Source organism: Nelumbo nucifera, chromosome 8 (genome assembly GCF_055504915.1).
Source record: "Nelumbo nucifera cultivar China Antique chromosome 8, China Antique-T2T, whole genome shotgun sequence".
In the NCBI taxonomy this organism is placed as follows: Eukaryota; Viridiplantae; Streptophyta; class Magnoliopsida; order Proteales; family Nelumbonaceae; genus Nelumbo; species Nelumbo nucifera.
Window position 1 is genome coordinate 29,609,045 of NC_142656.1, and position 60,948 is coordinate 29,669,992.

Consider the following 60,948-nt stretch of genomic DNA (forward strand, 5'->3'; position numbering starts at 1 on the left):
AAGTTACCCAAAATAAAAAAATCACCGTAATTGAACATCAGAGTGCAAAATTATGGCATCCGAAAGTTGGTATGTATTCAGTGTGTAACCCGCAATCTGGTCACCAAGTCGAATAGATCAACAGTCGAATTGGCCAAGTTAAATGATTCTTGACCAAATCAACAGTTTTTGACCGTCCAATAAGTTTTAATTGAACCAAACCCAAAATCCTGACCGAATGACAATTCGAACAATTCAACCGATTAAATCAACGGCAATTTGAAAATTACCTAAAAATCTAGAATAACTTCTCCGAAACACAGTTCCTCAACCACCGCAACTCAGTCATCGCAACTCACATGAGCTCTAAAAGATGCTTCAGCAGAAAGCTCTATTTCTATTTCTAAGTGAGACCCATTCCAAAATTTGGGAAATTGACTGATGCAGCAACTAGCAATATCATAATTAAATCAGATCAGAATTAAAAAATCAATTAAAATAGCCTACGGTTTGTGGACCCACCATCATAATAAATCCAATTATCCTTTTCAATTATCTATAGTGACTAGCTTTAGCCATTAATGAATGGAAGGTACACAAAAAAAAAAAAAAGAGTAAGATGTTGGATGGTTGTAATCACATGGGGCCTATTTGCAGCTGCCCCAATAGATTGAAAGCAATGGGTCATACAGAATGAGGAATTTGATCATATTCCATAAATATATTTTGTCCGTATTTGTATAAATTCTACCTATCTGTGTGAATATATTAAAAAACCATTCATAACTATCTATTCAATTTCATGAAGCTGTCTTGATAAGACTTGAGAAAAGGTGTATGTACAGTATAAATATATACAAAATAATATAAAATGCAAGATTTTGTATTATATATTTTGTATTTATATTTTTTTTGAAAATACTACAAATGTAAATACATACAAAATAATACAAAATATAAGGTTTTGCATTCTATTTATTTTTATTTGTACTCCTTCCAAACTAACAGCCTAAGCTCAGTTTGGAAGGAGTACAAATACAAATATATACAATACAAAATACAAGGCTTTGCACTGAACATATTTTTGTTTGTACTCATTCCAGACTGACAGCTTAGCAGTTTGGAGAGAATATAAATATAAATATGGGGAGTGCAAAACTTTATATTTTGTATTATTTTGTATGTATTTGCACTGTACATATTTGTATTTATACTCCTTTCAAACTGAGCCTAGGTTTCAAAATATCACAACATATTGGTCTATTATCATAAAATATGTATTAATTTATTATCCCTAAAAACTCTATTTAAAAGGGTGTAGAGGAGGTCATTGTGTTTAATAGGCAGTACACCTATTTTATCTAACCCTAAAAAGGTAAAAGAAAAAATATATAAAATATGTACATTTAAAATGCATAATTGCATTTCATGCGTATCAATACTTTAAACCTTGGTTGCAACTGAGAATAGAGATCATCCCACCCACCCATATGTAGCCCATGGAAGAAGAAAAAGAAAAACTTTTAAGAGGTGCTATCGACAACTTTTCCAAGTTGTTAAACTTGAGCAATGATGAGCCATTTTGAATGAATATATCAAGGTTTCGTTCGTTTATAGGTAAATAAGGATGGGAAATTTGGTCAATGGATAACTTTTTTCCATTGACCAACTTCTCCATGTTCTTTTTGCATTAAATAATGGGTCTCATGGTAAAGCTATCCATACTTTCTTGGATAAAACTTATTCATCTCCTAGGTGGGAACCTGGGAAAAATTTTTACAAAACATGATAGAATCATTTTACCTATTTTAATAATTACATTTTGTGAATTAAAATATCATTTTATTATTTATCTTAAAATCTAAAAATCAAAAGAACATGGATAAATACACTTACCTAGATAAATGTTACATGATAAATGCACTTACCCAAATAAATTTCATTGTTACAAACGAACAATATCCAAAAGAAACAAAGCTTCCAATTCCAATATAACTAAAATTGGAATAAGGGGATCATACATAAGCCATCTAATTTGTAGATTATATTTGAATGTTCAATAGAATCCTTATTGCCATTAAAATGCAAAATTACTTTTGAGTGGACATGGCTTTGGCTGTTTAGTCATCAAATCATGTTGAATAATGCTACAACCAATGCTGGATCCAATAATCATTTAGGAGACAGTTGGCCGAGTAGGACATTCATAGCTCCATGAATACGGCACCCGGTAGGTGTAATCAGCCAACCTCCAATTTTTATGATAAAAAAAAGTATCCAAATGGTGAAGATAAATGTTTTTATTTCAAAAATCTGTATGCTGGCCATCTTATCAAACTCAGTGGTGGAACCCAAATCAGAAAATCTTTATACCAATACTGTTAAGTTTCCATTTGTATCTCATAATATAACATTCTTGACCCAAAAGGCTAAAATTAAATCGTCAATGATAAATATGATTGACCCGTTTGACATCATTTCTTCTGATTTATGATAATACCTCTCTCTATTCAAGTTAGCACATTATAACACAATAAGATAGTATTGAACCACAACACCCATTGGTATGATAAATGGTGGAAGATGTTCTCACGGTTGAGATGTTTTCAATACACGATTGAGATATGCTGTGGGACATTTAAATTTGTGGGGCGCCCTTTGTGAAGTGCTGATGTAAATTCCAAGATCTGACACTGATCAGTCTTGATGTTCATACTTTTTGTTGGCTTTGGTGAGTTCTTCATGGATAGACTAGTATTTTATATTCAATGTCAACTATATATTGGGAGCCAATTTAAGCCTTTGGCCTTGAGTCACTTCCTACATGTTTGGCTAACCGAAATAGCTTTCAATTTCTTTTTTTCCTGCACTTGCCGCATTAACCAATATGTCTGCAACAGGTGTCTGGTCTCATAGGAAAACTTAATTACTCTTACATGTATGGAACATTACACACGTACTATAGAACTGATTAGCTGAACATAATGGCTGTTTAGCGGGCTGTGAAATTAATTATAATTTTCCACACTAGTAATAAAATACATGAAACCCACACCTCTCACAGTAACATTTATGAATTTATTACTGACGTGGAATATTATCATTGGTTCCACAGCTCACTAAACAGCCATCAGGTTTAGCTAATCTGACTATTACACACTGATTAGCTGTATATGCTGGAAGGTTGGATGCAAAGAAAGATATCTCACACTCCAGCACTGAAGTCAAGTACTGAAGTATTGCTTTATTACTGACGTAGAATATTATCATTGGTTCCACAGCTCACTAAACAGTCATCCGGTTTAGCTAATCTGACTATTACACACTGATTAGCTGTATATGCTGGAAGGTTGGATGCAAAGAAAGATATCTCACACTCCAGCACTGAAGTCAAGTACTGAAGTATTGCTGTTGCGACCGCCGAACTACTGTGGATTTAATCCCTTCTCAAAGAACTTGCCATTTCCTCAACCGGCACCCCGGTCCTCTAGTATGACAACCTTGGTGCTATGTACCTCTCCGCCAACCCGGTCCTCTATGCCCGTACCAAGCATGTTGAGATCGATGCTCATTTTGTGATCAAGTCTCCAAAAAGCTATTTCATGTCTAGTTTCTCTCCTCACATGATTAACTTGCCGACATCATGACAAAACCCCTTGGCATCCCTCGCTTTACTTGGCTTTGACACAAGCTGAACGTGTCTTCTCCCACGTCCACCTTGAGGGAGGGTGATAACGATAAGCCTTCCAACAATCCACATGCACCTTAGTTGTTAAGATATAATTTATGTATTTCATGTTTATCTCTCTCCCTTATTAGCATATAATCTTATCCTCTCTCCTTATCATTTCTACAATTTGTTTTGTAATTGAACTCTGATTCTACTATTATAAATACATCCCTCACTCCCTAAATTCAGGGCGTCAAATTTTTCCAAAACCTATGTGCTTTGGTAAGGACCAACAAGATCAACATCAGCAACTAAAATTTTAAATAATCTTTCTAGCAAGATGTGGATTAACCCTTATCTCCAGCAAAAAAACAAATACCTAGCATGTTTGTTCTAATGAGGTTACTAATATGACATTGCAGCCAACAAGGACCTATCTTGTCCTCTTCAATAGGAATCTTTTCCTCCCCGCGAATCATTTCATTTGAGCCTTGTCTTGTCCTTATGTAGCATTGCTCTCAGGACCCATGTTGTCCTCAGGATCCCAAGTTGATTAATCATGAGCCTTGCCTTGAACTTAGGACCCATGCTGTCCTTCTTGTGATATTGTGTCCTATGTTTGGTTAATATGAATGATGCAATTTTGTTCCCTTTATCAATTGTTAAGTAATGTTGGGCTGCAACTTTAGAATCCTAGCTATGCAACTTATACAGCCTCAAAATGATTTCATGGCACTCATATCATAAAATGTGTTTTGAATTTCTCCATGTCATGGATTGCTTATAAATAATTAGGGTTTGTTTGGTTTACAGTTGGAATCGAAATTCGTCAGAATTGAAATCGGAATGGTCCATTCCCATAGTTTATTTGGTTTAAATAGGAATGGGAATGAAAATTGAAATCAGTAGAAATGAGATTTTTTTTCCTAGGGAGGGGCAGGGAATAGCCATTCCCTCAAATGGGGGAATGCCATTCCAGCAACAATAGGAATGAAATTCCAATTCCATCCAATCAAACAATTAGAATCGGAATAGCCTATTCTAATTCCGATTCCAGACCCCTATTCCCATGAACCAAACAGGGCTTTAATCTTGTAAACGTTGTCAGGCTTAAGTCTACATATGTACCAATGAAAACTGATTCAATAGTTAGTTCCTATTTAATGGTTGCTTACTACTCTATCTGAAGGAACTTACTAAACAAGTTCTATACATAAGTGCTTTTTCCCTGCCCGCATACCCTATGAGTTGATTGGTGACCCTGTATTAATGTTTGTTTGTCCTTTTCCCCATTATCCTAGAGGATAGAATAGAAAATAAGGCTGCATTTGGCATTCTTTATTTTAAGGATTTATCTTTTTTTTTTTAAAATTGAAAATTCAATATTATTAGAGACTTTTTTACAGTAAAAAAGAAATCAGTCCTTAAAATAAGGAGTGCCAAATGTAACCAACAAGATTTAAAAGCACAAGTTAATAAATATGCAAAAGAGCTTTAATTAATGAAGAGAAGCTTGAGGATTGCTGCTCTTGATTAATGAATTTGGGGAACAACGTTGGATCATATGTCAATATATGATGATGTATGAATGCATGAATGTGTAAATGCTAAGTTTCCATTTTTTTGCAAGTATTAATAATGGCGCATGTATAAATATTATTCTTTGAGTTGTATCTCTATTAATGTGAGGACCATTTTGCTACTGAATTGTGGCTATCACCATTGTAGTATGACTATACTTTTGATTTATTTTCTTAACAATCCCTTCTACTTCAAGTTACATGCATGAATGATCCTTCAATCAAACTCATCCATCACATGGGGCTAGCCCCACGTATTCACTTTCCACAGTAATATCTAGACCTCTATTACCACCATGCATTAAAATTCTCCCAAATATTTGAGAAGTTTTTGAAAAAAAATCCATAATTAAATAATAAAATACATGAAAATTACCTTCTTTTGCCATTCAAAAGGATTGGGTTCAAATTTGTTCTATGGGTTGGGCTGATGTTAGGAGCGAAAAAACTAGGAACCAGTCACGTGATTTGTTCTAAGGCAAAATAATGGTTCAAATTTGTTCTATGGGTTGGGTTGATGTTAGGACCGAAAAAACCAGGAACCGGTTATGTGATTGGTTCTGTTTTACCCTAGAATCGTTGTTTCGCCAAAAATCATTGATTTGATCAGCAAATTGTAGACCTGGGTGGTCGAACCATTCGAACCATTTGAACTGTTCAACGGTTCGGCTGTTTTTTATTTTTTTTTTAAATTTTTATTATTTTTTTATTTTTTTGTCAAAATGGACTATCTATTCGATTCGAACGATCAAACCATTTGACCTGGGAACCAAACCCTGACCAGTTCGTTATCTGATTCGGTTTTAAAAACTTGGAGCAAATGGACGATTTATGGGTTTTCTATTTAATTTAATCCATTTCTTAAATATTTGATATTTTATTTTATTTTTTGTAATTGAATATATAGTATCATATTTTTGCAATATATATATATATATATATAGACACCCGCTAGCAAATAGCAGCTCTATTTGAAATCAACCACTTTATGATCATCTACATATTAGTAATATTATCTTCAGTTTCTTTTCAACCATTTGCTTACCTCTATATGGTTCATTAGAAAGAGAAAAAAAATTAAAATTAGCCAAGGGCCTACATGTTTGATTGATTCTTACTCAGTGTTACCCGATCTAAAATACGAATGAACATCATAGACACATTTACATCAAATCAAACCTTCACTTTACATCCTACTGAGTTTCCCAACAGTGTTACAACTGCATATGTTGAATTGAAAATTTATTGTTTTGTCATCTTGTGAAGGATAATTTCGTCATTCAATGACATCATGGCACGTGGTATTATAGAACAGTTGGGTGATACTTCAGCACCACGTAAGGCTCAAGGCAGTTTGCCTATATAAGGATCTCACCTCCAATCTCATGAGGTACATGTGATTTAGCATGCTCAAGCGCTCTCTTTCTCTCTCTCTCTCTCTCTTTTTTACTTTTTAGCTTTCAAAAACTCCAACTCGCTAACTTAAGCATTAAAGTGCCTACACCAGGTAAAAATAACTCGGGTATTTTGTTCTTCTCTCTTTCTTTGCAGTTCAACCAAGCGACCTACATAGTCCAGTGTCTGAGTTGTCCTCCAACAGAGATCTACCAAATCACACACCATTAATAACATAAACATGTTGACCCATGATGCAGACCACGGTTGAACTGCTGATTCATTGATCCAGATGGAAAATGGTTCAATTTCTGAGTTAGGTTTTAAAACACCGCCGGTTGAACCAACCCAAATTGCACTCTTGAATTGGTAATGGACCCTCTCACCTTGTGGTCTTGGTTGAAGTCACCTATTCCATGGTCAGAAACTGTTTAAATAGCAAATATCCATTCAATTTTATTGCCAAACCGTATAAGGAACCTGGTAGTTGGTCCAGCACATATATACAATTCCATCCACCTCTTCAACCTCGAGTTCAGCTTCAATCAGGGCAAAGCCCATTTGGGCAACTTTTACTGTCTTGCATTGAGAGTATTTCGTATTTGGATGCTTTCTTTCATAAGGAGATATTTCCAATGCAATGTTGCAAAAGACTGTTAAAATGGTGTAAGCACATATTTGTCCAAATAGAAGCCGATCTCTTCAACCTCATGGAGTTGGTCCCACCACCACCTCCATCTTTGATGTAACAAATTGTAAGCTGGCATCAACACTAATTAAATAAAATACGTGCATTCTTGGTTACGCTATAAAATCTAAAATAAATGCACCCACTCCGTATCGGTGGCCTCTCATTGAATAAAATACTCTTCATATAAAGAAAGGTTGCCAACCGAACAGACAGAGATATTTGAATAATTGTTTGGTAGTTTTGGTTAGGGTAGATCGAGTCCCGACTTGTAAAAGAGTTGGTCATTTGTAAACTCAGTTGCATTCGAAGTCTGAAGATGCTGGAAAAAGTAGTTTGGTTTGTTTGTGCTTTTGCTGTATTAACTCATTCATGGGGTCGCTCTTCAATTTGGAGCACCCAATTTGAGTGGGCATTTTGATAAACAGATAATATATATGATTACTCAAACAATGGAGTTCGGTATTTCAATTTGGTGGTGGTGGTTAGGGTTGTCAAGGGGTCGGATTTGGTTTCGGACAGCCTGTATCAGTTCCATCGATCCCCCAAGTATAAAATCATACACCTAGAATCGACCCTATTCATAATCGGGATAATCAGGTCAGACCCGATTGTATTCACAACTACAATTACTTAAATAAGTAACAATTAAAATATGGTTTTTATAATATCATTTTAATAAAAATGATAGTAAAATAATAAATTATTTATATATTAATAAATCAAGTGTTTTTTAATCTTATCTCTAAAAAAGTAATTACTTAAAATTATCTTATATGTTATTTATCAAAATTATGCCTTTATACACAAAATATAATAAAAATTATAAATTAAATAGGAAACCTTTATAACTTTTTAACAATTTAATCGATTTGACCCTGAATCAGTCAGACCAAATAAGAACCAGAACTGACTCAATTATTAATTTTTTTGACAAGTGGAACTGACCCATTGACAGTCTTGGTGGGGTGGGGGAGTGGCTGAATTAAAATGAGTGAATGGGGCACCTCTGATTTTTTTTTTTTTTTTTTTTTTTGTGACAAACCACACATCTCATATACTAAAAAAAAAGGAATTCACGTATGCACCCCACAGAAGCCCACAACACATCCCAACCGTGTATTAGGAATATCTCCTAATAACAAGTACGAAAAATATTCCCAATGTACACTGAGATGTGCATGTGGGGCCTGCTCTGTGTGGTACAGATGTGAACTCAAAAAAGTGTAAATATCAAAATATGATAGTATTTTTTGTCTATATTTATATTATATATATTCACTAATGATTGGGGACTCATTTATCAAAAATGTATATGTGTCCACATCATTCCTCAATTTGATAATTCCAATTTCTCTGTCAAATCCAAAACCCTAAGACTGTGTTTGGTTGCAATGCAAATAAATTTGCACTGATGCAAAACCATGGTAGTGCAAGTGATTTGAGTTTAAATTCTGACCAATTTTTGTTATAAATTTTAGTGTATTTTATTTGATTGTAATACAAATAAAGTAAATTAAGACATAAAACAGAATAAAATAAAATTAAACAAGACTTTACATTTTTTACATTTGCACTCCTATGCATTTATACTAGTGCAAATAAATTTGCACTGCAACCAAACACAGCCTAAGATATTTATCCCAAAAAATATCCAAAATCTTTAAGGCCAGAGTGAGATGCACTTATTATTTGATTTGATCTTCCTTTGGTAAATTTATAATCATGCCAGATTTAAACAATGGCATATTCGTCATTGCAACTGTGAAAACGGACAACATCGAGGGCAGTTTGGTCAATAAAAAAGCTTTGTATTTATTTCCAATGTTGTCATACTGAGCTGGCAACAGCGAGTCAAAACGGTTTTCTAGACGATTTTTTGGTAATAATAATATGTTTTCTTGGACTTGTGAAGTTTTGGTAGAAATTCATTATTCTGATATTTGGGATATGCCTCTTTTCTGATGCCGCTGAATAAGCTGAACTGAATTACTTACAGATACTCTTTCATGGATATTTAAAATAGTCATTTAATGAAATATTTTTGATAGGAATTGAATTGCTTATTGATTAGTCTTTTCATGAATATATAAAGTAGTCATTATATAAACTGAATTGCTTATTGATTAATCATTCAACATTTTTTTTTTTGATAAGTCATTCAACAATAAAAAATCTTCTACCTTAATTGGTAAGTAATTTAGTTCAGCCAATTCAGTCTTCTCATCCAGCATTAATGCCCATAGACATCAATTCCTCATCCTTGAACATTTAAATGATAACCGATTTCGTAACACGTGGCAAAGACTTTTATTTGCCTAATATTGCCAGTTTGCCACATGGCATAGAAACATGGAAAAGTCCTGCTTGCCAGCTCATATCGCATGTGGCAAAGCAAAAGAAATGGAGTGCCAATGATAAGGAAGACGGTTAAACTTGGCTTGGTTCGATCCAATCTAATTTAGGTGTTTCGGATCTATAATGATTCCTCTACTGTGATTTCTCGTAAATTATTGATTTTCCGAGATAATTCATTTCTTAGAAATAAAAAAAAATTGCTTGTTTGGTATGTTTTTTTGATGATAATTACTTTTTTGGTTTCATTGTTGCCTTATCAGCCTGAGTTAATTTGGTAGTGATTAGTGTGGGTGATTTTTCTTTTAGGGGAACTGTCTCCCTTATCCATGTCAGATGCCACGCCATTCAAAAAGTAAGGATGATGTTTGGCATTGATTGATTGGTCGATTTTGGTGATTTTCAGGAAATCATCCATTCAGCCCTTTTTAGGGATCACCTTTTTTAGGTGATTTCTTGATTTCTAACTGATCCCATCTTTTTGAGGATGACATGGCATTTCTCAAAAAATGACTTATATGACAGAAATGATACCAAACAACAAAAATTTACCATTGTAGAAAAAATCAACATCTATGCCAAACATCACTTAAAATCGGCCTGAAAAGAGGAAATACTAATTTTCAGCTCGATTTTAATAATTGATTTCTGACCCATTTTATCGATTCCTCAAAAATTAATCAACCAAACAGCAAAATAATCAGCGATTTAAAGATGCTCTACGTGGCATCGATTTATGAAAAATCGGCATGGGTCCCAAACACCATCTTAATCTCTCACTCAAAGATTCTCCACAGCGAAATTCCCTGGGTAGTGGTGGGTACTGAAGAGTTTGGCTGGCGGAGACATCAGTCGTTTCTTTTATTCTTATTTTTCTCTCGTTAAATAAGCAGTCAAAGCAATTTCAAGACAAACACGAGTATCTATTTTTTTAGTTTTTGTTTTTTAATTATTTCTCTCTCTGTGAACTTGCTTGCGTATCGGTCCTGAACTATTTTTCTTCTTTGATTCTGATAGAAGAGAATTTTGGAATCCTTAATCTATTGCCCCTGTAATGGTGGGTTGGTCCTCTTCGATGGAATGGGTCTGAAACCCTAGTTTGTATCCTCAGATCTGCTTCTTGGATCATGTCCTTTGGTTAAGTTGAAGCCCAAGTCTTAGCTGGTTCGTCTCGGGTCGAGTTGTCTTTGAGCTGAGAATTAAAGGGAGATATGGCCTCGGTGAAGTCGTCTCGGTCGAGGGGTCAGGTTGGTAAGGGTTCGGCGGCTAACGGCAATGCTTTGGAGAATGGAGTCCATCTTGAGGATAAGCTGAATGTGTTCATGATTGATAGTTTTGATCCTGACGGCTATGTTCAGTCGAAATGTCAGTCTCTGAACGAGAAGGTCTGTTTTTTTCTCCTCCGCTTGTTACTTTGTGATGTTAATTTCACTGTTTTTTTTTTTTTAAATCTTTCTGGAATTGGTTGAATCAACCCTTTAATTTTTAGTTTTGGTATGAATTTGATGAGAACTGGGGTCTAAGCATGACAAAATTGTAGGCTTGATTAGTTAGTTTGATTAGATTTTTGTTCTTGTCCTTTTCCTGGGTTTGGAACGGTAATCCAGCTCTTAAGTTTACAAGCTTAAACTGAAAATCTGTAGGGGTGTATCATCTTCTCCTATAGATTTGGAATTGTTTCAAAAGTTTTGTTCCATGGCTTGACTGAGTTTCCTCAACGATTTATCAAGAAAAGTTGCTACTAAATTGTTATCATAATCATCCTTTAAGCTACACATTCTTTGTTTATACGTAAATAAATATTCGAATTGAAACTATGTTCAATCTAGACTTCTAGATGAGGATTTTGACTGAGATGTATTATTTTCTTTTGAGTTATTTTTATTTCTCATTAGTTATATGGACGCAGAGTTTTTATCTCGCCTCTAGCCCCATTTAGTAACAACAAATTATAGAAGTTTATTTGCGTGAACTTGCCTCAAGCAAGCAACGCAGAGAATGTAATAGCACTTAAACTTTACAATCAAATATATAAGGTCTTGCCTTTCATTTTACCCCTTGGGTGAAAGATTCATAGGCTGCAATTGCTCCTGGCTGTTTATGTATGGCCCATACAACTAATTAACCAGAAGAGCTCATCCGAACTCTCATCTTCTTATTTCTGTTATTCACTTCTAACGCCTCCAACTTAAAAATTTTCACTATGGTCTTCATCCTCCCAATACTTACTCCTAATACCTCCAACTTTACTGAAGGATATGTGGTTGGTACTTCTAGTATTTTTAGAACTTGAGAAGATGTCTCAAATTTCTATGATTTGTGTTCTTTTGAAGTTTTGTTATGACATTTCTTAGTGAGTGATTAATTCATAATATTGTGTGTTCAAGGTAAAACAATGCACGATCACTCTTAAAATCTTAAGCATGGCCGTTCTCTACATTTACCACAGATATTTTCTTATGGGTTGGGTTCTGGCTTCTGGGAGCTTGGGGGTGATGTAAGTAGTTCTGTTATTGGTGTTCCTGAGTTGGTCAGTCGGTCGATTTGCTGGATTTTAGCTTCATTGCTATAAGGCATTTGGTTTTGGTTCCTGGAGATTAAGGAACAATGAAGTGGTCGTGTTGTTGGTGTTCCTGGGTGAGCCATTATTTTTGCTGGATTTTAGCGTCATCACTGTATCACTTTGATTCTTGTTCTTTCTTTCTTTAGAGTTGCTTTTATGGGTGGTATTTTTTTTTTGTTGAAACAGGTACAGTATAATTTCATTGATAATAAGAGGCTCTACATGAGAATATGTACTTACAAAAGCTTATGCCCCCCTCCCCCCCACCACAAAAAAAAAGTCTATATTCAAAAAATAAAAAAAATGAAGACAAAGTATCATTTCTAAGTACATGATGTATAGACAACCAGCTACTTAACATCTCAATAGCCCTATTGATCACCACAGAATCTGGTGAAGCTTTTTCTCAAAAAACCTCAAGTTCCTCTCTGACCAGATGGCCCACAAGACAGCTAAAGTGACTGCTGACCAGCATATTCTCCCTTTCCTTGACAAACTCTGGATACCCCTTTCTAGCAGAAAGTCCTTGACAGAGGAGGGGCAGTGCAAGTTCAGAACCCTTGAAAAGTGGCACCACACATATGAGCTGAAGCTGCAGTGAATAATCAAATGACTTTCTGATTCATCCTCCTTGCTACAGGGCACACATAATCTATCCTGGGTAGGGTACCCCTTCCTCAAAAGCATGTCCTTGGTTAAACATTTCTCTAGCACTGCCACCCAAGCAAAAAATTTCACCTTGGAAAGAGCCGCTAAAACCCAAATGGCATTGCTGGGAAAAAGGTTCCTTGAGGCACCAATCAGGCCTTTGTAAAAAGACTTGACTGAGTAGGCCCCTGTGGGGGTCCATTTCCAAAGTCTTGAATCTTGATTCTGCACCTCCAGAGGCTGAACCTGCAGCAGAGCTAATAATTGGAGATTTGATTGATCTTCGAATCATTGAAATGAGAAATCCCTTCTAAATGATGGCCTCCAGCAAATCGAACCACCATTCACTTCATAGCAGTCTGCCACCCAGGCCAACTTGTTTTCTGCCATGCTGTACAAAGAGGGAAATCTGTCTTTTAAAGTGAAATAACCACACCAAGAGTCCAACCAGAACTTCACTTTCCTTCCATCCCCTACTTTGAAAAGCAGCCCCCCATTAAAACTACTTGAAACTTTAGATATGCCTTTCCACAAACTGAAGCCATAGGTAGACAGTGACAGATCAGTGTCCCATCCATTTCTACTCACACCAAATTTCTCATCTATGATTTTCCTCCACAAAGTATTTGGCTCCAAGGCAAACCTCCAAGCCACCTTCCCAACAGAGCTTTGTTGAACAACTTGACCTTCCTTAGCCCCAAACCTCCAAGCGACACCAGTTTGCAGACCTGATCCCAGTTCACCAAGTGATACTTGGATGAGTCCTTCTATCCAATCCACAGGAAGTCTCTCATTCTCCTTTCTATCTGGTCAGCTACCTCAGCAGGAATGGGTAGAATGGACATGTAATAAGTTGAAAGACTGGCTAGTACACTTTTGATTAGTGCTACCTTTCCACCCTTAGACAGATACCTAGCCTCCCAGGAGGCTAGCTTCAAATCAACTTTCTCTAAGACTGGAATCCACAAGGCTTTTGAAAAGCACTTGGCTTTGGGAGGCTGTCCTAAGTACTTAGAGGGAAGGTGGCCCTGGCCCACTTTCCAGCCCAAAAGGCTTGCCAAATCATCTACATTCTCAACTTCCCCTACTGCCTTTAACTCACTCTTAGCTAGAGTTACTTTTAAACCAGAAACCACCTCAAACCAACACGACAAGAGCTTTAGATTGGTTACCTGATCTGAAGAAGTATTACAAAAGAAAAGAGTATCGTCGACAGACTGCAGAATAGGGATTTCTGTACCATTGTTGCTGCCCTTGAAGTTTTCAACACACCCAGCCTCAGCAGCCCTTGCAGTCAGCCTGCTTAAGCCTTCCATTACAACAAGAAAGAGCAATGGAGACAAAGGGCCACCTTGCCTTAACCCTCTGTAGCTCTTGAAGTTCCCATGAGCAGCACCATTTATTAGTATAGAAAACCTGGGGGTTGTCACAGACACCTTCAACACATTAACCCTCAGCAGCCCTTGCAGTCAGCCTGCTTAAGCCTTCCATTACAACAAGAAAGAGCAATGGAGACAAAGGGCCACCTTGCCTTAACCCTCTGTAGCTCTTGAAGTTCCCATTAGCAGCACCATTTATTAGTACAGAAAACCTGGGGGTTGTCACAGACACCTTCATCCAATTTCTCCATTTGCTACCAAAATGTATTTTAGCCATCATGTAATCCAGAAAAGCCCAATTAACATTGTTGTAGGCCTTTTCTAAGTCTATTTTGCACACCAAGCCTTTCCCGCTGCTTCTCCTTCTAGAGTCAATTAATTCATTATCAATTAACACCTCATCCTGAATGTGTTTGTTATGCACAAAAACCCTTTGATAAATGGAAATGTGATAGTCCATGACACTCCTTAACCGGGAGACTAAAATTTCAGCCAGAATTTTGTATACACTTCTAATTAGGCGGATTGGACGAAAGTCCTTCATCTCCACTGCACCACTCTTCTTCAGAATTAGGGATAAGAAGGTAGCATTCAAACTTCTCTCGAAGGCTGCAGAATGATGAAACACCTCCAGAAACCGCATCAGATCAGGTCTTAGAATATCCCAGAATTTTTTAAAAAAGAGGGTAGTGAAGCCATTAGGGCCTGGTGCTTTGTGCCCCTCCATTTCATCTAAAGCTCTCTTCACCTCCTCCTCAGTTAAGGGTTTTTCCAGCTCAGCCACCTGAAGATCAGACAACATCTCAAAGTAGAGATCATCCAAAGTTAGTCTAACTCTGCACGGTTCACTGTAAAGCTGCTCGTAGAAACTGACAATAGCTTCTTCAATCTCCTTTTCCTGGTCCACTACAACATCCCCTACTTGTAGCCTCTTGATGATCTTCCTTCTTCTTGCATTTGCATACTTTTGAAAAAAAGCAGTGTTATTGTCCCCCGATTTCAACCAAAGAGCCTTGAATCTCTGTCTCCACTTCACTTCCTCCTGAAAAGTTAAGGAATCATAATCCTTCTTAGCCTTGAGTCTCTCCACTCTCTTTGCCTCCCCTACAGCTCCGTCTTCCTCTCTGAATCGATCTCTGATATGATTTTCAAACATTCAGCTTTCCTTTTTCATCTTTTGACATCCTATCCCTCTGCCATTTCTTAATGTTGCCTTTCACCCACTGAAGCTTCTTGCTTAAGATATGACTCGCTGAACCTTCAAACGAAGCCTCTGCTCACCAGGTTTTTACATTTGCTTCAAAGTCCTCCAAGTCCAACCAGCAGTGTTCCAGCTGGAAGGGTTGAGCCTTCTTCCTAGTGCTACCAGTTATCAGCTGCAGAGGGATGTAGTCAGAAAGGCTTCCTGAGAAGTATTGGGAAAGAGGTTTTCCCAATTTGTAGAGATAATGAACCTATCTAGCTAACCAGAGAGGGAGTCTCTTGGTTGTTGGTCCAGGTGTACAGGGCTCCACTCAGTGGTAGGTCAAGCGGTTCCCACCTCTGAATGAAGTCTGCAAACAACCACATTCCCCTGTTTGTACCCCTGCACCTCTTCTTTTTCTCCTGCCTTAGAATTGCATTAAAATCACCATCCCATTTCCTCCTTTATTCATCTCCTCCCAAAAAGCTTCTTTCAACGAAGAGACAGTCGGCCCAATACACCCCTGACACCACAAAAGGAACATTGGACTGCAACAACATAAGTTTTGCTGAGATAGAGAACAGGCTCACCTCCTTGTTCACCAACTTGAAGACTCGGCTATTCCAGATTAAAACAATTCCCCCTGCTGTATTTTCAGCTGGCACAGCCAGCCAGTCGCAAGGTTCAGACCTCCACACGCTGCAGATCACTCCATGCTTCATCTTCTGAAGCTTAGTCTCCTGTAATATTAGTATGTTGGCCTTCTTATCTCTCAAAAAACCGCCTGCTACTACTCTTCTTCTACCCGAGCCCAAGCCCCGGATATTCCACGAAATTATTTTTACACTTTCCATTCAAATTATTTTTAGGAAAGGTTTTGTCTCCTTTTTGCCACTGTTATTTTTGCATATTGTATTTCGCCTTTTGCTTGGGACGAAATGCCTGTATATGTTTTGTATACTAATTTTTTGCTTTTGATATAAATTTATTTTTGCAATAAAAGTGCAGCAAATCCATAATCCATGAGAATCACATTTTAACTTTTTTTGGCTCAATATAATAATATTGTTATTTGCATTTATTTTCAGGAAATAAGGCAGTTATGTGCGTATCTTGTAGATTTGAAAAAGGCATCTGCAGAAGAGATGCGTAGAAGTGTTTACGCTAACTATACTGCTTTCATACGGTGTGTGCTTACTTTTTAGTCTTTTAAGATTGATTGATTGACAGTATAATTAGTGTTTATCTTTTAATTTTCTTCCCAGCAGCATTTGTATTCAAGTGATCCTGTCTTCTTGCATTTATACGGTTTTATCATAATGAATTAAATGATTGTGACAATTTTCTTTTACCATATTCATTTATACAATCAATAAATATCTCAATAAAGCTCCAGCAAAGATCTACAAATGGCACAGTGTGAAATCATTGCTTATAACTAATCCAATTGAACATTTCCATTAAAGTTCAATTGAATAATCACTTGATCTTGCATTGGATTTTTATTTTTTTATTTTTTTATTTTTTTATTTGGGTAGGAAACTTCTGGCACTGAGCAGAACAGAACAGAACAGCAAAGCAGGATTCATGTAGTTGACCCTATATAGATGGGACAAGTCTTAGAAGATTATGATGATGATGATAGGAAATTTTAGTGGTCAGTTGTTAACAGTTAGTGATGATGAAGCTGGTATTTGATACCAGTCCTAGGTTTTGGTTCCTTAGTTTTGTTTTTCTTTTGTTTTGTGATGGGTAATAAAAGAAACATGGGCAATGTAGAAAAAGTCTGACTGAAATATATGGCCATGATAATATAGGCATACAATCAGAGAAGTAGAAAGTTGGTTTGATGGTTCGAAACAACTTTCTGTTGGGTTCAAAGATCAGTGAACAGACTAGTTGATGAACTAGCCAAATACAGAACACAAAGGGAACAATTATATTTTTGGAACATCCAGGGAGTTTGGACTGTTAGGTCGAAAGGAAAGAATGTAAAAGGACAAGGTCGATGGGATAGGCAACAGAGGCTGATCTAATTCTCTAAGAGGTGTAGGGTACATGCTCTTTTGTGTATCATTCACTATTACATCCAATAAAATACTTAGCAGTACCGATCAGGAAAAAAAAGATCATCTCCTTTCCAGAAACCTCATCTCTTTAACTAGGAAAAAAGCACATCTTTTTTTTTTGTATTTGTAACTGATTCAGAATTTTAACCCAAATGAATCCCCATTAACCCATTGGATTTAATATCAAATGCATATCCTACCTACACAGTTTCCCTTTGGAAAGGGATCCACTAGAATTTTGCAAATGTCAATACCCATGTGACTGAAGCATGCAGACTATATAATTTGCATATACTATTGGTCTCCATGTACACCAAGGAACTGTAAAATGGGAATGTACAAAAATATAATTTGTATATACTATTATTTATGGAAACAAGGTGTCCTGATCAAAATCTTTGGAGAGTTTTTCATCCTTCATCTTTAATGATATCATTAGAAAGTGGAGGGAAGTAGCATGGACTTCCCCAAAGAACTTGATCAGCGGAGTGTGGTTAACACCTGAAAGATTATTTAAAAACTCAATTTTGATTGTAGTAATATGGAAAACCTGGGTCCCTCAGGAATGAAGGCCATATTTTTTCTTCTACATTTGGGTCCAATTGGTATAGGAAACTCACTAAGGACTGATGTTATGGTAATAATGGAAGTTATGCAAAGGGCAAAGAGTATGAGCCTCAACAAGTTGATCATTCAAAGGGGATTCAAAACTAGTGATAGGATGGTTGCAGAAACAGGAAGATGAGTTATGGTCCTATAAGAATGAATTCAAAAGATTTAGGTGGCTAACAAGAAGTATGGAGGTGAGGTTTCAGTGAATTACAAAGGGCTCCAAACAGTTACACTGACAATTTAGCAAAACAAGGAGTGGGAAGGGATCAAATGTTTTGGGCAAAGTTGTAAGGATACAAAAATGGGGGAGATAAGAGTTTTTATCTCCTTTCAAATGGTTGTGTAGATGCACATTTCTTTCTGCCCAGATGCACCAGAATATGAACAGAGATGTAATTCTCCACACTACTTTGCCTTAATCACCAAGGGGCTGTTTGGTTTGTGGTTGTAATTGTGTTTTATTTGGTTCATGAACACAACCAGTGTTCTGTATGTTATTTGTATACTACTGCTGGTTCTATGGTTCCAGAACCAGCAAAATGACTTTTTTTGAACATAACTTTTATAGCTTTCTCAACCAGGAAACATGGTTTGCTGATGTAAATATGATATGGCAGTTATATGGTGTTTCTTGCAAACCAGTATGGGTCCAATTATAACCAGTGATTTAAAAGGCACACCTAGGCGCACAGGCGAGGCGCATTTTGGGGTATGCACCTCGCCCAGGTCCTAGGTGCACCCCTTTCAAAAGGTGCGTGCCTAGTGCGCCTAGGCATGCGTCTGGTGCGCCTTGCGCCTCAGCCCAGGCGTGCACCTTTTTAAAATTTTGTGCTTTTTGCTTTTTTTTTCAGTCTAACGGCTGGGCAGGGGGCTCCGCCCCTGGACCCCCGACCACTCTCCTCGAGGCAAACCCAAACAAGTCTATGTTAGGGTCTGAAATTCTTATGTCTCACATAAAAAATAATGATTTTATAACTTTCATTGCCTTTTATGTGAGAACCCCTTATTTACTAATGTTGTTCATTCATTCATTGCAATAAAATATCTTCTTAAAAGGCAATGAAAGTTATAAAATCATTATTTTTTATTTTTTTGATAAAAAATTATTATTTTTTATGTGAGAAATAAGAATTTCAGACCCTAACATAGACTTTGATCGGGCTTGCCTCGAGGGGAATGGTACAAATGCGACTCAGAGAATCAAGAATGCAATATGTTTTACATCACATTAACTACTTGAAGCAGTGCAATTAAGGAAAAAAAAGAGATTGTGGGTTTTACATGCTTGAAAATGCTTTATATGTTTGCTTTTATTTTTAAATTTTCATTTGAATACACTTTACATGTTATGTTTATGTATTTTAATTTTAGATAATAGGTTTTTTAAATCATTTATTTTAAAATTTAAGTTTATAATTTTTGTTAACATTATGTTTAATATTTTTTGAATTTTTTGCATTTTTTTGAATTTTCTGACTTTTTTTTTGTACATTTGTACCTTTCTTAAAAAGGCGTGCACCTCGCCTTGTGCCTCAGGCGCAAATTGGCCCTTGCGCTTTTTTTTGCGCCTTGCGCTTTTAAAACACTGGTTATAATGTCTCTATTTGATGATGACAGTATGATCAAAAGGAGATAGTGAGAGCACATATACACATGGATCATGAAATCAATGCTCACATGTCATGAACCATGAACAGAACAGCCTCTTTTGCATTGTGTGGTTCAAAATAAATTGTCATTTTAACCATTCTTGCAACTCACCGCTATATTACTTTTGTTCACTAAACTGGATTCAACAATACTTTGACATGGAGAAGCTTCATATAAAACTTATTGAGCCGTTTATTTTGAAATTCATAAATGCTTCAACATGAAATCATAAATTGTTCTTCATAGTCCTGCACAAATTCACCATGAGTCCAGAGGAGATGGAGTTTGCACCAGCAAGGAGATGGAGACGAGTTTTGAAGATTGAGGCAAAAAGCATTTCTTTTGGGAGAAGTTTGGACAAGAAGAAGAATTGCTCTGCAGGTAGTGGAGCTGAGAAAAGCTTTGCTGATTCTTGAAGAGAGAGCAATCTCCTGGTTTCAAGGATTTCTGGAGGGAGCTAATAGAACCTTGAGAACAATAGAATGGAAGTGTAGTCTTGTGGAAGAGGGAAGAAGGTATTCTGCTGAAACAAAAGAGAACAAAAAAGGAAGATTTGTGGGCATCTACCAATATTATGGAGAAGGACTGAAGCAGTTCACATGCTTCCCTGAAGGGAGAGAAGCTTCGGGCTGGATAAAATAATACAAGCAATACAGGAGCTTCTAGTGTTAAGGAACGAAAGGAGTTATCCATTCAGAAAGGAAGAGAGTCAGAAGAACCCTGAAGAGAAGGCGGAAGAAACAGATTGGAAAGGAAAAAAAGGAAACCAATACAGTTAAGAATGTTCAGATTGATGCATGGTTAGGGCCGATGAGACTGTGGCTCAATAAATCCAAAAAAGAGTGGGAGAACAAGCTAGTAGTCTCGCTGAACAAAGAAGTTACAGATTGGAAAACCCTGGGTGAAGAGATTCAACAAGTGTTGAAGGTCTCAGAAACACTGCAGATTAGCCCTATTAATGGGCAGAAGGCTGTGGTATCTTGTAGAAGTCCCTGGCTGGACTTTGAAGCAGTGTCAGCAGTAACAAAGAAAGGATTGGCAATGGTAGGAAGGTCCCCAAGTTGCAATGAGAAAACTGTTGACCTAACAGACTGCATTGAGATGAGAATTCTGGGGCTGCCTTATTATCTATGGTCAGACAAGATATTTAACAGAATTGCAAAGTTGTCTGGTGGTGAAGTCTCGGCTGTAGATGCATCAGACCTCCGAGCAGTACTTATTAAGGTGTATGGAGCGAAGCCAGAACCAATCCCACGTACTGTAGAAGTTTTCTCAGATGTCAGATGTTCAGAACTTGGATAGCTACCTCTGTGGAAGCTTGATGGTAGAAGGAAGGAAGGGCTGGAGAAGATGAAGCTGATGTGGCCAAAAACTGGTCTCGAGGCAGCCTTAGAGATAGAGGAGAACAGAGAAAATCATAAATTTTCATGAATAAGGAAACTGAAAAGACTGAGATTTGGAAAGGTGTAAATCAAGTTACCTCCTAGTTGGGTAATTCGAAGCAACAAGGCAGAGTTTCAATGGGTGTCTGTAAAACATTTGCTCAGGCTTTGATGGCTTCAAAAGGTAGAGGTGTGGTAGATTCAAATTTGAAAAAATGTTCAGGGGTGGAGACAAATGGGAGAGAAGGAGAAATTAATCTTAGTGGGCCTTTGAATGACTTGGTCCAGTCACGAGGAGCCTTAAATAGGCACATACATTAGAAGAGATTGGGGGTGTTGTTAGGCCTAATAGGCCATGCCCATTATTTTTGGAGATCTTAGAAGTAAAAAGAAAGTCATGTCATCAATTAAGTGATCACATGATTACTAAAACAGGTTGAGTGTTAGGGGACCTAAGTTTGGGTGTGTCATCATCCCAAACCAAAGCTGCAGTGGCGAATTTTCCCTCCCAATGCAAAGTTTCAGCAGCAAGCTCGAAGGCAGAGTCTAGTTTGGGGCTTGCTTGGGTGACTGGTTTTCTACTCTACCAGCCCAGAGAAGCTAAACCCAAGGTACAATCGAAAGAAGAACATGGATGAAATAATTGATTCGGGGTGGATAAGCTTGGAGGGAAGTATGGAAGGAGAGAACTCTGGTGGTTCCAGCTTTTGCAGTGTTCAAAGTGCCAATCTCGACTTGGGGAAGAAGCAGAAGATGGTTTGAGGCTACTGTTTGATGAGGAGCTCTCTACCACACTTCCTAGGCTCTTGGTCCAGTCTGTGAAAGAGGAAGGAAGATTAGGCTCCACTTTGGAGGAAGTTAAATCTTAGACAGAGAATAGAGGAGAACTATGTTCAAAACGAGATCAAATACAGCGTATTAGTAGGACCTATGAAGTCAACCCAGAAAATTTTAGTAGATCTACAAACTGCTCCGTTCCCATGGCTACCTCCGGCTTAAGCCCAATGATTGGGTTTAAGGACTCGCCAATTCCTCTGGTAAATCCTTTGTACAAAATTCTCTTTTGGTCCCGGATTTTTGTTGCTATTAATATTTGTTCTAGTCCTGTTTGTCTTGTGCCTATAGGGGAGACTAGCCCAACCTTGCAGTCTGTCAATCAGGATGATCAAGTGCAAAAGCAGAGGTGATTGGGGATCTGTTTTTGGAAATTGTAGACATGGAAATAGGGGATAGAATATGGGAACTGATTATGGAACTGTTTAGAATTCAGGTAATGGAAGAGATGGTGAGTAGAATGAAAGGGATGAGGAGGGTGATACACTGAGTCCTAGGTGAAAAGGAAGTTAAGGGTGATGGAAGAATAAAAGCAGAAGCTGGTTCAAAAAAAGGAAAAGGGGAAAAAAAGAAAAATGGTTCCAATAGAAAGAAAAAGGGGAAGGCGAAGCTAGAGTCTAGGGTTAGAGGTAATGGAGTAAAAAAACAGAGAAAGAAAAGGATAAGTGAGGCGGAAGGTCTAAAGTGTGAGGTGGATTATGATAAAGGGAGTGTTGGAAGGAAGTTGAGGAAGAAATGGTAAGTGGAATTGTCTGCTCAGGGTGCATTTGTTTTTGGTGTCCAAGAACTTGATAAGCTGGAATGTAAGAGGGTTAGGAAGCCAAAAAAAGAGGAGTGATTAGGGATCTGTTGAGAAGAGAAAAACCAGACATTGTGTTGATTCAAGAATCTAAGCTGTCCGAGTTAGATAGGAAAAGGGTGAGAAGTATATGGTCAGCTAGAGACGTAAGTTGGGCATACACACAATCTTGGGGAGCATCAGGGGGAAATGTAACTTTGTGGAAAAATGCAGAGTTGGAGTGTACTGAGGAGTTAATTGGGAAGTATTTTGTGTCCATAAAGCTGAAGAGGAGAGTGGATGTTTGAGAATGGGTTTTAACTAATGTGCATGAACCCACCTCTTATAAGGAAAAGGAGGGACTTTGGGAGGAGTTAGCAGCAGTGAGAGGTTTATGGGATGGTCCTTGGTGTTTGGGGGGGGGGGAGATTTTAGTGTCATAAGATTCTTGAGTGAATCAAACAACCCAAACCATCGGATTACATTGAGTACGAGGAAGTTTAACCTCTTTGTAGAAGCCTTTGAGTTGCGGGACCTACCTATTCAAAGGGCAAATTTTACTTGGTGAAAATTTCAAGAAGCCCCCACTTCCTGGAAGTTAGATTCATTTTCACAACTGATTGGGAAATGGAGTGGTGGGGGTTAGTGGTCACAGCACTGTCGAGACTAGTTTCAAACCATTGCCTAATAAGTTTGACCCAAGAGAGGGTGGGGGGTGGTCCTTGCCCTTTCAGATTTGAGAATACGTGGCTATTGCACCTTGATTTCTTACTAAAGGTGAAGGAGTGGTGGGAGGAGGATCAAGTGGAGTTCAGGTGGAGGGGTTATAGATTCTATAAGAAACTACAGATACTGAAAGCAAGAGTTAAGGTTTGGAATAAAGAGATTTTTGGAAGGATTGAAGAAAGAAAATAGGAAATCCTTAGTAGAATAGAGGAGCTAGATGGTGTGGAAGCTGAGTGAAGTTTGAATTCAGAAGTTAGGGAAGAGAGATGAGGATTGAAAAAGGATCTGGAAGACATTCTAAGAAAAGAGGAGGTTACTTGGAGACAAAAATCTAGATGTCAATGGGTAAGGGAAGGGGATGGTAATACCAGTTTTTTACACATGTTGGCAAATGGGAGAAAGAGGAAGAACTCGGTGCTGAAATTGGAATGGAATGGGCAAGTATTGACAAGAGATGAGGACATAGCTAATGCCTTTGTGAACCATTTCAAAACACTCTACGAGGGTTTGAGAAGTTTAAGAGAAGGTTTAGAGGGACTGGAATGGAGGGTTAGAAATAGAGAGATGTTGGAATCCTTGGAAAAGAAATTTGAGATTCAGGAAGTGAAAAATGTAGTCTTCTCGACGGGGAGATCTAAAGCCCCAGGACTGGATGGTTTTATGATGGCATTCTATCAAGATTGTTGGGAGATAATTGGGAATGACTTGATGGAGGTTTTTGATGAATTCTAAGAGAGGGGCAAATTTAACTCGGGTGCAAATGCAACTTTCATTGTGTTGATACCAAAGAAAGTCGATGCAATCTAGCCGAAGCACTTCAGGTCCATAAGTCTAATAGGAAGCATGTACAAATTCATTTCCAAGGTTTTGGCCCTAAGAATAAAAAATTTACTTCTCTCAATGATTTCTCCAAATCAAGGGGCTTTTGTTTTTTGGAGACAAATAATGGATCAAATTCTCATTGCCAATGAATGTGTAGAGTTTAGAAAAAGGGAGAAGCAAAAGGATTGGTTTGTAAGTTGGATTTAGAAAAGGCTTATGACATGGTGGATTTGGAGTTTCTGATGGACATTTTTAAGCGTAGGGGATTTGGAGCAAGATGGTATAGATGGGTGAAGGGTTGCATTTCATGTCATTTCTCAATTTTGGTAAATGAAGTAGCAAGAACATTCTTTCTTGCCAAAAGGGGCCTTAAACAAGGAGATCCTCTCTCCCCTTTCCTATTTACTCTAGTAGTCGATGTGTTGTGTGAATTGGTCATAAGGGCAGATGCAAACAATATGATTAGAGGTTGGAGAGTTGGAAGTAAGTGGTGGTTACACATCTACAATTTGCAGATGATATTATCTTGTTTTTTGAAGGAAGAGCAGAAGAACTTATGAACCTAATAAAGATAGTACATAATTTTGAGAGGATTTCCAACCTTAAAATTAATTGGGGCAAGAGTTGTGTGGTTGGAGTAAATTTAAGGAGTGAGGAGGTGAATCTGCTTGCTGAATATTGGGGTGTGAAGTAGGGGATTGGCCATTACAATATTTGGGACTACCTTTGGGAGGAAATCCAAATACAAATAGCTTCTAGTGTCTAGTGGTTGAGAGGTTTACAAAGACTTGCGAATTGGAAGAGAAACTACATTTCTTTGGGAGGTAGGATAACCCTAATAAAGTCAACATTGGCTAACTTACTCGTTTATTTCATATCTACCCTTAGGATACCGATAAAAGTGGCAAACCATCTAGAGAAGATTATGAGGGACTTCCTTTGGAAACTAAGAGACGCCCAAAAGGACCATTTAGTGAAGTGGGAGGTGGTCTAGGAATAGGAAATATTAGAGTAAGAAACACAACTTTATTGGGGAAATGGTTATAGAGATTGCCATTGGAACGAGATAAGCTTTGGCATAGAGTGATTGTCAGCATTCATGGATTGGTAGACAATGGTTGGGATGTAGGAGTTGACCCTAGGGCTTCTCGATGCTTTCCTTGGAAAGCTATTCATGGTATATTGCCTTCCTTCATTACGTTAAATTTGATGCCTGTGCAGGGAACAAAGTGTTGTTTTGGGAAGATGTTTAGGTTGGAGAGAGTCCCCTTAGTGATATGTTTCCCTACACTTTATTCATTGTTCGAAAACAAAAGAAGAGTGATCTCTTCAGTTTTTATTGATAATTCTTGGGATCTGGGTTTGAGGAGTGTCCAAGGGAGTTGGAAATGACAATGGAGGATGAATTAGTTAACCTTTTAGGGTCAACCTATTTGGACCAATCTTGTTTGGACAGTAGAATTTGGAAACCTTACCCATTCGGTGTGTGTTCACTTGTTTCCTTTGTCCTCATTCATTTGTTCCTCCTCCAAAAGAGGTTTAGTGTCGGCCTGTACCTCCAAAAATTCGGGCTTTTTGTTGGGAGGTGGTTCTCCAAAAAATCAACTCTAGATATGCTGCAATGAAAAAGGCCACATTTTTGCTAGTCACCTCATGTTTGTAGCCTCTACTTGGGTTTTGGTGAGACGATCACACACCTATTAATTTCTTGTCCATTTGTGTGCTTTCTTTGGACATGGTTTCCTTCTATCTTTGGTTGCAGGTGGAGGCCTCCCCCGGATGTAGTAAGCCTTTTTGACCCAAGCTTTTTTAGGCAACCAAAGAAGCGTGGAAGAATAGTGTGGAGGGCCACAAGAGCAGTTATCCTATGGTCGGTTTGAGAAGAAAGAAACAATAGGATCTTCAAAGGAGTGGAGAAATCCAAGGAGGAAACTGTAAACAGAATAGCCATTATGACTATTAAATGGTTGAAAACTTTGGATTTATTTAAAGACTTCTCAGCTGAAGACATTTACAGGAATTGGGGAGTGGTGACAACTACAACCTCCACAAAACCTACTATGCAGGAGTTATGGTCCCACCAATCAGAGATAAAATGGCAGAATTGTGGCTATGTTTTTGAGGCCAATAGGAGTGGGGGACTCATTGAGAGCGGAGGTGATGGCCTTGCTTCATGGTGTTAGATATGCCAAACAATTGGGGTTACACCAAGTTGAGATAGAGAGAGGACTCTAAATGGTTAATTGATTGGCTGCAATCAGGTAAGTTGGGAGCCTGGATTTATAGACCGCCTATGAGGGAAATCCTCAATATAACAAGGGAGATTGGTGCATGCTTCAAATGGACAAGGAGATCAGCTAATGGCTTAGCTGATATGTTGACTAAACATTTAAACAAGGGACTGCGAGGGAGAGTATTATTCTGGGCAGTTTTGTAATAAAGATTACTGGGGACTCAATACCTGTTTAGGGGTTGACAGATGTACTTAATATTGTATTAATGAAGTTACCATTTCCAATCCAAAAAAATGTCATTTTCAAGAACCATACCACACTTTTTAGAACCCTGAACCAATTGCCAGGCCAATAAAAACTTCACTGCCATGTTTGGAAGGACGCTTCCATCCAAAACGCACTTGGAACCAATGCCCAGATGTTGCTGGTATAATTACAATGCAGGAATGTGGTTTGATGATTCAGCCTCAAAAGAGCAAATGTCACAAAACATGTTTCATATGTTATGTTTATATATTTTAGTTTGAGCTAATAGGCTTTTTTAAACATTTAGTTCTTTTTCTGGTACAAGCATGAAAAAAGAACATTTAGTTTTTTGAACATTTATTTTGATTTTTTGCATTTATTTTGATTTTTCTTTTTAAATTTTGCACCCTTCTTGAAAAAGAAGCACACCTTGCCTTGTGCCTTGCATCTTGGGCACAAAAGGCCCCTTGCACTTTTTTTGTGCCTTGTGCTTTTAAAAGTTAAAACACTGGTTGTATAGTTCCACTCTAGTTTAGGTTGCCAATTAGTTGGAAAACCTTCTTGTTAGCCATCTCCTAATGGTTAAATAGATTATATTCTTTATTTTCCCATCTTTTTTGGTTTTCTCATATGATGAATCTTATTTTTTCTTTGATGCTTAAGTTACTCTTTGCAAGGATTTTTTTTTGAAGATAAATAAAAATGAAAATTCATTAACCTAGAAAAGAAGACAAAGTACAATAAGAGAGGTAATGAGAAATCATCAAAAGAAAAACAAGACAGACTAAAACAAAATACAAGTCATCAGTTCCCCCCTCCATTTCCAAAGATGACCAAAAACCAACCTGAAAAGATTCTCATGCCAATCCCAAAAACTCTGGCAGAAACATAATCCATTCAAAATTCTTTTCCTGATGATTGAACACAGCTCCTCCTTGGATCTTGCATTGTCCTTGAAAATTCTTTTGTTCCTCTCTTTCCGTATCTCCCAACAGATTGCAAATGGAACACTTGACCAAACATTTTTAGCTTTCTTGCTCCAATTTAAAACTGGCCAAGAAGCAAAAATCTCCAATGGGCTTCTAGAATTCCACAAGACTGAGCCAAATAAGAGTGAAGCACATCTCCTTTGAACATCCACATAAGTAGCACCTGTTGACTAACTGAATTCCTCTTCTCTTTGGATGGTCTAGTATTAGTATACTATCCAGTGCAACCAACCAAGCAACTGCTTCCACCTTAGCCAGTTCCCCCAAATACTTTTTAAATTAGTTCTTTGCAAGGATTATTCTTTTGTGTCAAACAGCTGGATGCATAGATAAAAATTTTCACAAGCATAAGCCAAGTCATATCAAATAGAAAATGGTAAACCATAACCAGAAAATCAAGAAACATGAACCAAGAGAGCAAGCATACATTAAATAGAAGCATCATAATCCATTATGGAAAATAGAAGCATACAATAAATTTGGGATGGAACCACATAGCCTCTGTACACCTCACAATTAGTCTATATTCATCCTCTTTCACAGAAAAACCAGAAACAACAATTGTTTAAATAAGGCCCATTATCAGGTGGCTTCTCAGACATACCATATACTAGATACTGGTTGCCTTGTTGGACAGTTCACATACACCACCTGTCTTGTTTTACAAGCCCCATATAAATAACTGGATTTACAGAATGTCCTCGTATAGACCACGATTACAAATATACCCAAACATCCTCCAACATCCTCTCTGAAATTAGACCTGAAAGATAAAATCTCTCTAAATATCCTCCTTATCAATGGGATTATCCATCTATCTTTTTTTGATGAATGATAATAGATTTATTAATTCAGAAGCTGATTTAGAGTGAATTCATACAACATCCCAGGGAGAGGCACGAGCTGCAGCCCCTCCTTGAATCTTACAAGTAAACTAGGAAAGAAAAACAGGAATCACAGCTGAGCCCAAAACAATTCTTCCCTATTTACCCCTTGCTTGGCTAACACATATGACAAAGTATTTGCTGATCTCCCCACCCACTGTACAGTGACCAACATATTCCTTGTCAACCAACTGAATTTCTTCATTTCATTCTTGTAGCGCCACATAGCCTCTTCAGGATTTTTCAACCAACACACCACCACTTTGGAATCCCCTTCGATTATTAGGTGTTGTACCCCCAGCTGGTTTGCAAATTACACCCCTTGTACAGCAGCTAATAGCTCTGCCCTGTATCCATCTATCTGTCTATGTATGTATGTATGTATGTATGTATGTATGTGTGTATTTAATTTGATTCGTTAATGGGATTGTTACTGATATAAAAAGTAAGGGCATTATGTATTGCACTCAGAAGTTGTCCATCTCTTGGATTAAATTTTACATTGTGTAGATAGGGCAGCTTCCCATGGATTTCAGCCTTTGCATTGGTTCATGGACTGAATAGAACTAGAGTAGTAGAGTGGTACATGTATTAGGTTATTGTATGGAGGGGTGATACTTTGCTTTGGACTGAAGAGAGTGATAAAAGCATCTAAATTTGGAAGTGTGAAAATAAACTACCATTTAAGTTCTGCTTACCATAAAAGTGTACTGTGGACTACTGTTTTAGAAGCAAGAGGCACAAGAAAAGCACAATGGTCTTCTAGTGCCCAAGGTGCAAAGGCATAGGAAGAGGCATATACTAAGATGAATCAAGACAATTTTTCAAAAAAATTCGTAAGCATAACATCTAAAACTAATTCAAAATGAAGTGCTTCAAGCACTAAACAGTTCAAGTATGTGAAACTTTGAATGTGTTTTTTCTCCTCCCAGTTGCAACCTTGGCTAGTGTAATGTTAGATGTCTTGTATTCCCAATCTTAGGAGGTTGGGGCCTTTATGAAGGCAGAGGACTGATAGATCCTGGAGTCAGAGGAAAAGGACCAAACCCATCTGGGGGTGCCCTTGAGCTGAATATTTGGCTTGTACTTGAGGCGGGGTGGTTTTGTGGTTTTGATCACTATTCATTTATTTTATAGTTATGGATCAAAGATCAATTATATTGTTTTTGCTTCTTTAGTGGAAATTTTGCTGATTGAGATCCTATCTGTGACAGCTGTGGCTTCATGTTTTCATAGGGTCTTTGTTTTTGTGTCTTTTAAACGTTAATAGATTACTAGTGCATGCACACCGATAAAAAGGTAATTTATAAGTTAATATACAATAACAAAGGTTAAAAACATAAGAACGCATAAAAAGGTAAACAGAACAGTCAATTTATAAAAGGTGCATGCTTGGAACAAAGCACAAGGCGACCTTACTCGTTCTTAGGTGCACTAGACATGTGAGTTTTGAAAGGGGCATTGCCTGGGTTCAAGTGAGGCATGTGCTTTAAAATGTACCTTGCCTGTGTGCCTTTTAAAATGGAATAGTATTGTGAAATTCCATCTGGTTGTCATTTTCGGCTTGCATTATTTATCATGTCTATAGTCATCTTCATAATCATTCTTTAGAATTTATAATCATCTACAGAAAGCAGTTGTACTTGTTTGTGAGGTGATTATAACCTTAAAAGAACTATCTTGTAATTCTTGTTCTATATGGCCAAATATCTCTCTCTTCTTCTCTGCAGATTTGGAACTTGCAGGCATAAGCATAACTTGAATTTTTTACTTAAATTAATTTTGTGCATTTCTGAATCTGGTACTCTTTTCTCCTTAAGCCTTCTATATTTATAAATGGTTGTAATTGCTGTATCACCATGTTCCATGTTATGACATTTGACACTGAGTATTGTTATTTCTGTTTATTTGCAGAACATCAAAGGAGATATCAGATCTAGAAGGGGAGCTTTTGTCAATCAGAAACCTTCTATCTACTCAGGCAGCTCTTATTCATGGTTTAGCTGAAGGAGTCAAAATTGATTCTTTGCCATCCAATGCTTCTGAAGGTTCACCAGAACATGGCATATCTAAATTTGAAGATAAGGGGCTTTCAGATACAGAGAAATGGGCACTGGAGTTCCCTGATGTACTTGACGTCTTGCTAGCTGAGAGGAGAGTGGATGAAGCTTTGGCTGCCCTTGATGAGGGTGAAAATGTAGTTGCAGAAGCAAAAGAAAAGAAAACACTGAGTCCAGCTGCACTTCTTTCACTACAGATTGCCATTACTGAACGGAGACAAAAGTTATCTGATCAGCTTGCTGAAGCTGTTTGCCAACCTTCTACTCGTGGCAGTGAGCTTCGTGCAGCTGTTTTGGCTCTTAAAAGACTTGGAGATGGTCCCCGTGCTCATACTTTGCTACTTAATGCTCATTACCAAAGATTTCAATATAATATGCAAAGTCTTCGACCTTCAAGCACCTCATATGGAGGAGCATATACTGCTGCTCTCTCGCAGATAGTTTTCTCTGCCATCGCTCAGGCTGTGAGTGATTCTTTAGCTATTTTTGGCAAGGAGCCAGCATATACATCTGAGCTTGTGATGTGGGCTACAAAGCAGACAGAGGCTTTTGCACTTCTTGTCAAGAGACATGCATTGGCCTCATCAGCAGCTGCTGGAGGTCTAAGGGCTGCTGCAGAGTGTGTTCAGATAGCATTAGGCCATTGTTCATTGTTGGAATCTCGTGGTTTGGCACTTTGCCCCATTCTCTTGAAACAATTTAGGCCTAGTGTTGAGCAAGCATTAGAGGCTAATTTAAAACGAATTGAAGAGAGCACTGCTGCATTAGCTGCTGCTGATGATTGGGTGCTCACTTATCCTCCAACTGTTACACATCAATCTGGTAGAACCTCAAATGCATCTATTGGCTCTGCAACGGCATTTCACCATAAACTTTCAAGCAGCGCTCACCGCTTCAATTCCATGGTCCAGGTAGATGCTTTATGTTCAGCCTAAACTATATTCTATTGTGTCATGTAAAATGTTTATAAGAGTAATTTTCTACTGAAGTAAAATCTCACCTTTAGGCTTTAGTTACAACAGTAAGGTATAACCAATCAGTCACTTGACATTGTATATTGCATGTGTTGGATGGTTTTCTTAACGAATAACATAGTTTTGCTTTATTAATTCAGAATACTATAATATGAAGAATATTTTATTCATTAGGAGTTAAAGATTTTACTTGTCTGTTATTGTGAAGAACCTAATATGCTAACACTATTGTCTCTGTATCTTTTCTAGTTGAAATCCATTACATGAACTTGATGGCAAGATGACTGTATGGGCTGATGCATACTGGTCATAGTTAAGAAAATTATACCTTTAGTTTATTCATAGTTAAGAAAATTACTATCTTAAGCTCAAAGTGACTTGTTCCATTCTGTAAAGTTCAAAAGTAAGAGTTAGACCCTTCTTTTCTGTCAGTGGTTTTATCTAAAGCAAGATTTTGATGCCCTAAATAATTATGATATTTACATTCCAATGTTCCTATTTTCTTCACATTGAATGCAAATGAGCTATTTTTTCAGAGTAAGTCATGTGGTTTTTGGGCCTGAACTAAAACTCAAAAGGCTTGTGACCTATTCTTGAGATGTGGGAAAAAACTTGCCTGATAGCTTGATGTAATGTCATTAGATAGGTTGTTAGATCACCGATGTGACAAGCCCAGGGTTTTGTGATTTGAAGAGGGATTAAGTCATGGCCAATTGATGGACAACCAACAAATTTTTGATGGGGGTATTCTAAAGTTTTTTGAAGTTTTAAGTTAAAATGTTGTATTTTATGATGCATTTTGGAAGATAGCTTGTCAAGAAATTACTTATTGTGCAGAAATTCATACCAAATTTTTATTTTATCAAATATTAATTCTTAGATGGTTTCCTTAGGAGCTTTACTGTGTCTTGAAGTCGTTGCAAGTTAGAGAGTGTTTAAGATTCTTTACATTCGGGAAGTATGCTGGACATGGTAGAGTGAACTGGAGCCATGGACAATTTGTGGGAGAGGTCTTAAGAAAGCTAAGAAATGACCTATGGTGTTTTGTCTGAAGAGAGAGAGAGAAGAAACAGTTAAAGGTTCATCTAATACTTTTAGAGGCAGAGGGAAATGTGGTAGGAGGAAGAAAGTGTGCTGGTGCATTGGGGATGTAGTTGTATGCTTCGATGGTCAAAATGGGCTTTCATGATATTTTTAATTTTTAAGCTATCATTTTATTGATATTCATGTGCTGCCTAACTTTGCAAAACTTTTATAACATCAACGAACTTTTATAGCATTTTTATTAAAATATACTTCTTATATCTTGTAGAAGTGTTTGTGCTGTAAGTTATGCTGTGAAACTGTTCATGTAGTATTCAGTTTTGTATTGGATGTGTACCTGATATGGTTATAGTAAGCAATAGCATGTAAAGGTACCTGGTTATTGAAGCTCTTACATGAAGATATATTTCTATTCAGAACTTAAGCACTTTGCATATTTTTTTGTTACTGGTTAGTATTCCAGTGTCTGAACTGTGGAGCTGGAGCTTGAATTGAAGTGGAAATATTGGAGTGTCAAAAATGAAATGCTCTGAAGGATAGGAGTTGTAGTTTAGATATGTGTGTATATACACATACATATATGCATATACAAACCCATTAACTTACTGTATTTTTCAGGTATTTATGCCTTGTTAATCGTTAAAACTGTATTGATTATTAAAATTCTTAATGCTATTTTGTGTAGCACATTCAAAGAGAAGGGATTGGATTATTCATCTTGGTTAATAGGTGATTCTATGTGGACTGAGTTACTAGCTGCAGTACATGGGATCCAGATTAGTAACCAGATTGGGGTGGAAAAATTTCTAGTTGAAGGAGACTCAAAGGTGGTTGTGGGATGGCTGTTGGATCCAGATTCTGTCATTTGGAGTTACAGGGACAACATAAAAAAGTGAAATGGTTAACAAGGTACATGACAATTAGAATCCAATGGGTGGGCAGATTGGCAAATGCAATGGCTGACTTTCTTGCTAAACGAGGGGTTTCCCAGGAACTATTATATTCGGCTGCTTTGTAATTTTAGTTTTTGAAAACCTGTAATCGCTGTTGTTAAAGGAAAGGTTGCATCTTGTGCCTCTCCTAGGGATGCTTGTAAAAATTTACCCTCTTGATTAATGAAATTTCCATTCAATTATCAAAATAAAAGGAAGGAATATAATACCCCAACATGTGGTTGGGAATCATAATCATAACTAGTAAATGATTCATGGGTATGTTTACAAATATGTTTTAAGTGTGGCCTGTAATTCTTGTCCCATGAGAGTTGTGGTTAATTAGTTTGATGGCATTTGTATAAACTGTCTATTACTTGTAGACTTGTGAACTTTTCCTCCTAATATTGCTTCTTGTTTCAATTAATCTTCCAGGATTTCTTTGAAGATGTAGGACCGCTCCTCAGTATGCAATTAGGAGGTCAAAGCCTGGAAGGCCTGTTTCAAGTATTCAACTCATATGTTAGCTTACTCATAAATGCGTTGCCAGGTTCAATGGAAGAAGAAGGAAGACCGGAAGGCTCTGGAAATAAAATTGTTCGGATGGCTGAGACTGAACCTCAGCAGATTGCTTTGCTAGCAAATGCATCTTTATTAGCGGATGAACTGCTACCACGGGCTGCCATGAAGCTTTCTCCACTGAACCAGAATGGTATTAAGGATGAACCTCGTAGAAGAGTTACTGACAGGCAAAACCGTCATCCTGAACAAAGAGAATGGAAGAGGCGCCTCCAGCGCTCTGTTGATAGATTAAGAGATAGTTTCTGTCAACAACATGCTCTTGATCTCATTTTCACTGAAGATGGCGATACCTTTCTTAGTGCAGACATGTACATAAATATGGATGGGAATGCAGATGAAATTGAGTGGTTCCCCTCTCAAATATTTCAGGTATTTCAGATGATGAGATCTTTCAATTTGGTTCTCATTGTACTTTGCCAATTTGACTTGTTATCATACTCAAGTTTAAGTTCATTCTTTTCAATATGTTCCAGATTGCTTTTACTGCACAAAAGTTGGGCAGCTCCTCTAAGTGCTGGTTAAATACTCTAAATAAACCTTAGGAAACACAATATTATAATTAAGCTTGCTTAAACAACCCAAAAGCATCATATACAAAATCTTGAAAATTAACAAGTAACATTGCCAGTCTGCTACATGATATATTTTATTTTATTTTATCTTTCTATTTCTTTGGTAAAATACAGGGTTCTGGTAATACTGTTAACCTTCAAATGTACCAAACCTGAAGTTGATGGGTCTAGATCAAACATGGAGAGGCTGAAAAGTACATAGACTGAGGTAGTAAAAATGATCAAGACCAAAACAAAGAAATAGTAAAAATGATCCAAAGCTTACAATTTAATAGGGGTATGATTCTCATAGAGTGGAGTGGAAAATCAGGGTTGGCCTACCCCATATAGTTGCAATGATGTTTTGTTGAGTTGACTTCTACTGGACATCCATGGTTGTGATGTTGTGTGAGTATACACTGAATATGAATAAGAGGCAGAGGTGGGGAAGGGAAAAGAAACCATGAATGAAGATATTATATATCTTCTCCATCCTTTTCTAGTAGTCATTTTGTAATTTGCAGATTTTCTCAAATTCTTGGGTAAATTTAATTTTTTTTGGTGTTATTTTCACCAAAAGTAAGAGTAATGTAAGGTTGGCCAGAAATAAAAGGCAGAGCTCAGCTGGAAGCAGTAGTACTCTGGCTTTGTTGAAGATAGAGGTGGGAAAGAAGAAATTGGGGTCTTAAACTGAAGATAAAAAAGAAAGATGTTGTGCAGAGAGAAGAGGAGGTTCCAGGACAGGAGGATGACTTAGAGGAAGATGAGACTGAAGAGGAGAAGATGAGGAGGCAATTGTTGATAAACTAAGGGAAATAGAAGAAAATGTGGAGTTAGAATAGTTGGTGGAAATCAAAGTGCAAGTAAACAAGTTATTATGGTTATCTATTTTAGGTGGGGAAATAACCCTAAGCTATTCAGGTGGGCATTGGTCTACTCAAGGTCTTAAAACTGCTAGCTACACAGAATTGGAGGAATGTGCTAATAGAAAGGGACTGCAAGGTTGTTTTAACTTGGCTAAACTCTGAAGAGGATCCTCCTTGGAGACTCAGATCTTTGGTTAGAAAAGCGTTCGTTCTGGTCAGAAGTCAGAACTATTCATTCAGGTGGATTCTCATATATGCTAATTCCCTAGCCAACCGCTTGGCTAGAGAAGGTGTTCCTAGGCATGGTTTGATTGGGGGATTCCAGGTCCAGTGGCCTTATAGTAACAGGGTTTGCTTTTATTGTCACTTTTTCTGTGTTCTTTGCCGGTTTTTTACATTCTTTGCAGCCTTTGTTTAAAGATTTGTCCATTTGACTTGATTTAGTTGCATTTGATATATTATTCTGTTACCCATTCAACAAGGTCAAGATGTCCATTTGACCTGATTTACAGTGGAAGGTACACCTTACCAAATATGGATAGTAGCAGCAATGAAGATGGAGCTTACATGGCTATGGATTGCTTACATGGAGCCTCTTCGTTGGATGGTGAAGGTAAACGATCAACTACAGAAGCAGCCCAACCATCTGCCTTAGCAAAAGAAGGGTTGCAGCTTACTAATTCTTTGAAGCAAAGTTGACCATTGATGGTTAATCAAAGGGTCCAGTTTAAATCTTTTGCAGAAGTGTCAGACCTACCTGACATCCTCAGCAAGGAAAAAAGGGTGGGAAGATGTAAAGACGTGGCTAAACCAGGTACTAAGGTTGTTCACTCAACTGAACCGGAAAATAACAAAGTTGGGGCTGAACCAGGAGGCCAGATTAAAAACCCTTCTGAACCGTGTTCAACCAAAGCATGTGATAACTCAAAATCCTTTAGGGGATGAACAAAGGGGTCTATCATCTTCCCTGCTGCAACCTCTCTCCCCTCTGTTTGAAGTCTCAAAGAAATGGGGCTCGAAGGAACCCTCCTCAGGCAATGCTAGCAGGATTTCAAGAAGGTTCTTAGGAGGTTCAAATCTAGTTTGGAGATTGGTTTGTTCAGAGAACTCCACAACACCTGACCCAATCCAAGGTATTTTAGAGAGCCTAGAGGAGATTGGGAGGATCTTCAAGTCTTTGAAAACAACGAAGACAAAGAGGTAAATCGACTATCAAGGATTGGCAGTATTGGCTCTGCAAAAACTTATAAAGTTCTAGATGAATATTGTCTGGGAAGCAAGCTTTTATTCGAAGATAAATCTCTGGAAAGGATGGTTGAGTTGACAGAAGCAGAAAGAGAAGAACCAACCCTTCCTGTGAAACAAGGTCACTACAACCTGAAGAGCACACACTACAGTGCAATCTGTGCAAGGCCAAAAATAGGATCAACGATTTAGGAATTTTGGTAACCCTACTATTTTAAGCAGAGAAGCATAGGAGGAACAGAAACATGATGTTGTTCAAGGTGAATTCTCAAGAGAAAGGTGACAAAGAAGGGCCAGATTCAAGGGAAGCTTGCAAAATATTGGAATATGGAAACTCTAACCCCTACCCTCCTCTAGTTCCTGATTGCAATTTTAAACCTGTGTCCTCTTGTCCTCCTCTTTCTATGTTTGCAGATCCAGTTCCAGTTCAGATGACTGAATGTTGAGAGTGCCTTTGTACTTGAAGTAGGGATCATGAGAGAGGAATAGGAGGGTGATGATAGTTAGGGTAGAATTTTAGATTTAGTGGTTAAAAGTTTATCAGTGTTGTTGGAAGAGGAGGACAGGAAAACTGGAGGAGAAGCTGGGTCTTTTGGCCTATGAGGGGAAGCCATAGAACTGAAAAAAGGAGAAGACTTCAGATGCTAAAGTCTACTCCAGAACAAGAAAAGGAAAGGGGGAAGGAAAGAAGGCTGATACAGAATATGGATGTGAAACTTAAATGTGTCAAACGATCTGTAATGTTTTTGCTGATGTGCTTGCAAAACAAGGGGTGGAGAGAAGTCAACTATTTTGGGCTCAGTTGTAATTGTTTTTTACTGTTGTTCAATGGGGAGAGTTAAGAAAGGTTACCTCTCCTCTTCTTGTAATTTTGTGTTTAATCAATGAAAGTTTTCAGTTATTGATCAAAAAAAAAAAAAAGAACAGAAGGAAAGAAGCCTAATCTCTCTCTCTCTCTATATATATAAATATATAAAGAAGGAAGCCTAGGAATTTTCTCCTTTTTATGATTTTTTTATATTTTATTCCATGTAATTTTTGAAACAATTAATGAGATGCTCTCCTTTCCCATAAAAATTACCTAAAATTTCTCTCTCTCTCTCTTTCTCTCTCTCTCCCCCTCCCATACGTTTCCAATAACCTAAATAATCCCCTATCCTAAAATTTCTCCTAAACTACCTCCCCCACTTTCTCCTAAATTATCTCTAATTCCTATTTATCCTCTCACACACTTTTTATCTATATCTATCCAAAGAAGGTTTGCATTAAAAATTTTAAGAATTATTTAAATATTTTAACTAAATTATATAATAACTTTAAAATATTTATTAAAAACACAAAAAATAATTATAATAGATTTAATAATATTCATATTATTAATAATTTTATATTTTTACAAAATTATCTTAAATAACCAAATCTTAAATATTTTAAATACTTTACATACTATTTAAATATTTAGGTAACTAAGTATATTAAATAACAAAATATTTAAAATGACTAGATTTTAAATAATTAATTTAATATTTAGAGATAAATATTATTTGAGATTGCACTATTTATTGACTAATTTAATATATTTATAGTTTTTATTGTATTTTCATTATCAATATATTTTCAATAGTTGTGTATGTTCACTATAAATTTTCAATAATCATTTTAGATTAAACTATTGTTATTTATTAGAGATTAAACTATTAATTTAGCTGAAATTAGGAGAGTTCATGAGTTAGTTCGGTTCGATTGTAAGCTGTTTGGCCAACCAAACCGACTTGGTCAGGTTGGGGAGTTGGTTACCTGAAACGACTAACAATTAGTGAAAACCAACCAACTCAGGTTGTATTGGTTTTGGTCGGTTTTCAATTTGGTTGGTTAGTTCAAAAAATTTAAATTTTAAAATTAAGTTTAAATTTATAAAAATTGCAGTGGCATTATTAAAAAATAAATTTGTGATATAAAATATTTTAGACTAATAAATATAAGAATTTTCCCACTTTCCTGTATTAAAAATTATATTTAAAATATAAAATATTAATATATATCTATGGTCTGGTTATTCGATTTTGGTCGGTTTACAAATGGCCAAAGCAAAACTGATCCAACCTGATCGGGTTGGGAAATTATTGAACCAAAGCTGATCGAAAGTACTAGAAAATTGACCAACTCGGGTCAAGTTGGTCGGGTTTTCGGTTTCATCAGTTTGATAAACAACCTACTTGAAATTAATTATTATTATTTTTGTATTGTAAAATACTATTAAAAGTAATATATAAAATATAAATAATTAGTAATTATTTAAAAAGTTAAAAGTATAAGACGATTGTGTAGTCTTATGTGTTTCTATTGTTTAGCTTTCGCTTAACAAATCCCGTGCATTGCATGGGTCCCAACTAGTAATAATAAAAGAAAGGGGAAAAGGAAGGGGATACTAAATGGAGGATACTAAAAGGAAGGTGTGACAAGGGAAAGGAAACTGTTAGGGTCCTAGTTTGATAGAGAATGAAGATCATTAGTTGGAATGGAAGGGGAAAGGCAGGTGTGACAAGGGAAAGGAAACTATTAGGGTCCTAGTTTGATAGAGAATGAAGATCATTAGTTGGAATTGGAAGGGGAAAGGAAATTGTGAAGGTCCTTAGTCTAATAGAAAATGAAGATCATTAGTTAGAATTTGAGGGTTTAGGGAGTGCAAGGAAAAGAAGACTAATAAGGTGTGTTTTAGGGAAAGAGAAGCTACATATGTTTATGGTCCAAGAAATTAAACTTTCAAAGATAGATAGGAGGTGGATTAGAAGCATTCGGCGAACTAGAGGGTTAAGTTGGGCCTTTGCACCTTCTTGGGGAACTTTAGGGGGAATACCCACTTTATGGAAAATGAGGAAATGGAGTGCCTAGAGGAACTAATTGGGAACTATTTGGTCTCTATTTAAAATTAAAGGAGCTAATGATGGGCGGGGATGAATTCCGACCTGTCTATGGCCCAAATTCTTGTAGAGAGAGACCGACTTTGGGAGGAGTTGAGTGTAGTGAGAGGGTTGTGGGGGGACCATGGTGTCTAGGGGAGACTTCAATGTTTTAAGATTTTCAAGGTAAATAAACAACTCAAACCAAGGTATTACTCTCAACATGAGGAAATTTAATAACTTGATTGAGATCTTTAAGTTGAAGGAATCCCCATTTTTACAAGCTGATTACACATGGTCAAACTTTTAAGCCAACCCAATATGTTCCAAATTGGAGAGGTTCCTTTGCTTGGTAGAATGGGAAGATTTGTGGGAAAACCTAACTAGGTCCTTGCCTAGGGTATCAGACAGTTGCCCTATCTCTCTAGGACAGGATTTGTTGTTTGGTGGTCTATCATTGTTTCTTTTTGAGAATATGTGGTTGGAGGATCGTCAATTCAAGGAAAAAGTAAAATCTTGGTGGAGTAAGGAAAGGTCGAGAAGTAGGCAAAAGGGTGTTAGTTTTATTAAACTAAAAGCAATAAGTAGAAAGCTCTAAGAGAGGAGGAGGAGAGAGGAGAGGAGAGAAGAAGATTGAGAGCCAAAAGTTGTGCTGGTAGTGCTAGCATTGGTAATTTGGTATTTATGTTAGGGTGATCAAAAAATAAAGTAAAATACAATTTTGCCCCTTACGCATAGTTGTCAAGGTGACTAGGTGAGGCTAGGCGACCATGGGGCGCCCACCTTGTGTTTAGGCGCCTGCCTAGTCACCTAGGCGCCTGCGTAAGTCTCTGGGCGGTCGCCTAATATACAAAACTATAGGTGTTTGGGCGAGGCGACACTGTAAAACCGCTTAGTCGCCTAGATGATGCTTAGGTACCCGCCTAGGGTGGACCTAAGACAGCCTTCAACACTCCCCCTCAAGTTAGAACATAGATGTTAATCATGCCCACAAGTTTCTCTTTGGAATTGACATAGGGTGTACGCACTTCCCCACTAACAAGTTTTTCCTTGCCCGAGGGGCTGATGGATTTGCCAATAGTCATCTTTCTGCCCTCTTTTTTTTTCGAGGTGTGTTTTGGTTATCCAGTTTAGGTTAGACCGGGGCCCTGTTGTGGGATGCTATTTGGTGTGTTGTTTTGCTTTGCTGCTTTTGGCCCTTGAGTGGGTGTTCCTGGGTTGGGAATGATTCTTTCAATGCCTGTTTGGCCTTGTTACCTTTTGTATACTTCTTGTATATTTTCTTTCCTTTCTTTTTCAATAAAAATACCTAACCTTTTTCAAAAAAAAAAAAGGAAATGCTTGGTTTTATCATGGAGAATTGGGTTGGCTACAATGTTGATTGTTTTACAATACAAAGTAATGGGACTATCAATCGTAAATTCCAGCTCACCCAACAAATTTTTTATCCACATAATCTTAATCACTCCATGAGACATTGCTCTATATTCAGCTTCAACACTAGACCTAGCCACTACTTTTGTTTCTTGCTTCTCCATGGGACTAGGTTCCCTCCCAAAAAGGTATAGTAACATTGGTGGGTTTTTGTCATCAATTGATCGTACCTGAATTTGCATCTGTATACATTTTAACCTTCAAATACCCATGCTTCTAGAACAAGAAACTAGCACATGGGAATTTCTTAAGATATTTGATGATTCTCTTAGCTACTTCTAAGTGGGTGGTCTTAGGGGCATGGATGAACTGACTAAGAACACCCACAACATAAGCATTGCTTGGCCGGGTTATGGACATATATAAGAGTCCTCCCACAAGTCTCTGAAATTGCATAACATCTTTGACAATTTCACCATGATAGTTACCTAATTGTGATTTGGATTAATGGGGAGTCAACTGGCTTCACCCCCAATTTTCCTAAATTTTTTAATAGATTTAGTATGCATTTCCTTTGTGAAATGAAGATCCCCTTTTGTGAGTGCGCAACTTCAAATCCAAGAAAATACCTTAACGGATCTAGATCTTTCACCTCAAATTGAGTAGCAAGGAACTCATTCAAGTTCTGAATTTTAGATTTCCAATCACTGATGGTAACTATATCATTATAACATATACTATTAGGTCTGCAATTTTACTTTCCTTTCTTTTCACAATGTATGGTCAGACTGACATTGTTTGTAGCCTTTTTTGTTGCATGGCTAAATGAAACCTATTGAACCAAGTCCTTGGTGATTCGTTTAAGCCATATAAGGAGTTCTTTAACCTGCACACTTTATGTAAAGCATTGATCTCTTCTTTCATTGCATTTGTTCATTCAGGCATTAAGAGAGCTTTTGCCACATTCTTAGGAATGTTCACACTTTCCTGGCCTTTGTGACAATGAAAGAAAACACGGAAGGAAGGAGGAACAAGAAGAGGAGGGAGCTGAACCTAAGCATGTTTCTCCTCATTCCTACTTTTCCCTTGAGGAGAAATAGGGAAAAAAGGGTGACTCTCAAAGAAGGAAACATTCATAGAAACATAGTACTTCTGGCTCTGGGAAATAGGATCAAGGCACTAATATCTCTTTTAAGAAGAGGGATATCCTAGAAAAACACAGGGAATAACACAAGGATCTAGTTTACCACGAGTGGGAGACATGTCTTGAATGAAACAACGATAACCAAACACATGTATGAGAATAGGAAATAATGGAGACTTGGGAAACAAGTGTTGATGTGGGGCCTTGTACTCCAACCAATGAGATGGCATAAGGTTAATGATTTATGCAACATGTAAAACAATCTCTAGCCAAAACCATTTTGGGTCATCCATATGTATTAGTAATCCACAAGCAACTTCAAGAAGATAGAGGTTTTTTCTTTCAGCAACGACATTTTGTTAGGGTGTTTGTTTACAAGAGATGCGGTGAAGGGATCTACACGAAGCAAGAAACTCTATGAGATAACTATGAAAATATTCTTTGGCATTGTCGGATTTGAAGATTTGGATTTTAGTTTGAAATTGAGTGAAGATCATGCATTGAAAATCTTTTACAATTTTTGGCACTTCATGTATGGATTGCATGGGATACACCCATGTATATTTAGAGTAGTCATCAATAACTGTAATAAAGTACTTGTTGCTAGTCTCAAAAGGCAAAGTAATAGGGCTCCAAACATCAGAATAAACAATATGGAAAGGAAATTCAGATTTATTATTTCTTGAAGAAAAATAAGTTCTACAATGTTTACTCAGCTAACAAGTTTGACATATAAAATCTGACATTGACATTGACTTGAACATTTTTGGAAACAAAATTTTCAATGACTCAAAAGATAAAATGACCAAGACAAATATGTCACAGATAGTCTTGACTCTTATTAGATTAACTCTTAGACTTTGTGATTGCAAGACTAGCCTTATTCTCCAACATGTAGAGCCCATCCACCATACTACCTCTACCAGTCGTCTTCCCCGAGGTCAAATCCTGTATTACACAAGAAGGGAAGAAGGTCATTGAACAATTTAACGAATTGGTAATACTACCAACTAAAAACAAATTAATAGACAATTCTAGAACATGCAAAACATTAGAAAGAGTAAGGTCAAAGGGAAGGGAGATGGTTCCTTGACCAACAATGGTGGAGAGCGAACCATCAACTAGTCTCACCTTGTGCTTGCTAAAAAGAAGATGATAGGATTGAAAATAATTTGACTACCAGTCATATGGTTTGAGGCCCTAGAATTAATTATCCAAGGAGAGTTGGAGGAATGAGCAAACACATGGAAAGTTGTGGCAGAGTTACTTGATATAGTCACAAAGGAAGTTTTGGGAGGAGGGGTGGAATCCATTTGACGAATTACCCTACTATACAACTCCAAATGGTCACAGAAGGAATTAATGATATCTTTCCAAGGATTAGAGCCAGATGGACATCTTTGACTCACAGTAGTAGCAGAGGGCTGAGTCTTCCGAGAAGCCATATTTGGTGCTTTGAATTTCCTTGGACCCTACTGTCCTAGTTTCTTATTTTGATCTAAACCTTGTTTCTTACTCAACTCCAGAGCCCACTTCAGCTTCCCGTGGAGATTCTAACAAGTTTCATGAGTTTGCTGAGATCTCTGGCAATGAGTGCACCCTAATATGTCCTTGTCATTTACTTTCTTCTAGAAGTAGTCCACTATTTGAAATTCTCCTTTGTTAATGTGTTCTATATTTCTACTTTTATACTGTAATTTGTTGACTTCTTATTTTAAAAGATTAATTAGTATTCTATAAAAATATTGGCGTCATGCTTTTACTTCTGATGGATTCTTGCTCATATTTTTCTTTTTCTTATTTTTGAGGTCAAACTTCTATGGTTCAGCATACTTATTATATTGTTCTTGCAACTGTTCAGGATCTTTTTCTAAAACTTAATAGGATGGCAAGTATAGCTGCAGATATGTTTGTAGGAAGGGAAAGATTTGCTACACTGCTGTTGATGAGACTTACAGAAACTGTTATCTTATGGCTTTCAAATGATCAAAGCTTTTGGGATGATATTGAAGATGGACCTAGGCCTTTGGGTTCTCTTGGCCTTCAACAGGTTTATAAATTAAATTCCAGATACTTGATTCTGTCATTCATTTGTTTGATGAAAGGCCTGACCTTCAATTTACTTTGTGGATACTTGTACAGTTCTATCTGGACATGAAGTTTGCTATTTATTTTTCATCCCAAGGGCGTTACTTGTCTCGGCATTTGCATCAAGTTATCAATGACATCACAACTAGAGCCATTGCGGCATTTGCAACAACTGGAATGGATCCTTACAGGTACGCTCTTTAGTGGGTTTTTAGATTATTAGAAGATAATGTCTTTTTTTGTGCTTCATTTGTTTGAGTTGCAAACTGATTATGGGCATTACTCAAATTACAAAGGCACCTAACCATGGTTTGATCAGTACTGCATGCACCCCCTCCCATGCGACTTGTTAAAATCCGACCCAATCAAGTTGCACAACAAATAAGATGAATCTATCAGCACACCCACTGTATGAAGTCATAAAAATTTCAATCCTCACTTCAAAGTCTCTTATTTTAGGTTGTGACTGTCCATACCTGTGCTTTTCTTGGTTGGTTGTTGTTAATTGAATGAAATGTAATCATAAAAAATTTTTATGTTTATATTTCATTGATGTGGGACATGAATGCCATGGTAAAGAACTTGCACGGCCAACTTTCTGATCTTACCTAGGTTGTTGGTTTCAACCGGAAAGCTGGCATGCCTCTTTCTCACTTTTGAGATACGACATGATATTTTGTTTTATCGGTTATCTTATACTAACGAATAAAATAATATTAAGTTGCATACAGTATTCCCACCCTAAAAATGTTGCTCATGTGGCTATAATCTTGTTACCTGTGAATTGTCAATTATAAAGTTTTCTATTTTTTTATATAACAAATATGAAATTTAGTGCGTTGATGTCCCACAGCTGTCTCACCTGTGAACTGGTTAAAGGGATGAAAATGTGCCATGGATCATGAAGTTGGCCTAAAAGATCAGACCTTAAATATTACTCCCTTTAATTATTTAAGTTGTCATTCTTATAGAGTCCTATAATGTTAAGAATAACTGGAAAATAATAATATTTAGTATAATAAAATAATATTTATATGAGATGTGTCCTTGGGTTCCACTTTTTTGGGCTTGCCAAGTTGGACTTTCAGACACGTCTGGCTCCGATTCCCATGACCAAGTCCATGCAATACTGGCTTTGATGAGGAAAAATGAGCGGGGGTTTTGCCAGCTCAATTTTCAATGCCAGCTCAATGACCAAGTCCAGACCCCAATCCTTTTCAGTTTCCAATGCCAGCTCAATTTTGCTATTTTTTTTGGTCTAGGGGGGTTTTGCTCTGCTCTGGCTCGCTTGCCTCCACTTCGATACCTCCATTCAGTTGGTGTTATGCATCTTCATTCTTCTTAGTTCTTAATATAAAATATTATTATTAAAAATAAAGAAAGATGAGATCCTCCCTTCTCTTCTTCCTCTTTCCTCTGCCCCTCCTCTTAAGGAGGCTTGCACCTTTTACATTCTGAACTACACCTCACGCCTCTAGGTAGAGCAATGCCTCGGCGTCATGCCTCTGTGTTTTAAAATATTTTTCTATTTAGTTATTGATTATTATTCATATTAGACAAGACTTGACTACTTCATGATATATACTTTGACATATAAATGAAGTTCAAAGTTGCACCCCAAATTTGCCAAGTGGACCAGGTAGTTGACTCTTTGCTAAGCATGAATGGTCAATGTTATTTCTTCGTGATGGAGTAGCATCCTTGGACTTTGACAATTGGGAAAAGGCTGTTTTGCTTGTAATGCATATTCTACATTTCATATGATCCAGGAGAAATTTACTTGTTAAACCATTTTGTTGCAAGGATCAAAGTATCGTATTGGATAAGTCAGATATGGATACGGATAGGCTTTGGAAATGCATGGATACGAACGAAAGATATAGAAACGCTTGGATATGTTAGTGAAATGCATACAAAGCACATAAATTCATTAATAATACTAAACCAAAAGCTGAATTATCTATGAATAAGATATAAAGACCTGAGAAATGCATACTTCAATAGGTTATATGAAGAGAAATATTGCAATAAACAATACGACTCTAGAACATTCAAACATAGTACAATAATCATCATCCTTTCAATTTTATAATTATAATTTTCAATTTTTATTAATTTTTGGGAATACTTATTAATTTAGTATTTTATTTAAATAACAACTATTTTATAAATAGTAAATATGTTTTCATTTTTAACATATAATGTTTTATTTTACACATAATTGTAAACTAAAACAAATAAATCATTTAAGGTAGATAAAATAAATTATATTTAATTTTCAGTTTTTATTAAATCTTTTGGGAAAATTTAATCTTAAATTATTCGTTTCAGTTTTTATAATTATAATTTTTTGTTTTCCATTAATTTTGTTGGGAAAATTTATTTATTTAGTATTTCTATATAATAACTATTTTTCAAATAATAACTATGCTTTCATTTTTAACATATATTTATGTGTAAAATAAAATATATAAATCATTTAAGGTAGATGAAATATATTATTTTTATAATTTTTAGTTTTTATTAAATTTTTTGAAAAAAATAAATCTTAAATTATTTATTTCAATTTTCACAATACTATTTTTTAACTTGTATTAAAGATGAAAAACAATTCAAAAGTATTCAATGTACAATTTTGTCAAACTAGACATGGATATGTCTTCGTATCGGTGGATACGGTGCGATACGGGCCAATACGGAGACGTATCGTACTGATACGCATGACTCATGGGATACATATCCAGTTGTAGCGTATCCTATATCCACAATCATGGATACGGATACGATACGCCCTGTATCAGGAGTATTGTATCGATACCTTAATCCTTGCTTTGTTATAGAGGCTTTCGTGATATGTTGTCTGTTTTTATCATCTTTACTTATGTTTGCTGGCACTTACCTTGGTAATCTAATTTGAACTGATGGTTAATTAGTTTATTTGCAACACCTCTAATTATCTCATTTGCTGGAAGCTCAAAATCTAAGTTTTCTGATCAGTGTACTGGCGGAAGATGACTGGTTTAATGATATTTGCCAAGAAGCTATAGAGAGATTGACTGGAAAAACAAGAGTGACCAATGGGGATCGGGATCCCAACAGTCCAACTGCTTCTGTCTCAGCACAATCAATATCTTCCATTAAATCCCATGGCAGTTCTTGATGCAGTGGCACTAAACGTTGTAAATTAGAGGCAAAGCAAAACCAACCATGGAATTTCTAATGAGCAAACTGGTTGTACTATTGATCAACCAGAAGTTGCCCTATCTCATGGTTGCCTGCTCCTGGTGGTTGTGCTCATATCCTTGTATAAATAGTGAGCAATTTTCCCATTTTCTTTTTCTTTGTGGTGCTAGTGATTTTGATGCATGTGTGGTCATAAGTTAAGGAGTTCTATTTTTCGTTCATCTCCCAAGTGAGAGCATTGAATTTGTAAATGATGACGAGTTAGTTGTTTTTTATCCTGACTCCAAGTTGTACCATTCTTTGACTACTTTTGGTAAGGTATTCAATTGCCAAATGTTGATGAATCAGTTGTTTGGGATCCCGGTTCAAAGTAAAATCATTCTCACTACCTCTAGTAAGGCAGTATGCTCCGAAAAGAAAGGTAACATTTGTCTGGTTAACGTGTAGTCTATTTTATAGCCGGTTGCTCTGTGATTTAATCCCCAGGAAGATTTTGTTTTAGTCTGTTTAATGGTTTGCAATATCGAGGAGATTTGGTGGAATTTCCTTTACGTCTCTCCATTTTGCTCTAGGGCGATATAAAATTTTTCAGGAATTTTTTCTTTCCCAATATCTTTATATTTTAAAGATATATTAGCAATGTTCTAAACTTCATTTATGGACTATACTATTAAGATAAAAAATTTAGAATATCATAAAAATTTCCAATATTTCATTGACAAAAAATTCAATGGTTCAATGATTGTTTTACTATTTTAATAATGTGATTCACTTACTAAATCATTATAATTCAAAAGAAAAGTATAAAAAGGATACAAGATTTACAAATATTTTCCTAAACTGAAACAAAAGAAAACCTTTTCCTAAATGAACAAATGGTTTTTTTTTTTTTTTAATTTAAGAACACTATTCCAAATTCCAATATGTTTCACTTAAATGGGTATAATTCAAAAAGAAAAGTATAAATGGCACAACTACAAAAGAAGATTTTAAATTTAACATAGAGACAATAGTCAAGATGGCAATAAAGGGCACGCATAATGAAAAATAAATGGCTAAAAGACTAAAAGAAAGACCCAAAAAACTATTTAAACTCTTAGGGTCCATTTGGTTCATAGTTGAAATTGGAATCAGAATGGTCTATTCTTAATTTCCCATAGTCTGTTTGGTTCAGATAGGAATCAGAATTTGAATTGGAATCAGCTGGAATGAGATTTTATTCTCAAGAGGTGAGAATGGCCATTTTAGGAATGGAAATGGGGCGGGGATCATATTCCCCGTCCTCGGCCTCGATTCTGAAATTAACCCCCATCCCTGTCCCCGATCCTTGATGGGGATGGGTTCCCCATGGGGACCCGAATCCTTGAAATTTTTTTAGATAACAGTATTATTTTGAAAAATAAATAAATTTTTTAAATTATAAATAATATTTTAAATATATTTTGATATATACAAATATGATATAAATAATATAATAATATATATTTAATATATATATATATATATATATATATATATGTATGTATGTATGTATGTATGTATGTATATATATACATAATTGGGGTTGGGGTTGGGGTTGGGGTTGGGGTGGGGTGGGGTGGGGCAGGGCGAGGACCTCAATCCCCATCCCTAGGCCATTCCCTCAAATGGGGGAGTGTCATTCCATCAGGAATGCGATTCCAATTTTGTCCAACAATCAGACCCCTAGTCTTCTCTTGATTTTTTTAGTTTGCCATTGCTTTTTTAGCCTTTGATGTGTAATTATACTTCTATAGATCCTTGTAAGTTTATTTATTATTCCATGTTTTTAGAAAATTTCATTGATTTTTTTTTAGAATTTTCAAGTATCTTAGCGAAATTAATGAAATATCCCCAACATTTTGCCATCTTTCCACATTGAAATGTCAATCAATATCAGGATTATTGCGATTTGCGAACTATGATCTGTTGTCTATGCCATCGATGGTAGCCTGAACCCACTATTTAGACGCCGCCATACTATAGAGCAGATCAATTTTTGGTAGAAACCATCCCAAACAATTAGAATACTTAGATGGAACTCCGGCCATCGGTCTTCTCCCTTTTAGGCCATCGGTCTTCTCCCATTTATTTGTAATGCACTAAGCCACAGATGCTTAGAATTCTTCATTTTATGTTTAAATATATTATTTTAACCTTTAACCCATCGACATCTACTTGGTTTCTGCTCGTCTAATGTTTGGAAGCTGGTTTAAAAGGTTGAGTATCAGACACACAAGAAATGCTAGTATGTCATTAAACTAATCTTCAATGATCAATCATGTTTTAAAACATTCTGCTTTGAAACCTGCTGTGAGAAAATACATGAATTCTATGGTTTTGAAAAAGTATTTGTTATATAGGTTAGACTATGATATGGAAAAGATATATCGAAAAAACAACTGACCAATAAACACGAATCATAAAGGTAATAGCGAATCAAGTGTTATTTATCAAAATACATGGGTGAGTTTTGATTGGCCAAAACTCTTTCCATATCATATCTTTTCCTTGTTACATACATGCCTGCCATCTGAAACATTCAGATACTTGATTCTACCATGTACCCAGGTTGAACACTCATTTGCTATAAGTGGGGTTATTTATATGAACAAACATTGTACACATTTACCCTTTTAATGACTTCATCTTAAACTCCTCCTAGCATCTGTTGTGGGTAAAGAGCCCATGGTCGGGTGTCCTTGGTTCTGTTGTGGAAATGCTTCTTTCTTCCTCAGTGAAGATCCCTTCTCCATGGTTGGAAATACTTGTCCTTGGACTCTGTACAGTGCTCATATTGATCCCTTCATGGGGGTTTCTTTCCTTGTGTTCTGTATGAGATGAGATGTCCTTCTTATGATCAAATTCTTTGATCATTGAACCCACCTTCTGGCGAACTGAGCCTTCAGAATTCAGTATGTCTCTGTGCTCATAAAGGAATACAAATAAGAATATCAAGACAGCAGCACCCGAAGAAACTCCAGCAATTAGGAAGAGTCCCCTAAAGCTGTCTAAAGTGAGACTATCAGAAGTGTTCTTCCCTTGCTCTGGGCAGTCAGTGTTCTGGTTAAACCATTTTCGTTCAATTGCTGTCATCTTGCCTTCCTCTATAATGTTCAAGATAGCCCGTGATACATCTGGTACCAGCGGAGAGTTCTTTCGGAATCCCTACAATAGAGGAAGAGATTGTTACGTTAACAAACAAAAAAGCATTCATGAGAGCAATATTGTAAGACTGGGAATGTTAATCAAACCAATGAAACCGACCAACCTGATCTAACTCCATCTGAATTGTTTAGTTTTCTACTATTTTTAGTTGGCTTCGGTTTAGCTTGTATGTTAGCTCGAGTGGTTAAGACGATTTTGGTTTGGCCATTTATAAATAAACCAAATTTGATCCAATCTGGTCATAAAAATTCCCCATATTTTTATATATTATAAATTTAAATTTAGTTTTTTAATAATACTGCTACAATTTTTAAATTTAAATCTTTTGATTGACCAAACCGAAAATTGATCCAAACTGGTACAACCTAAGTTGGCCAGTTTTCAGTAATGGTCAGTTAGTTTCAGGTGACCCACTCTCCAACCCAACCAGGTCAGTTTAGTTGACCAAATAGCATGCAACCAAACCGAATTGATCTGTAAACATCCCTATTAAAAACCACCTTGGCCCATTCAACTCACGAAAACTGTCATTTAACCGAGACCCAAGAAGGCCACCGTTCCCTCTTTCATAGTCTAACCATTTGGTTCGATCAAGTTTTACAACATTGCATATGAGAGAGAGAGAGAGAGGGCTTACAAATCCAAAGCCAGAAGTCTTATAGGTTGGCCCCACCATTGTGTATTTGGTACAATATTTGGCAAGGAAGAGTTTAATATAAGGGATCTCGTCCACAATTGCAGCAACACCACCATATCGGCTTCCCCTGGATAGGGCGTCATCGTACTCTTCAAGGGAGTTATATGGCCTGAGCTTGGATGGGTCAAATTTTACTCTATCCATAAGACCTGTGACAAAAGACCCTCTCTGGTAACCAATAAATTGTCCATTCCTTACGATATCTTGGAGGTCTGTGATGGTGGGCTGCAGTTGTTGAACTGTCAACATCGACGTTAAACTAGCTTGATAACTTGAAGTCAGAACTAGGACAACAAATACCCATATGATCATCACGAACCTTGATAGATTGCTTAGTATCTTCTCTTCTGCAAACATCAAAATAATGTCTCTCAACTTCATTTGAATAATTCTCTTGATGATTCAGTCCTAGTTTTTCATTTAATTTTCAGACCTGCACACATACCATACCTAACCCGAACCCATCCCAGAGTTTTTAGGTTGCATTAGGGGTTCAACAGCCCGGGTCGGGTTAAGGTTGACCCTAACCCCTCCCAACTAGCAGCCCTTATGGGAAAATCCTGAATAGGCTGGCTGGACCCAACAACACTTGGTGCTCAAAACTTGAATGTTAGTTGAGTTGGGCTTGCCTATAGGCCTGGCTAAAAAATCATTTTAACCTACTCTTCATTTAAGTGGACTTTGGTCTAAAGTAGTATTTTTCACCTCTAACATTGGGGCCCTGTTTGTTTTGTAGGGGTAAGTTGATTAATCGGGTAATTGACCATGATCCATGCCGCTAATATTGGGTCCATGGTAAGCAACAATTCCAGAGATGTAACTAATACCCTTCTGGAGGGTGGGTAAGAAACTTACCCAAGCTAAATTGACGCTCCCGCCGTCCTATCCTCTCCCTTTATCTGGGTGACCTGTACCATATACGAACGCTGGAACCGAACTTACACAGGTAAACTTTACCTAGGAAACACTTGCCCGGATAAACTTACATACCCAGGTAGGTGAAAACAAACGGGGCCTTGGGAGTTAGCTCAGAAGGGAGGTGAGAGAAGGGGCCTTATTTCTTTAAGTAGAAAAGAAGTAGAGAGAAATTACTGTGAGCAAACACAAGCGTTGAGAAGGAGAACCAGATGACCATCCCAACTTGTCTATGAGGTGGGCCCCTGAAATCAACATTAATACGGTGCTCAAGAAGCCAGATCACTAAGCCAGTGATGATGAAGAAGGCTCCAGTTGTTAGCCAAAGGTCCATCTTCAGAGGCTTCAAGAAGATCCATGTGCTCTTCCTCTCATCACCTTTAATTGGTACCACCATCGACACCCCAGACTCTGTGTAAGGCAACGTAAAATCCACGTACAGTGTTCGGTTTGCTAGAATTGTTATATCTCCAACTACTGCATCAAAGTCCTGTGTCTTAACAACATTGACATGTTATGATATCTCATTGTGCATAAAATTTAAACCATTTCATAAATATATACATCTAAAGAAGTTGAAAAACAGAAAAAGCAGAATGAACTAGAGGTCTAAAGAAGTAGAAAAGCAGAAAGATATGTATACCAAAGATTATTGCTTATTGTTTTTGGTGGTTGCTTTCTGTAACAGAGATTGGGTATTTTCAAGTTCATCAAGCAGGTTGTAACAGTAGTGGGGAGTAGACCCATTGATTGATGAGTAATGGTTAACCAGAACTAATCTTATTTCAGTTGAATAATGCCTTTTGAGCCTTGATCTCTTGTCTTGGTCTTTGTTTCTGATTTTGGCACTTATGTATGGTTCCTGATCAGAGATCAAGTGCCACACCTTCTGTTAAAGAAAATTGAACAAGTAACATGATTTAATTGGAAGAGTGAAGACAATTGCCTAAATTATACCAACCTGAAGATAGACATGTTGGACTAGATCGTTGTAATTCGACGTTCCTGTCCGATTATTGTTGACCTTCTTAAAGGGAACAAACTCATAGGGAACTGCATATGGCAGTAAGTCAATTACAGCCTTGAACACATCTATACAAAAGCCAGTGACTATTGGAGCCTTAGTGAGAGAATCTGTCTCCACCTTTACAAACTCAAGGAGACGATTCTTAACAGGAACTCCAATCTTCAGCTTCCTACCACTTGTGGACAATTCCCATCCCTTTGGCACCTCTGATGTGTCTCCAGGCCATACAATGGTTCCTAGTTCATCCTTGAAAATTGAGTACATTTTCTTGTCATGAGGTTTATTTAGCTTCCTAGAAATCCCATGGGTTGGAGTCCAGAATCCTATTTCTTTCTCCCCCTTTCCAACCACATTTACTATCTTGAAGGCTGAATTAGATGGCTGTTCCCCATTAACTAGGCGAAATTTTCCACTTAAACCAGTAAATCTAGTCCTCGTAATGGCTTGAAGTAATTTTGGACCAACTTGGGATGCTCCAATATCTGATGGATCACTGGAGTTTTTTCTTGTGTCCAGTTTGTTGAATCCTACATTCATGTAGCCAACTTGCTCAGCTGCCATTGCAAGTGCCCAAGTGCTGTCATATGCCCATAACCCAAAAAGATCCAATTCGATTCTATCGATATCCGGGTTGTCCTGGCGAAATTTTATTTTCCATCTGGTCTTAAAGTTCTCAAGCAGCTTGGAAACTGGAACATATGGCTGTACACCTAACACTCCTTGCATTGAGTCTATGACAGATGAATCCAATGAAGCTAAGATATTTGTAAGCTCATAACTGATGATCCAAGCAAAGCCTTTGTCCATCATCCCAGCTTCTTTTGCCTTCAAAAACAAACGAGAGGCAATAGATGAAGACATGTGCACCACAAATACTCTGGTTTGCATGGTCTTTAACTTGTAGAGCTCTTTAAGAATTTGATCATCCGTCGCTGAAGGCGAAATGACACACCGATATGGGACATTGACATTGATCACTTGTAAGGCATCAGTCAAAAAAGGTACAATCCCCCTTCCATACTCTGTATCTTCATAAATGGGTACAACCTCCCTCCATCCAAAGGCTTGGATGATTGCTGAAATAGGTTTTACTTGAGAAGAGTCACTTTGGGCTGTTCTAACAAAATAAGGAGTTTCAATAGAGGATAGGAATGGGCTTGCTGCAGAGAATGATATTACTGGGACTTGAGTTTTGTTTCCAATATCTGCTACAAATTCTGCTTGTGCAGATCTTTGTGGTCCTAAGATGGCTTGCACTTGGAAATTTTTCATCAGATCTATAGCTGCATGCAAGAGAACAAATTAAGCAAAACCTCACGAAATTGATTTGGGTCCAATTTTAACCAAGCAAGTATTTTAGAACCAAGGAATTAACGCAGGTGACCTATGATCTACTTGCAGAAATCTATGGTTTGTATAAATTTTATTGCCCAATACTTCTATTACTATAAGATGAAAATCAACAATCTCATATTTTGTTTAGAACTAACATGAGGAATGTCACTAGGAGTTTGAATCATGTATAGCCCAAAAACTGCAATATCAATATGCAAGACAGATCTTTGTTTAATGGTTTTTCCTGAAGGACACAAAAAGGATAATGGTGGGTGTTTTAGTGATCACTCAATCTCGCATTATATAACCACAACATTAATTTAATTTGGATTATTTTATTGAGAATTGCTTATGTTCATAAATAATTAAGTACTCAAAGCACTTGATAAGCTTCTGTTAAAATTTTCATTATATTTCCATTAAAGAATGTCAACACAGAAAATGATTTTCACCAAATAAGCTAGTTTGGTTTTTGCATTTGCAGTAATTGGTTGTTGATAATTTCTTCAAGAAAACCATAAATGAAGAGCTATTCTCCTTCTTCAGGCTTTTAAAATTGACATACTGTAGAAAAATTCTCTTTGAAAGGGTGTTTAACTGCCGGTAGATGTTTTTCAAAGGTTATTATGAACCCATAAAGGCTTGGAAACCATTGCTATTGACCGGTGTCTAAAATGGGATAGGTGAAGTTTGAAAAGAAATTGCTCGATTTCAAAGAAAAATTGGTTAGCTAATCAAAGAAAAAAAAAGCATTAGGCCCCATTTGGTTTTCGGGAATAGGGGTCTAGAATCGGAATCGAAATGAGCTATTCCAATTTCAACTGTTTGGTTGGATGGAATCGGAATCCCATTCTCATTCCCATTGAAATAGCATTTCCCCATTTGAGGGAATGACCATTCCCTACTACTCTCTTGGGAATGAAATCTCATTCCTGCTAATCTCAATTCTCTTTCTTATTCCTATTTGAACCAAACATACTATAAAAATAGACCATTCTGATTCTGATTCCGAAGGTTTTTGACTCTGATTTTAACTGCAAACTAAACAAACCCTCAATTACTATTTAAACTGGCTTGGATGAGGCTGAGATCAACCCTGACCCAACTTAACCCTAACCTAACCCAACTTAATCTTCAACCTAGGACTCTCAACCCTAACCCAACCTGATTATCTAATCAGAACCTTACGTACCAAATTTATCAATAAATATGCATAAGAGCACATATCATATTCATGTTATTGCTATTACATACCAAAAAATGACAAAGAAACATCATAGTACAAGAAACCACCACCATCGTCTTCTCTCCTCTCACATAAGCACAATTATATAAATCAATACATGTATTAAGAATTTTCCAGTTTGACTCAAACCCAGTCTTCAGCCCAACCCAAAGCCCCAAACTGTCCAATCCACCAATACGCTAAGATTGGCTACCTGCTAATTCCCAAAGTTCAAATAGTCCAGTACACCACCTTTTGTGTGTTTTCACTTTTCTGCCGAATACCAAGTTACTGGTCGAAGTTCCAATATTTTATTTTTATTCATTGATAAATGCCCAATGACGGTCTATATATTTTGATCTTTTTCTTTTTCTTTTCCTTCTCCATGGGGCGACATCAATGTTTTCGAAACCGCAGTTGATTCAGATGGTCGGATCGCTTGGCCTGAGAATTATTCAGACAACCGGTTTCGTTTTAATTCAAAATTGGTCCCGAATCAAAAACTGTTGAATTGGTTAATAACCCATTAACCTGGGAGGTCAAACTGTCGACCCATTTAACTCATTCAACAGTTTTTTATTATTTTTTATTTTAATTTTTTATCAGAACAAACCATCCATTTGAACTGGGCAATTAAACTATCGACCCAAAAACCAGTGTCCTGAATACTTCTGGTTCTGAGTCGGTTTTTAAAACATTAGATGAGACAGTGGGGATAGCCCATTGCCAACCCATATCCCCCAACCCTAGTGCAGGTAGGATTGGATCCCAATTCCCAAGTCTCTGCTACAATCGGCCAGAGACCTTACCAATCAATGTCCATGTGTCAAGGGTTATACTTGAGAAAATATAAGAGGAACATGTGATTCCCTTTTGATCAGTGCTGAAAACTTATTGCCATGTAGGACATTGATTCCCGAACACTATACTACTAACTAGACACTCCAGTCAATCAGCAACCCAGCTCCTATTTGGAGAAAAAAAGAAAAGAAAAAGAAACATGTTTTATTATCTAAATAGATTTCCAAGGTCCCTGTTAACCTTTGATAAGTCATCATACCATACCCTCATGAAGTATGGTCTTTTCACCACAATTTTAAACTGCCGTTAGTTAGGCCCAGTGCAATCCATGTGTTATTAAATGATAAAAATATAGGATGACATTATATATTACATTTAATTTTTATGACCTGCATCAAAACCAAGACAAGTATCTACTTATTGTATAGATCATGATTTTTGAATTGTCATTGACCCATTTGGTCAAGTCACCTATTTTCATGGTCAATGAAGGTATAAACGCCACACATATGTTTATCATCAGTCTTCCATAGAGAGAGTCTCCTCTCCATGTTCTTAGATAATTTGGTATTGGTCAAAGATGACCCATGATCAGGTGTCCCACACGGAAGGACAAATGGACCACCTGTATTGTATTAATTGGAACCCACAGTAATATTGTAGTCCCTTTGGGAATTACATCATTCATTTGTACCAAAGGTGAAAGACTATTAGAATTCTAATAAACTCCATGTCTATTAGATAACAAGTATCCCTCTATTGAATTAGACTGAACATTTGGAGGGGCCCAACTAAGATATCATCTGCACAATATGATCTGGAACTTTGATAGGAATCATTAGATGTAGAAAATTTATGATCATCAAATGAAAAGTCAGTTTGGCAGATTAATTTCCAAGCATTGTTGATGAAATAGGGGCTGAAAGTTGAAAATTCCAAAAGAATCCAAAATTGAATATGTGCAGTTCAGCATTTCAGCAACATTAGACCAACTTAAATTATGAGTTAACAAGTACAGGCATTAGGATGATCATTTTATCCAAAAAATTTGATCATACACCAATAACAACCCTGGATTTAATCCATTAATTTTTTCTACGTTTGGAGTCTTTCCCACATTCTGCTTTAAGCACCTGTTTCAGAAATTATCAAACTGAACCTAAAAGACAGATGAACTTATGCTATTATATGCAGGTTTTGGCTTTAATAACACCCAAATACATACAAGTTAAAACAAACCCAGCAGTTTTAAAGTTGAATAATAGCAACTGAAAGCCAATTCAATAACTAATTAATAAGGTTTTGTAATTCAGAATAGCTAAGGTTGCATTAGAAAAGAAAAACCTTGAAGAAGATAACATTCTAAACTTCTGTAGCATCAAACATATAAATGATCATGCATGAAAGGTGCAGTGAACCATTGACATAGAACAAAACAGTTCATTCCCAAATCAAAAGGGCTCCAGTAGCCAATTCCAACCAGTTGGAATAAGGCTTGCAGAATGGAGTTCGGATTTTAGAACCAATTTACTCATGAAAAGAAAACCCCAGTTACATATATGTTCATGCTTCAAAATTCAAATTTCTTCAAAATGCTTGCCACCATACCTGTGGATGCAGCAGTCACTATATCATTTTTTGAGTTCCTAATGTGAATATTCAACCTTGTTGGACATTAATTATATACAGGGCCATTTACTAGAATGCCCCTATAGTTTCACAGATTTACTTAAGTTTACCTAGATTTTGCATTTTACTAAAACACCCCTTATACTTTGGAAATTATTTACTAAAACGGGTATGGTCATCAATAAAAAATAGAAAATATCTGTACCCACCCATAGAAGGGATGTGATATGGCCCCCAAACATCAGTATGCACAATATCAAAAGAATAATTACTCCTTTTATTACTCAAAGAATAAGATGTTCTACAATGTTTGGCAAACTCACAACTCTCACATCTTAACTTGGACAACTCAACAGGATCAAATAAAGCAGAAAACAAACTCTTTAAGGACTGGAAAGATAAATGACCTAATCGATTATGCCAAAGCATAACCGGACTCACAAACTGAGAAACAAAGGACTTCTTATCCACTGGCTCTTCCCAACGAGAACTCTCTCCGAGCAGATAGATTCCATTCATCTCACGGCCAGTCCCAATCACCTTCATCGTCTCCAAGTCCTGAAAAACACATCGGTCAAGGAAAAAGGTTATTGAACAGTTCATATGTTTGGTAATACTACTGACTGAAAGCATGTTAGTATCAAGCTTAGGAACATGCAAGATAGAAGATAAAGAGATAGTATCTGATAATTTGATGTCACCCTTGTTAGAAATGGGAACAAGAGAGCCATCAACAATGGATACTCTATCTCTATCGGAGGACAAGTGATAAGTAGTGAACAATGATGGCAAACTAGTCATATGGTCAGATGCACCTGAATCTATTACCCAATAGTGTTCAGTATAACCTGGAGCTGAAGCATGGTAGGCTGAAGCTCGAGTACCTGAATGTGCAAATGTAGATGTGGCAGGGGCTGATGGTGAGTAAGATGGCTGAGCTGAACTCCCAACTTCCTTTTCCAACTGTATTAGGGCAGCCCAAACCGTGGCTAAGGTCTCTAGGGGTGTGCCTTTTGTGCCTAACGAGGATGCTGAATCAGTATTAACAGCCACATGAGCATTACCCTTCTTATTTCTCAGTTTTGCTGGGACCAAATGAGGATGCAGCTTCCAACAAGTATCTTTTGTGTACTTGGGTTTCTTGCAATGTTCACATTACCAGGTCTCATTTATCTTCCTTCTTCCTGTCCCTTTCTGGATCACCCCTTGACTTAGGTTTAACAGCTGCTAGGGCTGGGGAAAGGGGCTAAGGTTGCATCACAACTTTCCTCCTGGTCTCTTCACTATGCACCAGGGAGTATGCTTGAGAGAGGGTGACACTATCTCTGGTCAGTATTTGTTGCCTCACAATGTCATATTCTAAATTCAGATTAGTCAAAAATTCAAACACCCTATTTGTCTCGACTTGCTTTCTGTGAGTCTGTGCATCTTTAGGAATCTCTCACTCAAAAGTCTCTAGATGATCAATCTCATGCTATAGGGATTTCAAGGTAGAAAAGTAGACAGAAACTAGTTTCTCTCCTTGTTTAAGACTATTCACTTCACACTTCAGTTCATAGGCTCTAGCAACATTAAGGGTGGGAATAGGTTTGTTTCATAACATCCCATATCTCCTTGACTGTCTTTGCACACAAGTAATTTCGGCTGATATGTGGTTGCATAGAATTACACAGCCATGCCATAACCAAGTAGTTCTCTTGAACCCACTTGGTATACATTGGGTCTTCATTGGAAAGTTCTTTCACATCTCCCCAGAGGTAGCATAGTTTTCCCCTTCCTCCAATAGCCATCATGGCTGATTGGTCCCATTCCAAGTAGTTTGACTTGTCAAATCTTATAGTTGTAATCTGAAACCCAGTTTCAGATATACTACCATAACTGTTGTTCCCAAAACTACCTTCTCCCTGATTTTTAAGCTCCATCTTTGGTCAAGAATTAGTAGTTACGTATTGTTAGGATCACTTCAACAGAAAACAACACTTGGACAGTCGATCACAATTAGAAATCAGTATGGAATCAATGCAGGTATGATCTGAAACCAATCGGCAATCACAGTACCAAGCAGTTCGTACAAGTTTTTCACCCCCTAAAAATGCTCGAAACAAAAAAAAAAGGTCTGAAACCAGCTTAAAGAGCAATCTGTGATGTTGGAACAGAATTAGGGTTTCAATCGTAGGTCTGAAATAAATGCTCAGCCGCACTTTCCAAGTAGTCCGTACAGTTTAGGTCTTGTCGTAGGGTCGATGTGAAACCCTAAAACTGATCACCTCTGAGAGAAAACCCTAAAACAAGCACTTTCCAAGAAGATAAAAAAAGTTCGGCCCAGAATAGAGAGAAAACCCTAAAACAGTTCGGCCGCTCCTTATAGATAGGTCCAACCTATCTTGACTGATAGCAATCTCTAAAAACAAATAAGATTTACCCAGAGAATGTTGTTCGCTACCTTCCAAGGTTTCCTGAACCCTAGTCTTCTCTAATTCTTCCTGATTACCAACACTCTGCAAGTCGTAGCAAGTCTTCAACA

General features: G+C 37.0%; 2 protein-coding genes across 3 annotated transcripts; one reads left to right on the plus strand and one right to left on the minus strand.

Moving 5' to 3' along the window:
* The first annotated feature begins 10,446 nt into the window (after positions 1-10,446).
* LOC104586692 (exocyst complex component EXO84B-like) lies at positions 10,447-47,956 on the plus strand. Of its 2 annotated transcripts, XM_088893094.1 has the most exons (8): positions 10,447-10,586; positions 10,685-11,052; positions 16,529-16,626; positions 30,581-31,637; positions 34,112-34,627; positions 44,200-44,388; positions 44,481-44,617; positions 47,424-47,956. In XM_088893094.1, the coding sequence occupies exons 2-8, from the start codon at positions 10,879-10,881 to the stop codon at positions 47,584-47,586; spliced, it is 2,334 nt and encodes a 777-aa protein (XP_088749220.1). In that variant the 5' UTR covers positions 10,447-10,586; positions 10,685-10,878; the 3' UTR covers positions 47,587-47,956. The 2 variants fall into 2 exon arrangements, with proteins under 2 accessions (XP_088749220.1, XP_088749219.1); XM_088893093.1 differs by having other exon boundaries at positions 10,559-11,052.
* Positions 47,957-50,021: 2,065 nt separating this feature from the next.
* On the minus strand, positions 50,022-58,459 carry LOC148789811 (glutamate receptor 2.8-like). Its single transcript, XM_088893096.1, has 5 exons — positions 58,404-58,459; positions 53,369-54,717; positions 52,585-52,897; positions 51,433-51,839; positions 50,022-50,795 (listed from the first exon to the last, which is right to left on the minus strand). The coding sequence occupies exons 2-5, from the start codon at positions 54,704-54,706 to the stop codon at positions 50,289-50,291; spliced, it is 2,565 nt and encodes an 854-aa protein (XP_088749222.1). The 5' UTR covers positions 54,707-54,717; positions 58,404-58,459; the 3' UTR covers positions 50,022-50,288.
* Positions 58,460-60,948: the final 2,489 nt, after the last annotated feature.

What these genes read in the sequence shown, in the direction of transcription:
- LOC104586692 (XM_088893094.1), top strand. Translation starts at nt 10,879, where the DNA reads ATGGCCTCGGTGAAGTCGTCTCGGTCGAGGGGTCAGGTTGGTAAGGGT. An exon ending in AACTATACTGCTTTCATACG is followed by an intron (nt 16,627 to 30,580) that starts GTGTGTGCTTAC and finishes GTTTATTTGCAG; the next exon opens with AACATCAAAGGAGATATCAG. An exon ending in TCCCCTCTCAAATATTTCAG is followed by an intron (nt 34,628 to 44,199) that starts GTATTTCAGATG and finishes GCAACTGTTCAG; the next exon opens with GATCTTTTTCTAAAACTTAA.
- LOC148789811 (XM_088893096.1), bottom strand. Translation starts at nt 54,706, where the DNA reads ATGAAAAATTTCCAAGTGCAAGCCATCTTAGGACCACAAAGATCTGCA. An exon ending in TCCAACATGTCTATCTTCAG is followed by an intron (nt 52,898 to 53,368) that starts GTTGGTATAATT and finishes GTTAAGACACAG; the next exon opens with GACTTTGATGCAGTAGTTGG. An exon ending in AACGCTTGTGTTTGCTCACA is followed by an intron (nt 51,840 to 52,584) that starts GTAATTTCTCTC and finishes TGATGTTTGCAG; the next exon opens with AAGAGAAGATACTAAGCAAT.